Genomic DNA, 68,664 nt, shown 5'->3' on the forward strand with positions numbered 1-68,664 from the left:
CTGTCCTACTCATCCTGCCAGAGGTACACTGGTCCTTTGGCAAGGACCATACACCAAAATACCTACATTTCAGTAGATATTTCAAGAAGAAAAGGTGCCAACTAACAAGAAGTAAATAAACTGAAAAAATGAGTAGCTAAGTAATATACCTCCACCTAGAACTTGTAGTCAGGCAACAAAAGCATCATTACATTTGGTCTCTATCCCCATGTACAAAGATCTCAGGAAGTTTGAACTAGAGGCACTGGTTTTATCGAGGTTTTATTGCTTTTGCTTTGTTTTAATTCAGCAGCAGAATAACTGCTGGAGGAGCTGGAGAAGCCAGTTTCAGTCCACAAAAACACCAATGATTTATTTATTGCTATCATTTAGGGAAAGGGCAGCATTTGCTGCTCCTGAATATTTAACATTGCAGGGAAAAAGCCAGCCACTCTGAAGCTTGCCTATTCCAGTGAGGCACTGCAAATCAGTATGCCACCCTTGGCCTTCTAAATTCAGAGGTTGGAATAGCTGGGAAGCTATTCTCCAGTGCCTTCTTACAGGGACTGAGGCTTCCTCAGAGCTCACCTTGTGTGCTCATGAGCAGCCTGTTGAAGAGACCCTCACCCTTCTCTGACCTGTGAAAGTCCAGGTAAGGAGGTGAGGTGCATCTGTGCCTCAGGAGACATTTACCTGCATGGCATTCATCTCAGGAAAACTGCATTTCATTTTACTCCATGCATCATTTATAATAATCCTCAGGAGAGCAACGGGTGGGAGAGATCAGCATCAGTGGTTGTGCCTACCCAAAGCTAGAGTGAGATGCATTTTGAAACACTGAAGGACTGCTCCTGGCTTATTTACCTCCCTTCCTTGGATTTCCAAGGGGCTCAAGCTGTGAGCCTCAGTCTCTCTAGCTACTAACTGACCCAACCCACCAGATGTTTTTTGAAAATCCATTTGGGAGCAGGCAGACTACAGCCACACACAGGCAGAAGGGAAAACAGGAAAAGACAGTTTCCCATGCTTCTCATGTGTCACACTGTCTGTTGAGCCCCCTCCTCCAACACATCACCTACTGCAGTGGGATTTCACTGCTGCTGCTGGCTGTGGAGGAAACAGGCCTGACTGCAGATGGGAATGAGTGACAGGAGAGGGCCAGCACCTGTCTCCAGCTCTCCCCCAAGGAAACATCCAAGGGAGAAGCTCTTAGATAAGCCTGTGTATTTTTGTGACCATCACTGTTTGTGAAACACCCTCCATAGAAGGAAGTGACAGTCACCCCTTACCACCACCCCACAAAATGTATGCAAGGGAAAAAACATTGCATTTTTTTTTCCAAAGGAGTGCATGTCAAGTCTCAAAGCCAATTTGCAAACAGGTGTCCAATCTATATTGCTGTAAATCACTATTTAGCAGCACAAACTGAGGGTCTAACTGGCAAAGAATTCAGGAGCAAGATTCAGTACCCAAATTAGTACCCATCTTTTGCTTTATTTTCTGAAAATCTCTTTTTGAATGCTTAAGGAAACAGCAGCTAAAAAGATGAATGCCCCAATGGTTGAGTATGGTTATATCCATCCTATGGCCAAACCATCTAACAACCTCTCCCTGCTGTTTATGATATAAGAGTGAGATTTAACCATGCTCACAGTGGTCACCCACTAGCTGTCATTCCCAATTTAATGCAAGATGAGGCTTCTCAGCCCTTGGATCAGCAGAGGGGGTGACTTTTTCTTCTAAGCTTTCATTGTTTGGGTGAGAAAATTGTTTCCTCAGAAGCTGAAGGGAGCTCTGAAACTGCCAGCTCTCACAGGGCTTGGCTGTGCCCAAAATATAGGAGTTAAATCACTATTGCTAATATGGAAACCTGGGTGTTCTTGTCCCATAGTGGAATACTTCACCTTTCATCAGGCACAGCCTCTGGTCCATTAGGCAGGCAATGAAGGAAATGTATTTGCATAGCATGGTCAGACCAAAGGTTTCTGCCAGTCACCCTGGGTGCACTTTTCATTAACAAGTGTTGTTTCCAGCACTGCTGGTGGGCAACAATAAATTGATTAGCCTCTTTAAAATTTCTCACAAAATTGTATTAGCAAAACGGTAAATACATGACACAGGGACCGTAACCACGGCATGTTTACATAATGCCCACTGTGGACCAGTACTAAATACCATAAAAGACCTGAGACCCACCCCCCTACCCAGAAAAAAAAGTCAGTGAGTTCTGGCTCTCAGAAGGCAGCTAGAGCACCATTGCAGTTGTTGTTGTTCCTCCTCCCCCTCACATTTCAGCTTCGGCGCTGTGAACTTTGCTGGTGGTTATGGCGATTCCTATGGCTAGGCTTCCGTTGTCAGAGAAGAGCTGAGCCAGGGAAGTGTTCAGCACGAGGCAGTCCCCGTCGGAAATGACAGAGTCCACACACTCCAGAACCGACCTGGGCGTGGCCTCCCACTTGAGGCGCCGCTGGTTCCTGTTGAGCTCCAGGCGGTAGGTGAAGTTGTTGGCTTGGCTGGGCGTGCCGATCAGCATCATGGTGGCAAAGAACTGCGGGTGGCCCTCGTACTTCTCCTGCTTCCTGAGCACCAGCAGGAACTGGTGGCCGAGGCAGGAGTGCATGATGATCCAGTCCGTGGGCGCGGGCAGGTGCATGTCCGTGGCCAGGAAGACGATCTCGGCGCCCTGCAGGATGCTGATGCGGTGTGTCTGCCTCAGGTGGGACACCACCACCTCCAGGTGCCCTTCCCAGGGGCAGGAGAAGAGCGGGCACGCGCAGGGGACCAGCTGGGGGTCGTGCACGGCCTCGTGGTGGTGGCAGGGAGGGAGGAGGCCTTGCTCCGCGGAGGCCTGGGCGGCTGCACAGCGGGCCGGCGCATACTAGGGGAGAGAGAAAGTACACGTGAAATTACACGTGAAATTACATGTGAAATTACACTGCAGGTGCACACCCCACAGGCACCCACTCTCCACCTAAAGCAGAACCACGACCCGGCACACGGGGATCACAGGCATGACCTGGATCTGCACTGCGCAAGGAGATGGCAGCTGCCTCGCTCTCCAAAGCAGACAAACTGAGTCATGGTAAGTCACTTCAAATGAAAATGATGTATGTGTTTAAAGAGCAATTTCATTAGTTCAGGGGGGAAAATCTGATTAAAAGGAAAAAACAACCCAACAAAACAAGGACAGCATGGGGCATTTTATATAGTTAAGACTCTTGCTGCTCAGAAAAAGGGAATGAAATATGTATGGCATTATTATTCTTTAATGAAACATACGGGCAAATACAGGCATTTTTCCTGAAACAACAGGCTTTATTGCACCCATAATTTGTGAAATAAATGTCAGTTTTTATTGTATATGATACCATCACTATTTTTTTGGTCAATGTATTTGTGCCTAATTGATGCCCTCACCACCATAAATCTTAAACTGCTCTCAAAGGTGATTGGATGGCAGATTTAGGGCATTTTGATACTAAAGTAAATTTGGATTAAGGTAGAGCAGCTCACTAAAAAGGCAGCAGCTCTTGCAGAAGAATTCTATGTGAGGACTGAAAAGCAAACTGCTCTACCTCTCTCAAGTGGATATTGTTGGAGAGAAATAAGACTTACTCAGCCAAAAGTGTATTCACATGTAATGTTATTCAGGAAGAGTAATGTCTCTCCACAGTAAATGTGTGCATAGACAAACCCTAAGGCACAGGCATGCTGGTCATGATTCATCTTACCCAATTTTAAGCATTTACTTCACCCACCCAAGACAGAAACCTGGTTACCTGGGACTGCCTCTGCAGCCTGTAGAGTGAGGCAGTCCTGAGAGTGCAGGACTCAGATCTTAGCTGGAGTAATTTGGCTTCCAAAAGTGACACCAGCTGATGCCAGGGAGACTGAGATCCAGCCTGCCTAGTTGTGCCTAAATTTTGGCTGTTTAAACATTTTTTCTCTGAATTCCTCTTATAAAGGTACATGTCTTACATCTATTAATGTCCCTTATAGCAGTATCTACCTAATATGTACATTTTGCTTTACAAATGTCCTAGGAAGATTAATGTAATTCCCTAAATATCATCCCACATCCCCTTATTTTAATATATGTACCCAAAATAGCATTAACTACATTATTGTTTTAACATTTAACAGTTGTTCTCCTCCATGCTACATCCAACTCCTAGCAGATTTGGGGTTTTTGAGCAGAGATATTTTTTAATCCAGGGACAAGCATAATCCCATATAATGGGTGGTAGATTTGCTGCAAAGGGTGCATTGTCTTGTCTTGTTATGGATACCATGACAGCTTTCACTACAGCCTTCCTGGAAGCACATTTTCCCACCAGAGCCTGCACATTTCTTTACAGGATGTTATGGAAAGCAATCTCTTGGGTAAACTGTCCTAAGTCTCAGATGACCAGGGCTTCCTTGCCAAGCAGGATGACAATTCCATCTGTTCTCATTGTGTCAGTAGCTGCCAAAGGTTGTGATGGATAGAGCAGGGTTGTGATTGCTGTTGCTGGGAAATTCATAGATCTTCCCAAGGCACTGAATGTCAAAGGGAGCTCTTTCTTCTTCCTCTGGCATTTGATATGAAGAATAATTGACATGTTAAGCTTTACTATTGAAACTGGCAGCTTTTTCTTTTGACAATTATTACTTCAGTAGTACTGTTCTATTTTTCCCTTCATCATATTTTATTTGTTTTGCAGTATAAAATTCAAGAATATAAACTTTCCAAGAAGATAATGAATTGAGGACAGATAAATGCCTACCATTGTCTGGGAAATAAAACAGGTTATTATGAACTAATCAAGGTTTGTGGCTTTAGCTGCCTGCTTATCACAGTGGGATTACTGGTTCACACTTAATTCTACATTAATTTTTGCATCCCATTAGGATGAAAGTTATGGTTAATTTAAACTCTTTTTGGTGAAGAAGGGTATTGCAACGGCAGATCGTAAAAGCCTTTAAAAAAAATCCCTGAAATGCTAATTGCCTCATAAAATGAATTCTAATCTCCCAATCTAATACAGTGGGTGTGAGCAATTATTTTCTCTCACCAAACTGTTAATGCAACATTAGTGATTATACTAATTAAAACTAATGAACTCGTACTCACATGCTGATAAACCTCTCAACCACTCGACAAGTTCCAGCCTTCTATCAGTTTTATTTAACTCCCCTTTTGGAAGATGAATCTTAAATTAACCTCCTGACTAACATTCAAAATTAGGTTTTGAAATTTGAAGCTTTATAGACTGTGTATAATTCTTCTCCAAAGATTACCAGAGTCAGAGAAACCATTTCCACTGAGGATGAAATTGAATTTAGAAATGCATTCTCCTAATGCAAGAAACATGGAGAACAATGGTAGCTCATCCATCTAAACTGCATTCAAGGTAAGAAAATACAAATATCTTCAAAAATCATTTTATGATAACATGTTTCTATGGCTGAGGAATTGGAAAAATAAATTACAACGAGCAACCTATACAATATATCTTTCTTATTTTCTAAACTTGTGAATTTTTGTGTGTGTGCGTAATTATGTATTCCTTTTCACAACTCACATTTCTGAAATATTTCTATTAATCACTTCAGCAAAGGATTTATGGTCTAACTTTAGTCATTTCAGGTTTATTGAAAATTCTGGAAACTCAGCACAAACCATAAACCATGTGATCTATTTTTATTCTTTGACTTGGTTACAACTATCTTCAAAATCTGGCTTCTGAATAGTCTAGCATTCCTGTTTCAAATTTCCAAATTTTGAGCATTTTGCAAGAATATAATAATATTTTAATAATTCCCTGTCACTTTTTTTTTAAAAAGTCTCAGAGAAAAATATTATTTTACATTTACTTTTGAGGTATGAATGTAACTATCAGGGTGTTTGTGCTCTTGTTGGTTATTCATATGGCTGTGAATTGAAATGCTAAAATTGAAATGCAGAACAGGCAAAAAATGGTCACCTTGAGTGTATTTAAATGCTTGAATAAATATTTATGAACACTTTTTCCCACATTTAATCTGCTCCAGTATTTACCTTCTACCATTTGTTGCCCAATTACCTAATAAAATTAGGTTTATTATATTGTTGTATCAGCCCACTATTATTCTCAATTATCTTTTAGCCTGTTGGCCAGTTTCAGTCAAATTTAACTGTGGGATGGAATTCTCAAATGCTTTAATTTTCCAGCATTTCTGAGAGAAGAGGCATCAGGGTAGAGCAGCATGACCCTTTCATGTCTCCAGGGAGGAACAGCTGGCCATGTGGGCAGTACTGCATTGACAGATAGACAGAACCTAAACAATGGCAGTTTGATCCCAAATGGATTACAGACACCAGAGAACTCACATGAGACAGTGTCTTTATGAACAGGAGAAAAGGCTTCAGCCAGAGTGCTCCTCATTAGATGCAACATAATCCCAACCATGAAGGCACCACACCACAGGAAACCAGATTCTGCTGCTCAGAGAAAAATTTCTTTTTAATGATGCACCTTGTTACAGAGCACTTCTTTTCAAGAACAAGTAATTTGGCAAAGAGCAATTTATAAACACGCAGTGCTTTTCTTATGGAAAAAAAAACCCCAACCAAACTATGACTAGATTTGGACTGGGACACAGGTTTTCTGCTAAAAATGCAGCAAATTGCTTTTGATGTGACACATTTGTTCTGCCTTTGATGTCTGAGGGGTAGGTCCCTAACTCTGAAGACTGCCAGCTTCTTTTACAGCCCATGAGGAGCCCTGGAGTACAATTCACATAATTCCAAGTAGTGCTGAAGGAACATCCCCTTGGACTCCCTCTCTACATGCAGACAGGACCAAATTCATCCTCAGCACAGAACCAGAGAGGTTTTACTGGTTTCTAGACAAGAAACAGAAAGACAACCCTATTTTAGTCAGGAAAGAGCTGTATCACTATGGGCTTCTCCTGCTGTGCTGGAGACAAAGCAGCCCATGGAGAGAGAAATGGATGCCTGTTCACATGAGGGTGTAAATCTATGGCTCCCTACCATCAGTACAACTCCAATGACTTGATAGAAAATTCAGGAGAAAAATGAAGGATAGATCCAAGAGTTAAAGACCTCCAAGAGGTAAAGAATACACAACACATCCCTGAGTCTGCAGCTGCAAAGCTGAGACACCCACACAGGAGAATGGGCTTTGCTATTGCTCCTCATGCTCTGAGGGACCTTCTGTATTTGAAATAGTGGAGTCTTTAGATCAGTTGTGGTGCAAACAGTGGAAACAGAAGCAGCAGCCCACACTGCACCTCTGCTGGCTGAGCTCATGGCCCTGTGGGGTGCAGGCACTGCATACATCACCATCCCTCAAGTCTTCTCTGCTGCACATTGGCACAGCTTCAGCAGGCAGAGCAAGGGCAGGGGCTGTCCTGAGCAGCTGAATAGCCTGCCATTGAAGTTCTGACTCAAAAATGGTGAATTTGCTCAAGATAAACCCCACAGGGTGTGGGGGAGTTGAAAGTAGTGTTCCTATCCCATGGGAGAGGGCCAGGACACTGATGACCTGGAATATAAGAAGGGTGAGTAGCACCACAACATAGTAGAATAAACACTGCTCAGGTATTCAGAGTAAAGGTTAAATGTTACCTTTCAACACTTTACTCAGTGTTATACTGGCAACCTGGATACTTCATTCATACTTTTACTTACTGCAATGCACACAGTGTGCAAAAATCAGTCTTTCTCATCCCTTGAACAGTGCCAATGTGTGCAGAGGACATCCCAAGGAGGCAGGACAGGGGCTAGTTCACTGCCCAGTAAGTAAGTGTTTCTGACAGGACAGCAGCTGCTGCAAATACTCATCCTTTTCCAGACACTTCACACCCGTGCAACTGCATTTCCTCCAGTGGCGGCACTTTGCAAACACTCATCAATTCACCCATTCTCTGGGCTCTTTGCTTGGGGCAATCAGTGGTGGGTCTGAAGGCCACTATGGTGGGGCTTCTGAGCAGGGCCACACTGAGGACTGCAAAGATGAAAACAAAGCCACCAGACAAGCCAGCCAGCCCAAACCAGAAGACAATGCTCCCTCTCTGCCCCAGTCCAACATCAGCACACCTTGAGACATTGCAAACTAATCCTGCTCCCAACAGAAAACTACTCCTTCCATGTACCCAGACTCTTTTCTCTTCATTCACAGCTCTCCTGGCTGGATTATGGATTATTGCTTTGAGGGAGCAACTTCCAAGGTTTTCAGCAACTTTCAGCAACCATGGCAACTTTTAGGGTTTCTACTGAAACAAATTGGGATTTTCTTTGCCAGTGAAATGTGCAATTTTTTTCAGTTTTCTTACTGTCTTCGTCCTCTTTCTTGGCCTCTCAGGGTCTGACTGCTTCTTCTCATCTGTATGGAAACTGCCTGCAATAATTTTCTAATCCTCAGCTTCTTTCTGCCTCACAAAAGCTTTGCCACCCACTAACACCCACCTCCACATTACTCACACCCACCTCACAGGGACAGAAGCTCAAAAGAATGATAAAGGTGACATGAAGAAAGTAGTGAGTCTTTTAATCCTGATCTTCATTTAATTTATCTTCTGCTCTTTTTTAATATGCTAATGAGATTTTTTTTAAGTCTTTCAGATGAAAGAAAAGAGAAGAAAAAAACCCAACCCCCTCAACCCATTTTGTCAAAAGCTGTACTTTCATATCTGAAATTAAGAAATCCAAGCCTGGGCTCATGTTGGGGATTTATTTAAAATTTTAATTACACAAAATCCTGTTCATTATGAATGCATCAATTGAATTTCTTAAGCACTGAATATTAGTTGCATCTTTGGCAGTGTAAGGATTTGTTTTCCTTACTATCAAATGGCAGTGAGAGGACAACTTCAAGCTCATTTTACTAATCTCACTTTGTAACATAATCAGGCGTGACTCGGTGACACAGCACACAAATGTGTTAATGTCTGTCCTCATGGTAATTACACACCTCTGACTATGCAGAGGAAATGCAGCTTTAGTACATGTCCACACTGTACCACACACTTCTATCACATGACCCCGAATTTTCGATGAATCCACATATATATAGAGGCATTTTGGAAAAAAACTATTGGTTTTGTGGTAGATCTAGCAAATCTATGATTCATTATTTTAAATGTATCCCAGGTGAAAAGAGAGATGTTATTCTCAAAGGGAATCCCATTGCCTTCTTTTCAAAAATCTTTTTTTTTCAACATTAACTGTCTTGCACTCTTGAAGTGCAACCAAAAAACTTCAAGAAACTCAACCTTCTTCAATATATTGAAAACAATTATAATGAAATATAAACAGGATCCACACTAAGACATTTCAGTCCACAGATGCTTTCTGAGAGACACCCATGTTGACACTGGTAGAATGGAGCAAGGTCATACTCTCCAGCTCTCCTACTTCACACATAAGTTTGATGAACCCTTTCAAGCCCAGATGGACACCAAAACTTCCCATGTTTCAAACTGAAGGGAGATGCAACACCTTGCTGACCCACAGCCAAAGCAGCAGCAGGGTCATGGACACCCAGGAAAACAATCCTATTTTAGCTGCTGTGTTTGATGGATCTCATCCGAGATCACTTTCTGTGCTCTCTTTGAGAAATAAAATGCACCGATTAGACACAAGCAAAACTGTGTGCAGGTAATTCATGTGGAGTGTCTGGCAGTTATTTGCTAGTCAAAATAAAAAGCTAGGCTGGAGGGTGGGACATGCCCTTGAGAGCTGATTTGCAACAACTTGTATTCTCTCTGCTGCATTCTCTTTGGACTAGAAGGTTTTTTCATGTGATTTAAGCAAGGGTGATGCCTCTAAATGCCACCCCCTTTGGCCACACAAGGCAAGTATCAGGCACACCCTGTCAGCTCTTTCTCCACAAGGGCAGGGTGCAACCATTGTTTATCAGCAGCTTGCTCGTGAGACGCTGCTGATCCTGGCTCTGGGTGAGGGAGGGAGCAGCCTGCATATGTACAATAGAGATAATCAAAAATGCAGAGTTATCTGAAGATTTGCTTCATCCTTTATCCACTTTGTATTTTGGATAAAGCCTGTTCACAAAATGCAAAGCCATTATAGGCTTTAATTAAAAGCAAAGTGATAAAGCACTTCCAAGCTGCATCTGCTCTGTCTGATAGGGAAGGCAGGGTTCACAAGAGCCCTGTATCTGACCTGTTGATTTTGTGGTTTACATTCACACTGAAAAAGAAATTAATATGGAAAAGAATTTAAAAAAAAAGAAGGAAGAAGGAATGATTGCCCACTGTGCTCATAAACTTAGCAGTTCAGACTGCCTCTAAATAACTCATCATTTGATATTCATTTACAAGTTACTACAGTAACAGCGTGTCTCCAAGAGAAGCAGATTTGCTGGTGTCATCTGAGATAATTAGACCAAATCCACCCTGAGACAATTGAATTTCTCCCCTTCCATCAGACAATCTCCAGCTATCACAATTATATGACATGTAAATCCATTAACTGCTCTTTCAGAGATGCACCCCAGGAGTGCCAAAGGATGACACAAACATTACTGGTTTGCTGGAAGGAGAGAAGGGATGAGGTGGTGGTTATTGAGCAAGCCCACAGCCTCTCTTTGTGGGACCAGCATCTGCAATCCCATCTATGCACCCCTCCTGGCCAAGGATTTGCTCTGTGGTCTATGTCACTTTGCTCTGACAGCAGTCACAGGGCAATGTGCAGCTAATTCTGTCCAGACTGGTCACAGTGAATGAACGTGTGTCTTGAGCTTAAGAAAGGGAAAAAAAACCCCACAAAACAACCCAGAAAATCCGTGTGAGCTGTTAGCTTTGGGCATGAAGAACAAACAGCAAATTTAATTTAGTTTGTGTAATCTATGCAAATGCTTCATTGACACATTCTTTGTAGTAAGGAAGGGGGCATTTCTCTGGGAACATTTGTCTTGTGTCTCAAATATTCTTTTAATTTTGTGCAAATCATAGCCTGTTCCTTCTTCATCCTCCCCCTCAAATTCTCAAATAATAGTTCTTCTAGAAGTTTTCTTCACATGGGGAGGATGCAGGTATAAAGAAATAATAGAATGGGAGGTTCAGTTTAGCCAGAGAAGACAATGTTCCATTGATATTAATAGACTGAAAATTTAAAAGATTTTGTTTAAAAAAAGCCAACAAAAAATGAAAACCAAAGTCTACAACAATCTTCTAAGTTAACATTGCTGCTTACAGTAACCCACTGTCTATCCTCTCCAGGAGAGGCTGAGTCAGTCAGTCTCCAAGCTGTGCCTCCTGCAGCTCTGCATTCCCTAGCCTGCTGGCACCTGCCTTCTGACCTCATGTGCCAGCAGCAAGAGCAAGTGTAGGACCACCAAGTCACAGAAGGTTTGGGGTAGAAGGGACCTTTGAAGATCATCTAGTGCCAAATGGACAGTGACATCTCACTAGACTAAGTTTCTCAAAGTCCCATCCAAACTGGCCATCAGTAATTCCAGGGATGCTGCATTCACAGCTTCTCTGGGCAGCCTGCTTCCCTGTCTCACTATCCTCACAGTAAAGATTTTTTTTCATTATGGCTAATCTAAACTTGCCCTCCTTCAGTTTCAAACTGTTTAAAACTTCTTATCCTGTTACTACAGGCCCTGGTTAAAAATGTCTCTCCATCTCTTTTATCAGCCCCGTTTATAACCTGGAAAGCTGCAATCATATCTCCTTGGAGCATTCTGTTCTCCAACCCACCTCTTTCAGCCTGTCTTCATAGGACAATGAGGTCCTCTGATCACCTTCATGGCCCTTCTTTGGGTCTGCTCTAACAGGTTCACATTCTTCTAGTGCTGGGAACTCCTAGAGCTGGATGCAGGATTCCTATTCCAGGTAGGGTCCCACAGGAGTGGAGTGGACAGGCAGAATCACCTGTTCTGACATGTTGGTCACTTTTATGTTTATACAGACCAGGATATGGTCAGCTTTCTGAACTGCAAGTGTATACTGTGAGTCATACCTGATTTTGTGTGGACAGGTACCCCCAAGCCCTTTCCCACAGTGCTGTTCCAACCTATCCATCACTCAGTCTGTATTGATACCCGGGATTGAGCTGACCCAGGTACAGGGCCTTGAACTTCATGAGATTCACAAGGCCCTGCTCCTCAAGCCTGTCAAGGTCCCTTTGGATAACATCCCTTCTCCCAGGTGAATTAACTGCAGCACTCAGCTTGTTGTCATCTGCAAACCTGCTGAGGGTGCACTGATCCCACTGCCTATGCCACTGGTGAAGATATTAAATAGTATTGGTCCCAGTATGGGACCCAGTGGGACACACCAGTCATTACTGGTTTCCACTTGGATATTGAGCCATTGGCTGTTCCACTTTGGATGCTGCCATGCAACAGTTCCTTATCCATCTCACAGTGCATCCATCAAACCCATACCTGTCTCCAACTCAGAGGGAAGGATATTGAGGGGATTGTACCAGAACTCTTACAGAAGGTGAAGTAGATGGCAGCTCTTCCCTTGTCTGCTGATGCAGTCACTCCATTGAAGAAAGATCCTAAAATAGTCAGGCATGATTTGTCTTTGTTGAAGCCTTGTAGGCAGCCTCTAATCACATCCCTGTCTTCCACATGTTTTGACATCTTCCAGGAGGATCTGCTCCATGATTTTGCCAGGCACAGAGGTGAGGCTGACTGCTTGGATATCACCAGGGAACAACGAGGTTATTCATGGGGAAAACAGGCACAATCAGGGATGAGAGACCCATTACCCAGCAGTGCTGCAGTCCCTAGAGTCTAGTTATTTTTAAAGTCAGAAATGCATTAGCATAGACTATGCAGCTCTGGCTGCAGCACCACAGGCTCTTTCTAGGAGCTCTGGTCTCCCTGGTTCTCCATTCTACAATTTCTTATTTTGGTGCAAGAGAAGCACCAGGAAAAGGGGGCATTTCTTATTCAAAGCCATTCTCACTCTTTAATGTCCCTCGTCACACCCTCACTTGTCTTGTGGCAAGGTTTTATGTTTTAACTTGAGACAGGTCCCCCCCCATGCTGGCAGCTTAATACATGTTCTTATAAACTTGTCTGGCTGTACAATACTCTGTAACTTGCACGTCACAAAAGTGAATAATTTTACAACTATTCTGATACACTTACAGGTTTTGAGTATTTGACAGTGGGGTAGATTTTTAAAATTTATTTTCAGCTTTTTGTAGAGAGCTTTTTAGAGAGCTTTCTGTGTGACACATGATTGAACAAGATGACAAACCACTGATTTAATCACATCGAGGGTGTTTCAGCCTTTCTTTTCCAGGACAAACTTCTCTCCTTCTCCCCAAAGGGCTGCACAGAGGAAGTCTGGTTTCTCAGGATGGGATGGAGGGAACATCTGCTCCCCACCTCTCACAGTGCAGTGCTGCGTACCAGTCCCATTCGAGAGAGGGCAACAGCCTCACTGCCCTCTGAGGTTGCCCTCAGGCCACTGGGACCAGGCAGAACAAGCAGGAATGGCTGTGTGGTGTTTTGTGCAGTCTATCCTGCCAAAAGCATGAATAATGTGTGAAGTGAGTGCTAGAGGGACACCCACACTCCCAGGAGGAATCACTCAAGTGTTTCTACAACTTCACCAACAGCTTCTTGCTCAGTGAAGGCTGTTAGGCACCTTCATGCCCCTGTCAACAGAGCTTCCATCTGTTTTTAAACCCCTTCATTTCCCTCTTTTGCACCCTATAAATGTGCAGTGATGGCTTACCCTGTAATTTCCAAATCCACAGTGAGCCCATGCTAATTCAGAATAACATCTTTTAGACCCACAGGTTTTTTTGCAAAGACTTCGAGGATAAAGATAACAATATTCAGCTGAAGAAACACCTGTGACAAAGAAATGGCTAAATTTTGGGCAGTATTTGTCTCATCTAAATGTATATGATCAACATGTTCAAATCTCACCTGCACATCTGAAGCTCCCCTAATAACAGAGATAAGATGTACCTTCACAGAGGAACTTGTCATCCCTATATTGAACATTTCCATCTTCACGAAAGATGAAACTACCATGAGCACCTGCAGGAGGTGTTCACTTCTGTTCCTAAGCTAAAAGAGGAGCTGGGGTCATTGGCCCAGAAGTAGGCATCAGACTTGCAGAGTTTCACCACATTCAGTGTATCAGCAGAGTCACTCAGACTCAGAGTAGCAAGGGTGCCAGGACACAGCCACTGTGACTGTTTAATGGGTGATTATGAGCTGCCTATTTGCCTAATGCAGAAAATCCCTTGAGCTGACACATTTTCTTCCCATCTAAGGGCTGGTCATCCTAATTTTCAGGCATCTAGATTTAACAGTGAAATAAAACTAATTTACAGCTCTTGCCATTAGGAGGACAAATTTTCATCTCTGTCCTTCGGGTGAGAGGCATTATAACAAATGAATGATTACTGACCCATGATACCTATTAGAGATTGCAGTTGGGTCATCTCATTTGTTGTTTTAACACAAGAAATTAAAAGCCTAGCAGGGCTGTGACAAAAATTGAATTGATAATGAGATGAACACTGCCTTTACCAGAGGCTCTTTCTAGAATTATATGTGGGAAAAGCTCAGTGACATCAGGACCTTGAGCTGTGTGTCCAAATTTATTGAGCCTGGTAGGACTTCCCACTTGCACAGGCTTTCTCCCACTGCTACCTGGAAGTGGAATCCAGCTGCCACATGCTGGAGTTCATAGAGACAATGGAGCAGTTAGCCCTGTACTTGCTTGGCTCTTTTCCCTATGTCATTGACTGCAGCTACACTGCCCACCAAAGAGGTTTGGAATCAAAAGGACATAAGTGCACAGGACAGTTTGTTCCCAACAGAAGCCATCATGACAGATTCCTGTGTTCTTAGTCTGACATTGATTGAAGACCAGTCTCTGCTGTCAAGTAACAAAGCCAGTCTCCTTCAAAAGCATCCTCAGTGCAGGGAAATCAAGAGCTTCCAAGTTTTAGGGGAAATACTGAACAATGTCATGGTTAATCTGACTTTGACCTATGTGAAAGCAAAATTAGACTCTAGAATTCTGCAGTTTCAAACTCAAGAAACACATTTGTCTTCTTCTCAGCCCCTCCTGCCCCTAGACAGATTGTGGGGCCACCACACTCCAGTGGCTCAGCACCACAGCACCAATCCTGGGCTGAGCCTGTGCTCCAGCTGCCTGGGTCAGCCTTTCCTGATCCAGCAACATTGCTGTCTTCCCTGAGACCTATCCTGACTCTCCAGCCTTTTCCAATTGCATGACACAGTGTCCTGGCCTTTCTCATGTACTGAAGGAAAGAAAATTCTGCTAATTGCCTGCCACTTAATCAACTAATAGTTACTCTTTAGTTGACTTATTTTTCTTTCTTGTTCCAGTCCTAAGATGGAAAACCATCCCACTGTCTTTCACTCCTAGAGGTCTGTCCACACTCTGTCACAGAGTAAATCTGCAGACACAGAAAATACCATATCTACTTTGCCTTCCACATGAGCTTTCTCCCCATATATTTCTGCTGTCTGTTTTACATGAAGATCTGCTTTAGCTTTTGGGCTTGCTCCAGCACCATTTGCTAAAATTATATCAAGTATTGATTGCTAACAGATATATTACAGGGCAATGCTAGTGAGGATACATTAAGTAAATGGAGGAGCAGGCCCATGCTGCTTTCTTCCTTCTACCAGAATGGCAATCAGCAGCAGCAGAGTTGTACAGTCTGCAACAGCTGTGGCTTGAACCAGCCAGAGATCATCCAAATTAATAGACTGTGGAGAAGACTCTGTGCTGTGTTAAATGCTGTGGACCTAGTAGTGCCCCTGGGTACAGAGTACATAGATGGTCTTGTGAAATTAGAATGGTTTAAGGAAAAAACCCTTGTAACTCAAGGCCCCTCATCATTCTCATGATCTGCCACACTGATCCATGTTTCATTTTCACTTATTACTGCTCAATATTTAATTTCCTTTGTACTTAGAAAGGTGCCAAGCCCATGTGACAGTGATGGCTGGCTACTATTTTTCATGTTCTGTAACTCAGGCAGTGAAGTAAAAAGGACAGTATGAGAACAGCAGAGGGGAGAAATAGTCACAATTCCAGGTGGTGGACATTAGGGTGATACTGGCAGAAGACAAGAGTGAATGTTTCAGGATGAGAAACTGAGGTTAAAAAGAGTGTTAAGAAGAATTCTTTGCATTAAAGTAGGGAGCAAGGTAATCTACAACTCCTTCTTAATAGTCACGTGAAAATGAACATCAGTGACAGTGATATCAACCTAAATTGACTTGCAAATGCCCTTTTGCTGGAGTTCCTTGCTACTGACCATGGAGAGGCGACTGCAGTTAAAGGCATGCAGGTGGAAATTTAGAAAAGACTGCATAAAATAGCATCAAGATTGAGCTAAATAATCTGTAGCCATAGAGTGGCAGAATTATAGCTAAACTTACCTCCCAGTTTGGTCTGGCATTGCCCTGATTATGGTTTCACTTGGCCATTTCTCTCCACTGCCTGTAAGAGGAGCTGAGGGTGACTAAGCTCAGATGCAGATATCAGGTTTTCAGTTCTTACATGAAGGTGAGATGAATCCCACTTTGCTCAATCCTTTGAGTTCCCTGATAACCTTCAAGCCCTTTGAGTTTTCCTCTTCCTAATCCATCTATCTGGCCCCACACTGGCTCATCCCTAATTTATCAGCAGAGGCTACTTTTATATAGGTGAATAAAACAAATCAGGGGTCATTTCCTGGCCCTGAGATCAAGTGGAAATTCTTTTGTCCATGTGGTTTAATTTACTCTCACACTGAGTGGCCTCTCCATTGTGGATAGAATGGATAGAATTCCTGATCTCTCCAAGGCAATTAAGCTCTCTGGTATGTGCCAAATACAGGGAAAATGCTGCCCATCACATTGCATGGATAATTGCAAGTTGGTGTTGTGACCTTGGCCTGTTGTGGTTTGAGAGACAGAGCCACATCTGAATTTCCCACAGCCAGAGGTGGCTCAGCCCGTGCAGGCAAGAGGTAAAAATCCCCATCAGGGGAGTTCGTGTCCTGCTTCCCAAACCATTGAAGGTTAATGGCTGCACAGAGACTGACAGCCTTCAGGGACTCCTTCTGACACCTTTCCTAAACACTTGGTCATTTGAAAGTGAAAATAATAAGCACTCTCCTCTGAAGGGCTTTTTCTTTTGGCATCTTATGTCAAGATGCAGTTGTGTGTCAGGTACGTGTTTGTTTTCATAAGGCGCTATGTAAAAAGCCTCTCTTCCTTCAAGTGCACATTTTGTCAGCAGCTTTTGGACTGATTTCAACTCCTCAGCCGTACTGCAGCCCTTCTGTGTCTAGAAGAGGGCATTCAGGTTTTACCTTCCCTGTCAGCTGCAGAGTCACACCATTTTGCAAACTGCCCTTGAAATCAATGTGGTTGCTGTAGTAGAAATACTTAGCACATAAATTGTAGGACATGAGGCAGTGTGTGTAACAAGGCATGATAACCATGCACCAAAGCTGCTGTACAAGCTCATTTCCAAATCCAGCACAGACTCCTTGCTCTTCCACTTGCTTGATTCAGAGCTGTGAGGAAGGGCATGCTTGTGAGCATGCATTGCTAACCACAGCCCAACTCCAGTCAGTCAGAAATGGGGATAAGCTTTCTCACACATGGTAGTTTTTAATTCTGATGTTCCCACACTGCAGGCTTGATGTTAAAATGAGTTTTCCTACTTTCACCTGAATTTGAGGATGTTATTGGGTGAGCAGTGGTTAAAGAACAATAAAACAAGATGATGTATCATACTCCCATTTCAGCAGGTGCCTCTGTAGGACTTGACTGTGTGCAGTGATAAGCAATTACAAAGGGACATCTTACCCTAGGATAGCAAGACAGCGAGGAAAGAATGGGAACTAACTGCAAGTTTATATATGTGCAGGCATTTGACAATGGAAAGGATGCATCCAGAAGGTGTTTTGGTTTCCAAATCTACCAAGAAAGGCTACATCTATGCATGTAGCTATTAAAGGTTTATCTTCTGTTTCACAAACCCAAGCCTATAAAAAGACAAACTCCTTTACCAGGGAAAGACATTCTATGCAAAAAACATAAAGTCTCCTTAGACATGCCAAATTGATTTCTTCGTCTTCAGGCACGAATATCAATTAAGCAGAGGTTATGTCCTAGCTTAAAAGCAGAGTGAAATTTATGTGAGCAATCAGTTTCAGTTACAGAGAATTAATTCTAAGTGTATACCCTAGTCATAGGAGTGCATTATTTCCTTCCATGTCATTTGTTTCCTGATACAGGCACTCTGGAGCAAGGGTGTCTCAAGTAAACTTGGCTTCTCCTTATATATCTGAATTTCTTCCACACAACTACAGACACCTGGTGAGGGGTCACATTCAGTGGAAGATGCTCAGCTGTGGGCAGGTGACAGCCTAATTCAGTGGAGGCACCTCAAAGTTTTGTAGACATGGCTGGCAGCAGAGCTGCAGCTCCAGGGGGAAGTGCTGAGTGGCCAGAATGAGTTTTGTTTGTGCTGGAGTGGTACATTTCTCACTTGGCTGCTTTACTGTTGTGCCACCCTCATTATTTATGCTATTGCTTTTTTCTCCAGCACTGAGCATAACAGGTAGCTTGAAAAAGCACTGTACAGAAAGGGTGAACCACTGTAAACCCAAATTCTTAGCTGAACAGAGCAAAGGCAGCTCCACTGCAGCCATCCCACAGAGCTGAGCTGCTAGGAGCAGGATGATGGGGGCAAGAGGGGCTTTCACAGTTTGTGTGCTGACGTGAAGAAAGATAAATTTAGGAGTGAGCCCTAGTTTCTGTGGATTGTGTTTCACAGGAGAGAGAAAAACAAGGCTGTGGTTCACTGTTTCCACAAGAGACATAGGTATTGAATATTATTTCTATCCCAAGATGCTTGTGTTTTTGCCTGCATGATGACCTTTCTTCAACAGGAAGAGTGGAAGGTGATCCCTGTTTCAATCTGTTCCACCACTAGGGCACTCCTGTGGGAATTGTAGCAGATTGCAGCTCCCTCCCTTTGGGAGAGGCTTCTTACTTGTAAAGTTGCTCTGTAAACAATAAATGAAACATAGACTGAAAGCTGCTGCTAGGGAGCTGTGTCTTTTCCTGTCCTCCAGCTTGCCAGTCTGTGTTGGGTACACCCACAAACTAAATACAGGATCTAGTCCATTGGGGAGCATGAGACTATCTGATTTTGCACCCAGGGAGATAAAAGTGGGAGATGCAGAGCTGAGAAAGATGGTCTGAGGACATCAGCCCTGGGCAAAGAGGCACACTGGGAACATTTACACATTTTCAGTGGCAGCTTTGGTGTACAGGGACTCTTATTGACTCTAAGTGATCAGGTGAGTCTTTTGGAGTCAGGGAGCAAATAGCATCTAATTGTATTTTAGGAGCTGGATCCTGCCCTGAGTCCCCAGCAGGTCATGTTCATGAACAGGTGAAGGAAACAGCACAATTTTCTCCCACACTGGCTAAGCCAGCATCCCTCACAGGAACTTATCCACTCCCTATTTACTGGGGTACCACTGAAAACCTGGGGTATCTCAATGTATTGACTACAGAGAATGACTCTGCTCTATAGGGACAGGTAGATAGGCAGCAACTACAGGATTCAAAAATAAAACACCAGCTTGGAAAGAGATAAAATCTCAGATGGCCACAAAGAGATTTGGAAAGTGGAAACTCAGCAGCACTGAGAACATGCCACAAGTCCAAATGCTCCTGGCCTGGTGGCTGACACCCAGGAAGGACTCTTCAGGTATCTGATGGAGGCACTGAGCATTCTAATGCTTAGTTTGGCAACACATCAAATCCCAGATATCCCTTGTCTGTTTCAACCAATAAATAACTGTGTTATACTTCAAAGTTGTGGATATTCTGCTTACAGAATCTCTTTGTGCATAGCAAAAGGTGCCTGAACAAAGTGACCTAGAAAAGGAGAGTTACTGTGTGCTCACTTAAGTAGTACATAAAGCCAGCATGAGCAATAGAAGGAAATCAACTTTCTTTGTTCTTGTTCTCCCTCTGAATTGTTGTAATCTCTCCAGCTAATGAGAATGAAACACTTTCATTGTTACTTGTTGGTGTTTACCACAAAGGCATACGGGTACAAAACACAGCCAAAATTGTATTTCACCTGTACTCAATTGGAAAGTGATGTATGTAGTAGATCATGGTGTGGACTCTTCTTAAGGGCAACAATTCAGATTTTAGTAAGAGCCACAGCAAAACAACCTTTGAAGATGTGAACCATTCTGGTAAGTGAAAAGTAACAGTCTACTGGGGCAGGGTCCCTATGATGTCAAAAAGAGAAATCTGGTTAAAGTTTTGTGTTCTGTGTCTCAAAGTTTTGAGATCACTGAAAGGGTTCAAAGACAAGAAGTTTGAGTCAACTTACCTAACATCTGAGTGTCACAGACACCTGCTCATTACCTTGCTCAATACAGCATCTCCCAAAAGTCAGAGTAAATAGCCTGGACTGACCTTGTGGTCTGCTTTTACATCTGTTCTAGGCATGCCTATTCCCCTCCACTGGGTAAAATGGGGCTCTCCATTTAATCAGGCATTCCTTTACATTTGGCACCAGAAAAGAGCAATGTGCAAGAAGAAAGGACTCACTGAAGATATGAAATCAAATAAGGACTACTGGGTCCAACTTGGATGGAATTAACTTTCTTCACAGAGGCCCTTATGGTGCTGGACTTTTGATTTGTGACCAAAAAATCTGTGATTTGAACACAAATCAAATTGTTGGTCAAACACAAGCACTTTAATTATTGCTGAGAAGTTCTTGTAGAACATCAAGGTTTCTGTTTATCACTCTGGTTCCCCCCAACAAGTTTATTTGGGTCGGTCGAGAACTTTGGAAGGGACACAGGCAGGACAGATAACCCCAACTGATCAAAAGTATATTCTGGAATGTCATATTCTTCAATAAGTTGGCAGAGGGTGTTCTTTCCAAAGCAGACTTTGCTTGGACACTGGTCTGCTCGTGGGAGGTGGCAAATGATTGTATTTGCATCACATGTTCTTTGTTTCCTCTCTTTTTTCTCTTATTAGTTTATCTTTATCTTAAGATCTGAGTTTTTCTCACACTGTTTCTTTCCCCCATTCTTCTGGTGAGAAGTGAGCAAGCAGATTGCAGGTACTTAGTTGCTGGACAGGGTTAATTTACCACAAAGGGCAAAGAAAGCCTGAGGTGGAGCACCTGCAGTAGGAGTGGAGTAACACCATCTTTTGAAAATTAGTTTGTTTGTGACATCTGATGAGGAACTATAGAGAAGGGAAGTATCAATTTGCTCCTCAGGGCCAGTTAAGAGTGGCCATATGAAAGCTTAGTGGTGTGTCTCTCCACCCAGACTTGCTGTAGGTGAATGCAGCAGGAGAGAGTGATCAGCTCTTTAACCTTTCCGTAGACATCCCTGATGTGAGGCTGTCCCAAACCAGAGCAGATGTGGCCTGACCACAGGCACGTTCAGCATCACTTATATCACGTGTATCTCCCCTGATGGGCTTCATCCTACAGCTCTGCCCTCCCCGCTGCTGCTCCCTCCCCCCTCTGTGGCTCTGAAACTCTGGTGACCCCACAGCCCACAATGACCCTCCAGCCTGCACCTTGCTGCCCATGATATTCCCTGTATTTGAGCCAAACCTTGGCCCAGGCCAATGGTGCACCCACACACCTTTACAATTTTCTCCTTTTTTTGGTTGCTATTATTTCTCACATGCTCCTCACGGTGTGGGAGCACCCTGGTGTTTTCTGACCTAATGCTAAACTTCCTTGTGACTGCTTTAACTTCTTGTCTGGTTCTGTGTGACACAAATGTTTAGGAGCTCTGGCAACCTGTTGTGCCAACACTTCTGCAGCTTGCTCTCAGTTCACTGGGTTTCTGTGGTCCTCCACAGCAGTGAGGTGAAGCTGTAATAAATCAGATGTGATGGGTGCAGCCTTCAGTGACCAGGCTTGGGAGCCTCTTGTAGTATAAAGTGCACTTGTGGAGATGTGGCAGCCCACTGCTTCCAGATAAATGCAGATAAATAAGGAAAGACTGGAGTGGGTTGGCCTCCCCTGCCTTAGGATGTGATGAAGGACACGGCATTAACAAGTCTGCTTGCCGCCACAATAACATTTCTGAGCACGGAGCCAGCACTGGCACCCTCAATGTCTCCTTTCCCTACCTCCTTGGAGACAAATTGACCCTGCCTAAGTAAGAAAGGACTTTCCTAATCACATTAGGATCAGTTTAGATGGCAGAGAGTGTAACAAAATTAGAGCTTTTAAACCATTATCTCTTCTTAATGAACATCTGCGTTGATACAAGCCCACGGAGAGTTAAGGAAAGCTGAGCTATGTGTGATCTCATTACAGCTTTAAAAAACAAAATATGTGATGGAGAGCTGGTTCATGGCTGTAAGGAAACCATCAGTCTTTTTATAAGTGGCAAGAAAGGGCCCTGCTCAAGCCCAGAGTAGCTATATTCTGATTCTTGATTTTAAAAATAAAATGATCTTTGATGCTGCAAATACTTTCCTAGGTCCCATATGCAAACTAATATAATACCTAGTCAAGTAATGTATCTCTAATTTCATATTTTATGTGTCATGCCACACTGCTTTAATCATGTTGTCTGCATCTTGTTTGATGCGATAATTGTTGTAATATTTTACATAATCAGAATTAATATGTTGTATGGAGATGCCAGGGAGCATGTCTGATCTGCTTGCTACAACAGCAATAACTGAAGTGATATTGTTATTGTACTCAGAGGGAAACATGAACTCTGCAGAAAAACTGGGCTGGAAGACACAGAGAATAGGACTGGATTTTGGCTAACGTCACATAGACACCTGTATGGCAGGTCCTACAGTGCTCAGAAGTCTTACTGTCTAACATGTTTTTCATAGAAAGAGTAGATGAGAACTGTTCATATATTTCTTAGAATCACAGGATTGTTTAAATTGGAAAAGGCTTCTAAAATCCAGTGCAACTGTTAACCCATTGTTGCCAAGACCACCACAAGAACACGTCCCTAAACACCACATCTACATCTCTTTTAAACACCTCCAGAGATGGTGACCCAGCCACTTCCCTGGGCAGCCTGTTCCAATGCTTGACTGCCTTTTTAGGATAGCAGAAATTCTTCCTGCTATCCAATCTAAACCCTGACATGACTTGAAGCTATTTTTTCTTGTTCTGTCTCTGCTACCTGGAAGAAGAGACTGACTCCACCTGGCTACTCCCTCCTCTCAGGCACTTGTAGAGAGCAATAAGGTGCCCCCTGAGCTCCTTTTCTCCAGGCTGAACATCCCCAGCTCCCTCAGACACTGCTCATAAGCCTTGTGCTCCAGACCCTTCCCCACTCCATCACCCTTCCCTGGACACACTCCATCCCCTCAATGTTCCTCTTATAGTGAGGGGCCCAGAACTGAACACTGAATTTGAGGTTTGGCCTCACAAGTGCTGAGTACAGGGGTATGATCATAAATTAGAAATAAAATAGGACTTCCTGTTGACTTTTCAGAGTATAATTTACTGTTAAAAAACACCCCTTTTATGCACATATGTACATATGAAAATAAAACTCCTGTTCATCCACACACCTGAACAATCAGCTCACTGCCTGGTTCCCTTTGCACCACCCCAGCAGCTACATTACCCAAGGTGAAATTTCTGGGCAAGAGCTAATCCTAAACAGCTGAAGAAGTAATTTGTATTTAATTTCAGGAAAGAAGTTACTTCCCATCCCTCTTTTATTTATATATAACCCACCAGTCTTAGATGTTGGTACTGTGAAATCATCACTCCTGCAACACATTTATGTTGATGTGTGTAAGGGCATATGTGCTGCACATGCACACACAGATATACACACACACAGACACACACACACAGACACACACACACCCCACACATCTCCTTTACTCCAATTTGGCAGAAACCCAAGTCTTATTTTGAAATGTCACACCTCACATATAATTCCCCAAAAGAGTTTGCAATGCAGATCCCTTCAGCAGTCTGGTTCACAGCACATCCCTAAAGCCAGTAATGCTGGTAACAACCTGAGATGGGGGAGCAAAATCTTTTTAAGACAGCCTCAACACTGAAGTCTTTTATGAAACTACTCTCTCCATCTACAGACATTTAATTGCTACCTAGCTTTTGGCCTCATTAAATTCCAGATAATTAATCCCCAAGTACTAGATATTCACTCTGCCCCAAGACACTTCGACGGGTTTTCTTAGCAGTGGCCCTGAAATGATTATTTCCTTTTCTCAGTGCTGAACATGCTGTCTCAGGCAGTTTGATGCATGTCTATTAACAGCACACCACTTGGCTATACTAACAGCAAGAAAAAGACAGGAGAAAAGTACAAGCCTTGCACTATCATCAACTTTTCTGTGAATTAGGGTGATGAGAAAAATGCAGATTTGTCTACTTCCAGGACAATTACCCTGCTGCTCTCCAGGGAGCTCAGTTTGCAGAATGGCCAAAGAGCCAGGCTGAGCTCCAGAGCTGCTGCCATGCACCTCTCATGCTTTGGGATTGTTACCTGCCCATCCTTATGGGAGAGAACAAAACCCAGTCTCCACATTTTGGCATTGAAACCATCTCCCAGCCAGACTGTTCAATCTCCAGTTCTGATTCAAAGGTGGATAAAACCTCTGGGAAAGAAGCACAACACTCTCCCAGTTTTCCAAAAGGAATATTAAACTTAGCTGCAATTTTACCCCAAATAAATCCTGCCACAGGTTTAATTCAATCAAAACTTCTCTCTTCCTCTTAAATAATCAGCAGAAGGCATTTGCTGTAGGTCTCCCCTGCATGACCAGCAGCAGCAGAGGCACAGCTGGAAGGCAGCATCCCACAGGCACTGCCCAAGCACTGCCCCTGGGGACAAACAGAGGCATCTTGCATGAAATTTGCACATTTTCCTTCCAGCACTCAACAGACTCTTAATTTTTTCTCTATTTTGTATAACAAGTTTAGTACAACCTTGAGATGATGCAGTACAGACTTTAAAGCAAATTTCTTAATTTATTTTCTAGATTGTTTGGGCTGTAGCAAAACAGCCCTGACATGAGCTGGGATGTTCTCACAAAGCCCATGGACTTCAGGGTAAGGAATAGTGTTTGTCCTTCAAAAGACAGTTTTTCCTCACTATAAATGCTATCAGCTTATTTTTTTTTTTTTTTTTTTTTTTTTCCCCAGCACTGCATTGCTGTTTGTTGATATGTAATAGGTGCCTGGACTGATTATCTCCAAAACCAGAATAATTAATGGCTTTCTGTAACTTCAACATCAAATGTATTTTGATCAGCCTCAAAAAGAAACCCCTTCTTTCAGCTAATGGGAGGTGTGAACCTCTAAGTGCTGAGCCCGTGAGACTTTCTCTGACTTCAGAAGAGGTTTCATCTCTCATTCCACAAAATTACTGAGAACATCTTAATGAAAAGAGACTGGAGTTTTCTCTTTTCTGTGTCACAGGTCTTGCTTTAACCTCAAAAAGGCCTTGGTTTTTCCAGCTTTAAAATGCAGGTGACAATATTTATAAGCTGACTGGGAGTTTCTACTTGAGGGACACTTTATGGAAGCCAAGCTATTTGCCAAAGACAAGCACGATATTTTCCAGATCAGTGAGCCACAGACTCTATACTGCAGGCAAAAAAAAAAAAAAAAAAAAAAAGTACAGGAGTATCTAGTACCAGTCCCCTGAAACAAGAGCTTCAATACTTAATTAGAGCAGAAGTAGCATTATGACATTTTAATTCTGCCAGGCTGGTAAGGCCAGGGAGAAGGAGCAGAAAGCCCACCGATGATCCCCATCATTTAGGGTGACCAGGGCTTCTCCAGGAACCTGCAGGAGCAGATTGTTCTGCAGGGAGAGTGATCCTCCCCTCTCCTGGATGGGGAAAGCCAGATGGGTCAGGAGTGACTGGGGAAAAAGTAAAGGAGCAATCCAGCAAAAGGGGGCAGGGGCAGAAAGCTGCAGCTGCAGTGGGAAAGCAGTGGGGAGAGCTGGGGCTCTGCTGTGGGGTGAGGGGTGTGTGCAGGCATCTCTGGCTTTTACAGAGTGCTGAAGCATCATTCAGGAGGTTTGCAAGCTGGGGTGACTTTCACAAAGCCTCAGAGGGCAGAAAGTGCTGATCCAGCAGGCAAGAATAGCTGTAGCTGCAGCTGCAAGAGCTGGTGGGAGAAGAGCACAGGGAAAAGGGGCTCTGGAGGGAGCAGGCTGGTGTAGTGAACACGGAGGGAATGTAAGCCTACTGCAGAGCTGTACCAAACTGATACAAACTTTGCTGCTATTTTGGTAGCATTCAGGAAGAAGAAAACACTGAACATTGCCTTCCCAAAAGCTTTGCCAAAGCCTTCCAAGGTAATCAAATGTAGCCTTTTTTTTTTTTTTTTTTTTTTTTTTTTTTTTTTTTTTTTTTTTTTTTTCTGCTGACAGTACTGTTTCTAAAAATATCATATTTTGCCCCTAAACAAGCGATCTCTATTGACTGAAGTCATTGTGTCCAAAGCACAGGACTTTCTAAAAGACATCTGGGAGCTAAGGTTATGGCCTTGAGCTCCTGAGGAGCTCTGGTTTTGAATTTGTGCAACTAGCCTGGTTAGGTTGCCATAAGAGCCTTTTCTAGCTTTAAAGAATGTGAATTTATGTCTGTGAGGCAAGAAGATTTCACTGTACCCTCACCAAAGTTTTACCCTGTGTTGTGTCAGTGAAATTTCAAATAGGAGCAGAAATGGAAGAGCCATTTAACTTGTGCAATCTCCACCTCATCTGGGAGTTACTGCAGAAGGAGCATTGGAAGGACCACACTGTTGCTTGGTCCTGAGGGTTCAGATTCCCCTCCTAATTAATATTTGTTAGTGTGTATGTATTACTTAACGCAGGTCTGAAACACAGAAATGTCTGTTCAAGGTAACCATCTCCTCTCCTCTGATCATGACAGGCCAGCAGCTGTAGGAAAGCTTTTGGTACCTGCTCTGTCTACAGTGGAGTTGATTTATGGTTCTCTTAATGAACATTCTTCTATTACATATTGATTTTCTGCGTGTTTAATAGTTTAGCTTTGAAATGATGTGAAGGCCATAACTACATTAAGCTCATACAAACAGCAAAATACCCCAACATAATAAAGCAAAAAATTGTTGCTGACCTGCAGCTGGTGCATTCTCCCTCAGAGAGCCTGCCTAAGCATCATAGCCAACATGTTCTCTCAAATAATATTTCTCATAGGTGAGCTCATAAGCAAGTTAATTAAATATCAAATTGGTTATTGTGAACGCATTTACTGGGCATGAAAAAATAATGCATGCCTGACATTTCCCTCTGTAAATATGCTTTAAATCATTTGTTGGTAGTTAATTATCACACTGCAAGATTAAGACAAATAGATGTATTTGGGATGCTATAAGGCAGCTGCTTTATGATAATTAAATAACACCAGTAGATTATGCTTAGATAAAAATTCTGGAAAATCAGGAGCATCCCATAAAGGTATGGCATTTATTGGTTCCCTGGGAGCCAATAGCTCCTGGATTAGTGTAGGCACAGAAGAGACACCCACATTAGCAACAAGGGCAGCACAGAGCAGGAAGGAGTGGGCTGATCTGCAGCAGGCTGTTATATTTGGAAAATGACCTGTCCCTGGCCATGATGCGTGGGGTGGATGCCAACACTGCAGAACACCACAGGTCACTTACCAACACAGGTAGCACCCATGTGTGAGCCACAGAGCACAGATGCAGGCTTGAGATATCAGGGGGCTTTGCATCCCTGCTGGTTTTGTCCAGAGAAGGATTTACCCCTTGAGCACACTAATTTATTTCCTTCTTCACCTTAGGGTCAGGGTGTGAGGGCTAAGCCCATCAAAACAAAAGGCTTCCTGCTCTTGCACCTCTCTTTGCTTTGCAGCTAGGGAAGCCATCTCCCATTTGGATCTGGTCATGACACTGTACTGCATCCCAGTCAGCCTTAGTCTTATCTTGCACACTGGAAATGAAGATAATACATTTTAAAAATATCATATGGAACAGCTACAGCCTGACTGCTCATTTGCTGTGGTGGAAGATATCAGGAAAATTAAGTTCCCTGGTAAGACAAAGGAAGATCTTGCCTTTGACTGTGTAGTACATGTACATCTACTATGTATATAGTAGATGCCCCTCCATTTTTGTTTGGCCCTGTCCTAAGGTAGTGCACACTACACCCTTGAAATTTCTGCCAGCTAAGAACTTCCTGAAGATCACAGAGCTGACAAGTTGTTGTGTTTTTTTTTTTTATTTTCCATTTGATAATTGGACATATGGTATGAGAATTAACTCCCCTTCCTGTAATTTAAGCCCAGAGACTGGGTGGCTGCACTGCAGGCACAGACTTCTTCAGGTCTGGCAGCTCATGGTACTTAGGACTGAACAAGACAGTTCACTGTTGTGCACAGGGAACCACTAAGAAAACCCTGCGTGATGGACACCATTTTTATCTACTGGTGAAGATAAGCTGCTGAATACTTCCACATACTTATTTTTTTTATCAAGTCATTGGTGTGGTGAAGCCTAGATGATTTATGGTTGTTCCTGCCTTTGCCAGGGACAGACACAGAGGTTGCTGCACTGACACACACTTTTCCAAAGCACAACCTCCAGCTATAGGTGGCCAAATTTTAGTCAGGTTGGAAGCTGAAAGAAAAAGGTGCCAACGTTGTTGTTCTTGTCTGGGGAAAAATTCAAGTTGTTGGCACAGATCTGCCCCCAAACCTCAGCACACTGACAGGGGAGGCTAGGGAGCTGTGTGTGCCTGGTGACATCTACTTCAGACCCTCATTTCCTGTCACCTCTGCCTCCTCCTGCAGTGCCAGGTCAGGGGGCATCCTCTGCCTCCCTCCTGAAGCCAGGCAGCAGTGGCACACTGTGAATTGCTGAGGTGGCATGATTGCTTCTTTCCTTCTCTGTGGTGGCTGCATGTTAATGGTGGATTAATGAGCCCTCTAAGTATTACTTAATGCTCCTAAAATGCTTTATATTTTCTACTTACATTGTAATCATCATTAAGGGATTAAGGTAAAATATTATAAACTTAGATGGCTAAAGTTAAGCTTCAGCATCCTCATTTTGTTTCTTGCCTATTTACAGTGGTGAGGTCAGTAGAGCATATCCTTTGACTTTACTGAGACCAAAAAGATTGGCAACTTCACAGTATTTATGGCAACAGCATCAATTTTGCAGATGGACCCTTTGCACACACACAGAAGGTTAACCTACACCAGCTGATTTAGCTATTTTGGCCTCCACCCCAAACCCCTTAAGTGATGTCAGGGAATATTGTCCCTCACTAATTTACAGAGAGACAAACCAAAGACACAGATTCCTGCAGAGCATCCCAGCTAGATGGTGGCTCCTGCAGCTCCAGCAGCACAATGGAATGCTGCAGCACATGGATAGGGCTGGCAGGTTTGGAGGCAGATAGACCACAAGGCCTTGGCAGGATGCTGTGCTGGACAGATCCTGTCTCCTGCAGGGCTTATTAGTTCAGGCACAGCACCTGCCTGATAAATCCATTTATTCCCAAGACTCAGCCTGACTTGTCTACAGCCTCTGCTGCCTCTCTGCTCCATCTATTCTTGCACCCCAGCTCCAAGACCTAGAGGGGCAGGATACAGACATCCTGTCAGGGCTGTTGGTGTGGCCAAAGGCTCTGTTTGTACATGGATGAGAAAGGAAGTTTTGGGTACAGAGGAAAGCACAGCAAACTCTGTTCCCTGTAAGCTGGGCTCAGAGCCCAGACTGGGTCAGTCATCCCTGAGCACTCTCCAGGGAGCTCAGGCTGATTTTGCCCATGAACTCAGGAACAGATGGATGGGTCTTGGGGAAATCTTGGTGATGTCCCCAAGATGTAGGGTTGTTCCCCACCAGGGAAACAAATTATCCACAAAAACCAGACCTAAGTTGTCCTGGCTGCAGAGGGGTAGATTTTTGCTCAACTTCGACACACAGCTATTTGCAAGTACAAAGTGGCACAGGTCTTGCTGGAGCACCTGAGCTGTAATTATGGGGTCATCCAGGACTGAAGGAGACTGCAACCCACTGAGTGACCTGCCTGCAGAGAGCCTCAAGGATCTTTGCAACAAAAAATAACTCAGAAGCAACTTGATCTGCAAGTTTCTTCTAAAAGCCAAGATGCAAAAGTTACCATTACAAAAAATGCTGAAAGGCTGCTTTTGGCAGATTTTCCCTGTGAGTGAGTAATGGAAAGGTTTTCTTTTTCCCAACATCTGCTTCATCAGACTGAGCTCTCTTGCTACCGGCTGTTCACTGGCCACCGGCAAATTGAAGTTGCTTTAGTTAAAGAAGCAAATAAGCAAAATATCCAGACATAGCCTGGATTTATCTGTGAACTGGGATGCTCTTTTCTAATCACTGGTTTATTATTAAAAAATCATTAAAAGCTTAAAAATTTTTAAGAGATACCAGTAAGCTCATGTTTAGCTGCAAGTATAAATTATCTCCAGTTGCCTTGTGAAGCTTCCAGGAGATTAGGTTGCTTTCAGATCTGTTTTCTGATAGTGCCTTCATCTTTTACCAACAGCCTGAAACAATTTTCAGTCTTTATAATCTGTTATTTACAAATCAGTGGTTATGTTTGTGCAACCATTCACGACCTTAATATTTTTGAGCCTCTTTTTTAAAAGATTTCCTGTGGCAGAAGAAACTCAGCAAAAGTTCAATTTTCTTTTAAAGCTGTAGAATTTCCTATGTGATTTAGACCCTTGAGATTCCAGACAGGAACAGGAATTGAACAAAGAGTTCCAGTTTGGCTGTACAGGGGGGAACCAGAAGAAGTGTTGGTGAATTACTGCAAGTATTTGCATCTGTTTTCCTGGCACAGTTTAAATCTTGACCTGGGCATAGCCATGGATTGTCTGCAGGTAGACACACACCTATCTGTGAGGAATGTGCTCCTGCTGCATTGCTGCCTTCTTTGAGTTTGCACTCTGCTGAGTGTGGCTGTGAAAAACTTATCTTTCAGCCACTCCCTGAAGCACAAATAATGAGAAGTTTAAGCCTGAGCTGATGTCTTCAGGGAAATATTTATACAGGACACTGCTTGGCTCAACAGGGGTTAAGATACCCCCAAAAAGCATTTGCCAGAATGATGACAGAGAGGAAACTGAATGAGCCAGACAATACCCTGACCACATCACAACTATAGGAATGTGAGGAGAGAAAATAAGATATGGATGTATTTCCCAAGCCAACAAACCTAAAACAAAACATTTTTGAAGGATCTGTGTTTTTGGCTCCTGTCAGACACCTTATGGTGAAGCTTGCTATGGTGGCCTAGGATATTCCTGATTCCAGGACCAACACAGCCACTGCCAAGGCAGCAAAGGAAAACACGCACCTACATTTCAGCTGTCTCTCTAGTCTGACAGAAAAATGTAAATTTTTATTAAAATGCTATTTTAATAAACCCACAAAAACCTATGAAATGGGCTGTGGGTGGCCTGAGGACTAAGGTTTGTTTCACCCTCTGCTGTCACTGCAGCAGGGCAATGACAGCTTTTAAGGAGCCAGTAAAGTCATGGGGAATGGCAGTATTTTAATCCAGCCAAGATCCCCAACAAAAGATAGGTCACCCACAGACTTCCATACTGCAAAACATGGCCTAAAAAGGCTGGGAAAATCAGCATTTCCTGACCTCTAGCAATGCTATCTCATCCCAAGTCTGTGTCACACCTGTGGCTTTCAGTGATAGAAGACAAACAGAAACTCCACTGAGCCTGTGAGCAGACCCAGAATCCAGGCAGAAAACAGAAACAGCACTGCCTAAGTAACCTCTCTGCTTTGTGCCTCTTTGCACAGCAAATTAACACAGCTTGCACATCCAAAAGTGGGTCTGAAGCATCAGGGATTCTGCCATAGGGAGAAAGTAATCATGAAGCAGTTAATTGAGTAAGCCCAGGAAATTTTTTTCTGCTGGAAGCCACCCCGTAAGGAGAATGAGAGGAAGATTTGTGCAAGAGGATTATTTTCTCCATATGACTTGCTCTGTATCATTTTCTCCACTCAGCACTCTATAGGAAGATATTTACACTTGTGCCATGATACAAAGTCTTTTCTGGTAGATGTTGAACAATGTGTCTTCTCAGTGTCAGAATTTATTTAGTATTGCTTGTAATTACAAATAAGGGTGCTTGTCCCAAAGCATATTTTGGAGTATGTCTTATTCTTTTTGCCATTCCTCCTCTGCCACAGTGACCTCCTTTCCAGTCCAGACTGATTTAATTAGCTGGTGATGTCTCTGGGATTTGCATTTCTGATGAATTTAAATTACCAGATACTTGTGTAACTGGCATAGCTCCATACTTTTTCACTGATGTCGGTCTCCTGTGCTGAACATTGGATACCCAAGTGGGTCCCACATGACTTTCTATCTGCCTTCTTCATTCTTTCCAGCTACATTTTTCTGATATGACTTTGGTTTGGTGACTGTTGAGGCAAATGTTCAAAGATTGCTCTTGATGCCCTTACACTGTTGCACCTCCCTGTTCACACCAAGTTCTGTTTTTATAGAGTATTGCAGGGTCAGAACAATTCCGGTGGAGAGGAGTTCTGGGCAGCTGTGGATGAGCTCTCACAAACTGCACTCAGCTGGTTTACAGAACTGCTAACACAGCTCAGGATGAGGCTGGTCTTTGCCCAAGGGGTACATTGCTGGCTCATGCTCAGATTATCTACCAGGTATGGGCCCTTTGTCTCTCTGTCTTACCTGGCAAAGGTAATAACATCCATGCCTTTTTCACTCACTTTGCCTGGAATTCTCTATCATCAACTAGTCCAAAAAGTAATTCCCTACTTTTTTCCTGGTGATGAGTTCTTTCTAGTAGAAATAAATTGAAAGCTCTCAGCAAGCAGTTATGATGACAGACCTTTTTTTACTACATCTGAAATCTCCCTAAAAGCTTTCTTTTCCTGAGTGGGAAGAAAATTGTCTTACCTGAACCTGTGTTAAACAGCAAACGTAATATTTAGTGTTACTCTGTCCAAACTTTAGGATTTGTCTTAGGGACACAACTATCCTACTTGGTTTTTCTTTTGCATGAGTCAAAGGAACTGTAGGGTATCAGTGGGGTTCATTTAATTTAACTTCAGCTAGACACAAATGATATATCCATCCCAAGTTAGTCTTCCAGCTTCCTTGATTGTTGGTGGCAAGAAAAACAGTCTTTCTTTGAGGACAAAAAAATCTCACTGATCCTAGACTCCTAAGGATGTTGCACCACAGAGAGGACCTCAGCTCTCAGGCAGAAAGAGCAGGGAGCTCACAGTACTGCCTTCCTTCCAGAAGTTAACCCTAGATTCCCCTGGCCTCCCCTGGCCTTTGGTGTGCCTTTTCATACAGGGCAGTCCAACCAGCACAGATAGCACATCCCTGTATGCAACCAGGTGCCCTCGGCTGAGCAGACCTTGCAGTGCAGCACTCAGGAGGAGGAGGATGTCTCCAGTCTGCCCTGCACCCTTCTAAGGAGGTGGGAATGTCTGCTGAACTCCAGCAGGTTTTTCACGTGGTCCTTTGCTGCATCAAGTTTGATAATTTTTAGAATGCCTGGGTAAGTGTCTGATCCTGCAAAGCATCTGTATTTTTCCATCTGTGCATGTGATTGACACTGAGTCTGGAGTGCACCAGCTGAGGCCAAGGTACTGCCATGATCACCCCACTGCCACCATCCTGCTGCTCCCATTTCAGCCTCTCTTTTCCACAAAGCCTGAAGGTGACTGTGACCGTCCCCTTACCCCAGCTGCCCTATGCAATCCCTGAGTGCTGGTCATTTACTCCAGTTTTATGCTCATTACTTTGCTTATTTCCCACATGGAGGTTCCCAGGAGTGGAAGAACATTTTCATCCTCTGCTGATGTGGTTTTCTGCTCTGCAGCATCCGCCTCCTTGCTCATCTATAGCATTTGTGTTCTGCACAAGGAGATGTTACCAATTTAGTATTTTTCTGTCTCATTTATGCTCCATTTCTCTGTTTCTCTTTACATTTCAGCTGACATTTCATGTGAAAGAGTGTGTAATCTTGTGTTTAAAATATTCACAAGGATATGTGTGTCTTCTCAGCTATGCATTTACTAGGAGCTGATAGGCACTTCATCAGCTACTCTGAACCCTAATATTTCCATTGTGAAATACTAAAGCTTTTCAAATGATTTATTTTTTACTAAGAAGGCCAATCTGAAAGTAAAAGAAGGTTTCAGTTGGATCAGTTCAGAATGAAATTATTCTGGAAAAAAAAGAACCAAAAAGCACTGCATCTGATATGGAAATAGGTGGCTAATTTCTTTCCAAAGTTGTTTCAAACATTTCTGTTTTTTGAAAAAAGAACACCAAAATAAACACACAATATACTCAAAGGTCTCTGTTTTTCTCATCTGTGATGCTTTCATGGTATTGCCGAGATGAAAGGGGAGAGCTAAAGATAAATCCATTAATGTTATATAAGATGCTCAAAAATGCCTCTAAATAAAAGTACTTCAAATTGTACACTTCACATGTGTCAGGAAATGCATTGGCCGTGCCAAGCTGCTCTTTTCTCTTTGGATAATGCTGATATGGATAATGGGAGAGCTGAACAGGAGCATTGCAGGTGGTTATTAGCAGCAGGTCACCCAGAGCAATTTTCAGGAAGTCTCCATGCACAAGTGAAATTCTTCCATTCAGCACAGCCCTCAGTAATCCCAAGGGGTAAGAGCTTTGTGTGAGGTTCTGAAAAACAGCTGAGCCACTGCCCTGCCCACTGCTTGTCCTTGCAGTGTGGAAGCAGAAGGGACGTGTGTCTTCTTTGGCAGTGTGCACACGAAACCACCAGCTTAAATCCCTGCTGAAAGTGTATTTGCTTTGCCACACCAGAACACAGAGCAGATATTCTCTTTTGGGAACTGGTGGGACCATTTCCATGGCTCACTGTGTTGGGTGGACAGCAAGGGCTGTGGCTCCTTAGTTGGATCTGCTTGCTCGAGCTCCAGTCCAGTGCAGGTTGACAATTAATTTTTCAGGCACCTAAAGCCCTTGGCTCCCTTGGCAGCTGCACCCAGGGCTGGTGACAAAATGTTTCACTGCTTTTTGTAGCTCTCCTGGTCTTGCCTGTGATGGTGTTAAAGTGAAACTTCATCTGTCAACAGTGAAATTGGTGGCATCAAAGATTGAATGATTGTGATTTCTTCTGAAACAGCTTGGAGGAAAATAAGACATCCAAAGTTGGAGTGAAGTTAGTGATGGTTTCCTTTCAGCGGGAGCAAGAAAAGCCCCAGATCAGGTTTTTGAATGACAGATGAGGAGAATCTTTTGCTTTAAGACTTTGGTACAGCAGGGAATGGGAAGCATGAAAAAGAGCAAGAGCAGAGAAGAAAAGATACTCAACAAAAAGAGGCAAGCTATGGAAAGAAAGAAAAATAGTACAGTCTGATAAGGTATTTAATGACTGGGCATCCGTGCTTTTTATTTCCAAATACACCACATCACACAGAGGTGGGCTAGGAAGTTGCTGTTGTGTTCAGCTAGACCCAAGAGGCTTCCCCAGGCTCCATCAGAAATTGAAGTGGCTCAGCTCAGTAACACTGCATAAAGACTGTCTTCCCCCTACTGCCACCCTGTGAAATTATTGCAGGATTCAGTTTTTCTCTCTTGTGCACTCAGTTGAGGGATGCCAATTTCCTGTTGTGAGGGGAAGACTTTGGGGTTGAGACACAAAGTCTCAACTCTGAGCCAGACAGAACAAGAATTATGGGCTTTTAAACAGCATAGGAAACACCAAAGTCCTAGGAAGGCAGGGCACAGACACAGAAGCTCCAGCTCCTCTCCCTCATTTTACCAGAGCTCCTGGGATCTGATGCACTACCTTTAAACCAAATTTCTTGCATTACTAAAGAAACTCAGATTGTTTCTCAGACAAAAAAAAAAAAAAAAAAGAAGCTTTTAAATGTCACCCAGCTGTGTATGCTGGTGAGAATCTTAATGGTTAAACTAAAAATTATACTCTCTGTAAATTCCAGCTTTGAGGCAAAATTCATTGTGTCTGGGAACCTAACTGAGGGCATTTTAGCTCCTGGGGTTTTCAGGACCCTATTCAGTGTGACTTTGATCTGTTGGGAAGCAGACTGAGGCCTTGCCACTGATTTCATGTAATCAAGACTTATATTAAAACACCCCTTTTTCTTCTGCTCCCTCTGTGTTAGTCACAGCAATTCCTTTGGGACAGTATTTCTCCCGAGACAGTTACCTGGGCTATTATGTCTAACCCAAAGGGCTGCACTAAGAAATTGCTGATATACTGGGCCATATCAGAGTGGGTGGATTATAAAGTAATATGTGGCAGTGCCTTGATGGCTACTTCTCACCCTGCTGTCAAACACCCCGTCAAGGGAAAAGACATTTCTCTAATATTAAAATAACAGCACTGTCTTCCATTGATAACATCTGACTTCAAATGTCCCACAACCAGGTCAGATTTAATACAGAATCAGAGAATCCTAGAACAGTTTGAGCTGGAAGGGACCTTTTAAAGTCCATCTCGTTCAGCCCCACTGCAATGAGCAGGGACATCTTCAACAAGATCAGGCTGCTCAGAGTCCTGTCCAACCTGACCTTGAATGTTTCCAGGCACAGAGCATAAACCACCTCTCTGGGAAAACTGCCAGTGTTTCACCACCCTTATCATAAAAATACTTCTTTGTTATATCTAATCTAAATCGATCCTCCTTCAGCTTAAAACCATTACCCCTTGTGCTATTGCCTCAAATTCACTCTCAAAATCAGACGTGGGTAGGAAAGGACAGTGCTTGCCTACTCTATCCCACCTCAATAGCTACAGCATGACACACAGGACCAGTTAAGAATGGTAATTAACTTTCTGCAGTGGGTTTGGGCTGGGGGGTAAGGAGAAGGAGGCCCAACTCTATTAACATAGAAATTTCAGAGATGGGGGCTCTTTCCCTCCCTCTCCCAAGGAGACACCGTGGTTGTTATTCTGTGAGACCATGCAGAAGCTCAGGCCTGTCCTGCTTTGCAGTAAGCTCAGAGTGAAGCTCGTGCTGCCCTTTGCTGCAGTCCACAGTCAGGCAGGTGAATGGATCTGCAGGTTTAAGGTTAATGGCTTGCTGGAGAGAGGGGTTCCTGCAAATGGAGAGTCCCCAGGGAGAGCTGTCGGAGCATGCTGTGCCTCCTGTCTGCAGGGTGACCTCAAACTCACATCTCAGGGCAGACCTGGGGCTCCTGGGGTGCTTGGGGTCAGCTGGAATCCCTTCAAACAGAGGCAGGGCAGAAGGAGGGGTGACAGAGCTCTGCCTGCTGCTATCCACAGCCCTTCAAAAGGGTTTAAAATCTGAGGTGCCTGGTGCTCACACAGCCCTAGCCCATGGCTGGGAAATAAGCACCTTGCCAGGAACCCAGGTTTGCAGGTAGCAGAGCATTTTACAGATCTTCTCACCACAGCTGTCACAATCCTGCTGGACACTGGGGCCAAATGCCACTTTGTCCCCAAATCACAGCCCTGCACGGGAGATTTGAGGTTGTCTGGGCTGAGACAGTGGCATCTGGGAGCATCTGGATCAGGTTTCAGAGTCACTGTCCTCTCTTACCCCAAATAAATAGATCTCCTGGGGGTGTAATGCACTCTAGCACTTAAATCCTCCTGGGTATAAAGTGGATTACAATGCTATTTGGCTGGCCACTGAGTGCTGAGAAAAACTGTTATAACAGGATTCAAATCCTTTCCCTAAGTCAGAGCAGATTTGCTTGTTGCTTTAAAAACTAGCTGAAGGACAGCTTGGACCTATAAACCCTTTTAGAATATAAGATTACTCTTTTTTATGAACTTGTTTGAATATTCTTTTTTTGTAATTCAGCAAGTTCCTTGAAGTCCAACAGAGGAGGAGATTGTTGTTTTTTACAAGACTATTGTAAACACACTTTTTTATTATTTAAAGGAACAGCTTTCACCTTCCCCAAAGAGTTAAAAATTGTGTGTAAAAAGCTATTAACTCCTTGAATGAAGAAGATCTGTTTTACCCAGTCATATGCAGCATCTCATGAAGCATCAGCACCTGTCTGGAATTGTGGTTGTACTTCTGTCCCCTGCTATGTGAGGCTGGCTATTGAGACAGGGACTGATGCTAAGGAGTGAGGGTACCCCCCTAACTTTACCTTCTTTCTAGTTAGCAATTCTGGGGAGTATTGTTATTGACAGGGGGGGGGAAATGTACAGGAATTCACTGAGCCTCACCTCTGCAGGATCAGAAAACCCTGCCCATTTCTTCCATGCAAATGGAGGACCTTTAAACTTTCCCTGCATGCTGGGACCTGCAGCCAGCAGCATAAGTGTTGCTCCTTTAATTGGTACAGCTTTGGAGGGAGCAGCCACTTGACTAGAGAGCTCTGTTGCCCAGCTGTGCCTCTCCAAGGGAAGATGTCAGGTTGACCACATGCTTGAAAGAAGACAGGTTTACAAAGTAATGGATATAATATAGTTGAGGATGAAGGTGACCTGTAGAAGTGTGGTAAGTAAGTGGTTTTCTCTCCTTGGCAAGTGAATTTTGATCCCAGTATAGCACTGTATTGTGAGACATTGCTATGTCTGGGAAAGCTTTGTAGGAGGACAAAAGAGTAGAAAGCAGCAAGAAGGACAAAGGCTCCAAAATAAACACCCTCTCCCATTCATACTCCTGCCAAACCAACAAAACAGAGAGGGATAGCTGCAAAATTGTCTTTCCTTCTTAGAGTTACCCATGTCAGCCTGTCAAGTGCAGGGAAAATAGCAGCAGATCAATAAAGGTGTGTGGGTTGACACTTTTACCATCTTGCCCTTTAATAAACACAGACATGTTCATCAGCCTTCCCAATTAATGAGCCTTTCAGTGGAAAGAAATATGCAAGTTTCTCTCTAAGTCTGAGCTTCTCTACCAATCTCTGGATCTCTCCTAAAAGAAGAGGAAAGTGTCAGAGGTCCAGGCTGTGATGATGATGATGGCAGTGCTCTGGCATAACTTTACAGGAGTGCCCCCTTGGTCTGGCTGTGGGTCTGTGACAGCAGAAACTGGTGCAACCTTCCCTGGAGGGTACCAGGTCTCCCCTGTCCTCTGCTGCTCACTGAGTGCTTTCTGTGAGCCACATCTCTGACACACACACACACACACCAGCCATGCATCCCCCTGTGTGGGCTGAATCCCACTACCATCCCTGAGCACTCCCTGGGGTGGAAGGAGTGAAAATGGAGGTCCTGCAGCAATTGACTTTAATGAAGTTATGTGCATTGGCACTGATTGAAGACCTGACCCGTGAGAAGGATGTCAACGTGCATAATCACACCAGAGTGTGATGCCTGTCATTTATCATTTGCACCAATCAGCCAGGAGTCCCCTTGCACTAGCACTGTGGAGATAAAGAATAAAGCAATCCCTTTGCAAAGGGCTTACAATTTTGGAGTAAGCACAAATATTTAAGCCTTGAAGAAAAGGGAGAGAAATGACATTGCTCCTAGCCCTTGTTTCCTAGCAGGTTTGTATTCATCAACTGTGAACCTTAATACAGTTTTCACTCCACTTGTCAATTGCTAAGATAGATTTGGGTGCTGTCAACAAAATGCTACAGTTGAAAAGACCCAGCTAGAAATAGTAGACTAAGAAACATTGAAGTAATAATAATACTGTAACCCACCAGAGGAGTAAGTTTGGCCCTTTCACATTCCATGGTTCCTTAGATGCCTTTTGGGAGCAGCAACAGCCTCCCTGTGCATGCCTGGGGGAGAAACTGGCACCCTGAGAAGCAGGTTCACCAGGTTTTGGACAAGGTGTGTTGCTCGCCCAGAGCCAGCAGGCTCCAGTTGTCCCACAGGCTGCTGTGTGTGAACAACTATAGGTGTCATGCTGGGCACAAAGGGACCTGATCCCCACATCTCCTCTGGATGCTGTCACAAAGTGGTGATGCGTTCCTTACGCAGCTGGAGGGGAGCTGAACACCTGGGGAGCACATCACTGCTAAAGCCACCATATTTCTGTGCCTGGTTGTGAACTGGGCAACCTGGGAGCGCTTGCACAGCATGTTTGACTACAGCCAGAGGGGTTTATCAGAGCAGAGAGTTTCTCATCAGCTTGTTTATCTGCACAGTGTCTCAACAGGCTCCTCTGGAGACACCTGTGCTGCTGGGCTCCCACTGCAGCCTTATCAGGGGAGCAATTCCCAGCCAAGTCAAGAGAATTCTTCTGGGGCCTCACTGACACATCAGACCTTTTTCTAGAGGGTCCTGCTTGTTTCCAAGAGAATTTGCTTCCAATGCCTACATTCAAATGCTGCCCAGGCTGTACTGAGATTGTTCATTTTCTGCTGGGATTTTGGTCTGAGCAGTGAAGAGCTTGGCCACGGGGGCTGTTAGCAAAATAAAATGCCCTATGTGTTTATCACAGCTGCAACTCCTGCAATAGCAAACCTGCAACTCAGCAGGACCTGAAATGATAAACTTGGGTCTAGTCTTAGGTAACAGTGGAGCAATAGTGACCCCGCTGTGTGCTTACAGGACCTCATCACAAAGCTCCACTGGCACTGAAATTGTAATGGGACCTCTTGTGTGTTGACACTTTTTCTGCTCACTTTTTTTTCTTTTTAATAATTAAAATTATAGATGAAAGTAACAGGAGACTGTCACATAAAAGGATTAAGCACAGAAGAATTCACTTACAAAATCTCCCCATGCACTTAGGAATGCAGCTAATTTTTTTACCCATTCAGACAACCGGTCCCTTTCAGATAATGACAGGGCTGTGTGTTAACTTATCTTGTGAGGAGAGTGGTGCTGGGAGAGGAGACCCTGCACCCAAGCTGTTCATACCCTGGGAGTGCTGCCTCAGCCTTGCAGGAAAATCCTCCTGGAGCCAGCACCCTGCTAGAAACAATCTTTTCCTGCCTGAGCACAGCCTGAGATGGGAAGGATGACTGTGGGAAACATGCCCTTTTTTTGTGAGGTGATGCTGTTCTGAAGAGGGATTTACTACATCAATGGATATCCCAGGGACTAGGAGCTCAGGAAAGATGTTTCCTGCAACCCCTCCAAGTACCTCACAGGGACCCTTGTAGAGCCAAAAATAGCTTGTCCTGAATTAAATTGATTTCTAAGCTTGCACCAGGACAGCAGAGCTACCTCACAAGTCAGGTCAGCAAGGACTTCTCACAAAACAGAAGCCACTTCATTAAAGTTGGTCATTCACTAGTGTGATAAAGTAATTAAAGCCTCCTGATTGCTTTCTCCCCCTGCTGCTCCTTCTCTACTACAAACATGAAGGCTCTGGTATAGATGGAGCTGTTGACACTTTGTCAGTGAAAATTCAGAACTGTGCAAGTAAAAGAAATGTTTTTGTGGGGACTATAAATAGTTTTGAATTAAAGCAAATGTTTTCTCCCTCCTAAAATAGATTCACCTTGCAAACAGCTTAAGGACAGTTTCAGTGCCAGAGGAATGTCCCCAGGAGACAGAAGCAGCCGTTTTTCCCCTGAAAGAGCAAAAACCAGCAGAGGAGATCCCTCTATGCCACCCCCCTCTTCCTATTCCCCACTGCCTGGCAGCATCCCTCTGTGCTGGGGTGTCAGCCTGGGAGACCACACAGCATCCTTCTACTAAAAAGGGATGTTGATTCATCCAACTAACTTTTCCAATCATTTTTACCAAACGCTTGCAACATCCATGCTCATTATGTGGGTGAAAAGGATGAGGAAACTTTGGGGAGGGGGAGCCGCACTTCCCACGATCTCTCGGAGCAGTGGGTTGCTTCTCCTTTGCTCCAAAGAGAATCATGCATTCAAACAATGCAAACATCCTCTCTGCCAGGGCTGCAATATGTTAACAGCACTCTCCCCTTGCTGCCAGAGCATAATCTCCTTCCCTGTGGAGAATCACGGGTGCCGGTAGTGGGGAAGACGAGGGGATGTTAGAAGAAAAAAATACATTTTTAACTCACCTTGAGGCTGTGCGTTGGGTTGACGACACAGACAAGTTGCCCGGCAGCTGAGAAAACCCTCTTTGCCTTGTAGTGCTGAAACCGCAGGTGAATGAGATCTAACACAGCCCCAAAGCACTGGGTGAAGAAAAGCATCACAACTTTTGGCGTTGCTGCTGCTGCTGCTGCTGCTGCTGCTGCTGCTGCTGCTGCTGCTGCTGGCAGTGGGCAGGGGAAGCAGCTGGGAGCTCTGGAGTCCTTGAGCCCGGGCTGGGAGTGCAGGCAGCGAGAGCTGCTCTCCGGCACAGCTTAGCATGCCTTCATATTCATCATCAAAATAAGACGGGAAGAGGCTTGCAGCAGCGGGGCGGCCAATGGAAAGGACAGGAATGTTATCCTTGAGGTCCGGAGACAGCCAATAACAAATGCCTCCCCTCCAGAAACTCCCTGATGAATTGAGCCTGGTGGAGAATGTATTATTGAACATTACCATACATCAGCACGTTGCATTTATCTTATGATTACAGCCAGTCATACGTAAGGCTGTGGAGATATGTGGGCAAAATTGATTGCTTAACATCTCCATTTATTAATTGCCTTAATTTAACAAAGGAGCGCTCAGACAGCAAAGCTACATGTAAGGAGTAAGGAAGAACCCCTCCGGTGAAACTGTTGGAAAGTAGCAAAAATAGGTTAAGCAGACTGTGCTTTACTGAGGGAGTAAAATCAAATATGCAAGGAGAGTTACAGCTCCTTGCAGGGGTTAAGCAGAAGTAGAGCTTGCTACATAAATAGATTCTCGTCTGTGCATTCACAGGCTTCAATTTGGATTTTCACTGCTCTCAAGTTTTCTAAATTTTATATGCTGCTACTTCACAAGAGTCCCAGCTCACAAATAACATTTTTCCCATCACTGAAAATAGGAGAGGTCAGGTCTCAGGTCTGGTGTAACTTGGAATAACTCCATTTAGAGACAGAGATGTTTTCCTGATTTACACTTGCTGGTGGATCAGGTCTGTTGGACACAAAACATAGTAATTACTGGATGCTGGAACTATGGGAGCATAAAAAGGCACAGAGCACGCTTCTAAAAATAATGAAATACGTGATGCATGAGAGCACACACACACACACACAGAGAAACTTGCACTGAGGGAAAAGTGGCTTTCAAATCAACAGAATAATTAAACATGCAGGAGGCTTTTCCTTGTCATTCATCTGCATATCAGTGAGCAGGAAATTACGAATTAGCCATTAGATAGTCCTAGGCATTAAAAAGGAATTAGGGAAGTGCAACGAAAATAAACATGCTTTCAGGTATTATTACCAGTGCATATCTCTGCTGGTGGGCAGGGATCCTTCTCGAGCCATTGAGTCTCATTAAACTTGAGTCCCCGTAACCAGGTTTTCTGGGGGGGGGTGACTGCACTGAAACAGCTGAGGGAATCAGAAAGCACATTCATTTCATGGGACAATCCTGTGTGATATGTTGCTCTGCTTGTTAATAAATCAAAGAGAGTTAATTTAATTAGCTGTCTGCCAGAACTTCCTATCAGGGTGCTATTTAGGCTTGCTAGCTAAGTACTCAGATGGCTTATTTAGCCTTGGTAATCCTTTTTCCCTTCAAAGCAGAACAGAGAAAAGTAGCTTTTCTTTCTTTTTTTTTTTTTTCCTTTCTTTTTAAAAGTGAGTCCCATGCTGGAGGTGAGGCTGCTGCTGCGGACAGAGCAGCCCCTGTACAGCACAGGAATTAGCCTGGGACTGTATTGTCACAACTGCCTCTTCCTAAATCAATACTGCAATCCTGGCTCTGCCACACTGCAGAGAGGCTGTGCATGAAAGGAAAAAAAAAAAAAAAAAAAAAAGAAGCCCGAGTAGATAAATAAGTGAAAATTGTGAATGCTGGAACAGCTGATTACACAACCTCCAAAAAAATGTTAAGGATGGGAGGAATATGGAATATGTATCCCTCAGTTCCTAACATGTGGTTGCAAATGAGAGCAGCAGATAATTTTTGCAGTGCTGAATGACACTTTGAGAATATTTTCAGACAGACTTGAGGACAAGTGAGTGAATTGATTTGCTTAAATGTATTCTTTTTCTCTCTGTTCCCAAAGTAACTGTGAGCCTCCAGCAGTTTATTATTTGTTTTTTCCTGATTTGTACTTAGTAGCTGCACAAATCTTGATACCAGGAAATTTCAGTCTGCAAGTTATCAGTGCAAGTATTCTGCCATCAAAGCCATAAATGACCTAAAGGTCCTTGCTATTTACACTGGTTATTGCCACCTGAATCCCTGGAGATCATTTCTGTTTGATTATTGACTAAATGCCTGGACTTGGGGAGCCACTGTATTCATGGGCAGCAGAGATGGAACCCCCCATTCCTGCAGTCCTGATAACATCAGAGCTCTGGCAGTACTGTGATCCACCCTTCTTGAGACCAGCTGCCTTCCAGGGTTGGCAGGAGAGGTATCCCTGATCCCACAGGCACAATGGATTATCTTCAAGCTGAAAATGTGTTCATGCCTCCGGGCTGGTATACAAAAAGGGCTGTCGTTCTCCAAAAATTAGACCATGTTCAAGGATGGCTGAGGCACCTTGGCAGTGCCCAAATCCCTGTGTGCATCTGTGCCCATCATATGTGTTACATGTGACCTGAGGAGCATCTGTCTGCCACCAATGTCTGTGGGGAAGGATGAAAGTGCGCATTCAGTGCATCTGAAGGTAACTTGTGCTCAGTGCATGAGCTCACATTCATGGTGGCACATCTGGAAAATATTTTACTGCCCATATTTTGTCCAGAGATCCCCATACACAGCACCTGCTTGCTACATTTCAACACAGGACTTTTAGCACCTGCTTGATGAGGGACCCTACACTCTCGCTGGCTGTGCACCCAACTTCTCCTGCAAACAAAGGATCAGCAGCATTGTCCGGCATCTGGGTGTAGATCCAGTTCCTTCTTCTGCTTTCACACACACAGGCTCTGGACCTGCATAACTCCATTAATTTGAGTTCATACTGGTCTCATCCAGGCTTGGGAATCCAAGCTGTCTGCTGCCCCACCTGGCCTCACACCATGGAGGGGGTCCTTAATATCATTATTGTGCTGTATGGATGCAACCAATAGGAGGAAGCAAGTTCCTGCAAGAGGCACTTGGTGAATCCTATTTCATTGCTGATTGCAAATTTCTGCTGACTGCAGCCATTATTTCCAAGATGGTTCATTTTGTGCCAGACAAGTGGGAAGTGGCACAAGTCCATGAGTTTAGGATCCAGATTTTGCCAAATTAGCAGCTCAAGTGGCATCACTGTAACACACGTGGGATTATAATGCTCCAGCCACTGAGCTGCTGCTGCAGCTCTGTCAGGTTTGCACAGTAATGGGATCAGACAGACACAAAAAGCAACTGCAGCAGCAATAGCTTTCCAGTTTCTCAGTCTGAGCAGCCAAGGTGGAAGGAGAATGCTCATGAGAAACCTGAGGTGTCCAGGCACTGTGTGACTTGGCAGGATGATGGCCTGGGAGATGCATTGCTCCTTCCATACCCAACATGAGATTTTGGGTTTCAACCAGATTTGCTTGTCTTTCTGACCCTGCACTTTTGGGAGTGACCTTCCTACATGCTGCCCTCTCTCTTCAACAGCCATAGGGGAGCCTAACCTGTCATGGACAGCATCAGCACTAGTTTTTATCCCAAGAACAGGAGAGCAGATGCTGCTCAGGGTATCATGAATGTCCATTCAGGCCCCTTGCCAGCCTGCCCATGTTTCTGAGTGCTGGTAGGATTTCTGGCACGGCTGGCTGATGCAGGATGTCCTCTGGCTCCACTCTGTATTTCCCTGAGAAAGGAACCAGGCCAACCTAACCTGCCACCTGGATGGGACATCAGGCAGTTTTCTGCATCCTTTGGATACAAACAATGTACAAAGCTTCATGTGCTCTCCTAGCTCTCACAGCAGGTTTTGAGATAGGTGTTTGCACTGTTATAATTTTCCTGTGTTTTTTTTAGGCAAGAACATATTAAAGTCTCAGTAGCTCAGTGCAATGACCCCTCCAGCCCAGCACCCTATCCTCTGCAGTGACTACAGGAGATGGCATTTTGAGTTGACTCGTGGACAGGGATCACCACCTGATATCCATTCTCCTGGCATTTTCTAAGCACCTACAGCTGTCACCTTGGGGCATTGGAGGGCACATCCATAGGGAATCAGAGCCTTTTAGAAGCAGCAACAACTTTTACAACTGGAACAAGAGGCCCTCCAGCCAATGCTTTGTGATTTAAGTGGAGCCCATTCTTTCCAACAAGCCTTGCTTTGAAGATTCCCATGAAGGAGACCAGTAGTATCTCCTGCTAAGTTCTTCTAAAGATTATTTATCTTCACCACTAGTGTTTTTATCATATTTTCAGACTGAATAATTTTCCTGCATGAGCTTCTGAATTCAGAAAGTCATTGTGCTTTCCCTCACTGAGCTGGGACAGTCTCTGCCATCACAGACTTTCTCCATGTGAAGACCCAATTTTTGTCCAAAACCTCCTCCACCAAACCCAATAGACAGGTAGTGTTTCCTTTGCAAAGCACCTTTCTTGCCCAAGACCAGGTAATTCCTGCAGCTTCTCTGTGCATTTTCTCTACCTCCTCCTCCTCCCTTCTTGAACCTGATCTGCTTTCTCACTATCTATGAGTACAGAAGCAAAGAGACATCATGGTGCTCTAGTTACAAGCATGACCTGTCCACTCCTCTGGATCTCCATTCGACACCAACACTTTGTTTGCAGGGCAGATTTAACACCAGTGCACCCACAAGGAAGCCAGAGCTGCTTGTGAGCATGGAGGAGAATCACAGATTTCCCAAAAAAATGCAGGGTGGTACTTCCTCCTCTCATCCTCTTGGGCGACTACCATGATGGGAGGTGAGAATATAAGTAGACTTTCCCCCTCTTATTTAATAATAATCTGTCTTTTTTCAAAGGTAAAGTGTTGTCAGAAGTTGTTTGCTTTACCAAAGTTCTTTATCTGTGGTGAATCATTTTGTCAAATACGTTTTCAGAAATCCATTTTGACTCCATTCATTGATATAAGCAATAGCTGCATTGGAACTGTACACATGCTTTAAGCAGAAACTGATCCTAAATGTCTCAACAGTTTTTATTTTCTCAGAAGAACATTGGGCAAGAATTATCAAAAGCAGCCTTTTAAGCAGCTAAATAACAGGCCAATTAAGATATCAGTGATAAACACCACAGACAATCTTACAAAATTTGGGAGAAAACAGAATTTGCTGAACTGTAGCCAGTTTTGCAGTTCTGAGGTTCTGCCCAGTGTTTCCTGAGCCATTCTGCTCCCTCTGGGCAGGGTCACTGCCCTCAGAGCTGCTTTGCAGCACTGCAATCCAGCACCATCACTGGAATAACTGGGGATGTATGCTGCCTTTTTTTACACACTTGGGCCACGTCTCCCCCATCTGTCACAGAGCAAAAGTCATTTCTGCACCCCCTGGCCACCTGCAGAGCATCATCACTGCACAGCTGCTGAGCTGGTCTGTTCCCTGGTAATCTTTCCTTCCACAGAGACTTAAATTTCTTGCTGGTATTGGAGAGCACTGACATAGCAAGATGTGTTTTTCTTTTATTCCTTTCAAAGCCATCCTTCCTCTATTAATATTAGCACTACATGAGTTTCCTAGTTGTTGGGTCAAGAGGGAAATTCTTCATTTCTCCTTGGGGTACGTCTGCTGCCGAGGGAAAAAATGTTGCTGCTTCTACCGTGTTAATTTTGTCCTTTCACACGGCTGCATTAGGTATTCTCTGCCTTCCTCTGCTCGCTTATTAACAGAGGAGTTTATGGCAATATCTCATGCCACTTCTCTGCAAATGTTATACCCGAGAGAGCACCTCCTTTAACTCTCACCAGCAAGCCAGCAGCTCAATAAAGGCACTTCACATTTTCCTGCTGTTCCTGGATAAAGTAACTGCCATCATTTCCTATTCACAGCGCTTGCCTGGTGCCCGCATTACCATAAAGACCTATTGCTCTCAATTGCCAGCCTAACAGTGCCCCGAGGGGACTCCAGCAGCCCCGGGCCGTGTCTGCCTCAGCCACCCTCCGCTGGAGAGAGAATCTCCTGGAGCCAGGAGTGATGGATGGACGAGGCTCCTTCTCCTGGAGCCCTGATGGACCAGGCACTGCTGCTCCCGACTCCCCCACTAAGGAGAAGGGCATGTAGAAAAAGAGGTGGAGGGCTGTATCCAAACAGAATGCTGAGTCCCTGCTCTTCTGGGCCAAAAGAATGACAAATTATTCAGGCTGGGAATGGTTGGACAAGTGTCTAAATTTCAAACCACTTTTCATGAGGGTGTCTGGGTCAGATTACAACATTATCTTCCCTTGTGGTCCTGGTGAGACCAGGGGCCACCTTTGCTATCGGAGGGTCTCACCAGCTCCTGCCATCTAAAGGCTCACAGGTCCCACAAATGAGCACTGGCCAAGAGGCACATGTAGCCTTTCCAAATCCGTATTTAGTAATTTGAAAAATGTGCCTGCCAAAGCCAGTGTTTCCGAGGCTTTGCTGCAAAGCTCAATTAGCTAATGGCACAGAGACTGGGGAGCAATGAGCATGAGAGGCAGTGCTCAGTGCCAAGTGCTGTTAAGATGATTGCCATGGCCAAGCATGTCACCAGAAGTGCCCATCCTGCACGAGCTGCACCCAAGAACAGCTTGCTTGGAGCGTGTTCTTTCACATCTACACAAGCACCAAAGGCATCCTGGCAGCAGGTGGCATTTTTCCAGCCTACAGATAGCTTAGGTTGAGCCCACAGAGGCCATTCATGCTGCAGGGACTCATCTACCCAGAAACTGTTCACAAAAAAAAGATACTGAAGAAGAAGGGCCTCACCTGGAGGACCAGATCCTCTTCCTGTGCTCACATGTGATGCTCCCAGGACACCAGTGGCATTTGTAGACAGCTATCTGATGGCAAAATTTCACTCAGGCTATTTATTTCACCCTCAGGATAATCTCAGGAGGAAAAAACCAAGGTGGCTCCCCTCTGTTTCAGTTCTCCCTGTAACAAATTCTGGGGCTGTCCTTCAGCTTGGTATTCCCTTGTGATTATGCTGAATGGAGATGAAGCAGACCAATGATTGCCACCAGCAGGTGCTCAGAGCAGTGAAAGACACCCAGCTCCCTCTGGGCTGTGTTCAGCAAGGGCTGTGTCTCCCTATGCCCCTGGATCAGCATCTCACAAGTCAGACACACACTGGTTGTTCCAGGATCCACATCACACAGCCCATCTGGCCTTAGATAACGTGGCAAATACCACAGTGAGAAATGGCAGGGAGGGTTTTCCAAATATGACCTCTTTTTACCTCTTCTTTGTATCCCAGGTGGAAGAGCAATGCTGTGCTGTGCTTTGGGTGTGGCTGGAGTCATGGACAGGGCAAAGGATGTTGGTAAAGCAGTGGAGAGGGGCAGAAGGTGGGAGTTAGAGGGGCAGGAGTTCTGCCTATGAATAATTCACTTTCCTTGTGTGGTAGCAGGAGATATATCTCGAGTTATTAACCTTGGTTATAAACCCTTAATTCACTATTTCTGTGGAGCAAGACAGCACAACTTCCCTTTGTGCTGGTGGGCATGTCACCCAGAGTCCCAGTGGGCAGGTAATTCCTCACCATTATAGGCTTTCAACAGCGCTTGAAGTAAATTTAAAATATGTAGCACTGGAAATGACAACAACCAAATGAATGCTTGCAGCCACATCACATTCTTCGTCTCCCTGGGGAGAGCAGTTTCAATACTGACATTGTTGCCTGTTTTGGGGCACAGCCACATGACAGACCTTATTGCTTTTCTTCCTGTGTTTGTAAATTTAACTGAATTAATTTGATTTATATAGTCAATAAACAGGTGCTTCTGCCCCATGCTCTCAGACACAATTGTCAAGTGGACTGCTCCTGCAGCCACTTCTCCACCAATCATAACAACATCTTTTAGTGGAAAATTATAATTTTAAGGGGCACTGGTTCTAATTGCATAATGTCTTGATGGTGGCTCTGTTTTCCAGAGAACAACTGATGTTTTTCACAACAAGATCAGTTACCATCCCTGGGGATACAGCCAGCTCCTCCCTGGAATGCTTTTGGATGCTCATGGAAACCCAGAGCGATACTGTCAGCGCAAACCCCAGCTGACAGCCAGCTCCTGAGGGGTGAGCAGAGCCTGGCCTTGGGCAGCCACAGAGACCCAGGCTGAAAGCTCCCAGACTGGGGTATGACTCTGCTGCTTGCTGCTGGAGGGACAATTCCCAGAGCCGGCTCTCCAAGGCTTTTCCAGCAGAGAGACTCCTTCGAGTGAAACGCCTTGATGTGCAAAATTCCCTCTGCTGGCAGTAAGAGCCTTCCCAGTGTGATCTGTGGGACAAGAACTGTGTGTGCTATTCCTAATGGCACACCACACCCAGGCAGTAATTCAAAGCCTGATTTCCTTTCTTTGGGGACTTCAGCTGCTTTTCAACATTTCTTACCAGAAATCTAAGCCCTCAGTAAAACTGAGCGTCCAGGTGGCTCAACACAAAACCCTAAAGCAAGCTCTCAAGACTATCCTGGCTCTGTCTTGACCTGCAGATCTCTTGCCAGTAATCAGCCAGCAGCCACCAAAGTGCTCCTCACGCCCTTGCAGCACTGCCCCTTTCCCCTGCCCTGTCACCCTCAGTCAGGGACAGCCCCAAGAGCAGGTGAGCCCTGACCTCTGGCCCTGGGGCCACCACGCTCCAGCCCAGGGTCTCGGGGGCTTCCTTCCAGCATCCACATTTCAAATGGAAATCTAAAAACCCTGACACAGCCAACACTGAAAACACGATTTGTTTGCATGCAATCCCTGTCACACAGAGTAACAATGGCATGCTCCTTGTTTTCTCTTTTTCTTTTAATGTAAAGATAGCAAATGATCAGCTGACTCTCACGGTGTTATTTCACCTCTCCATATGAAGCAAGCCCATCAGACACACTTTTCTTAATTACTCAGCAATCCCACTGAGATTCATTTATCTCCAAGGTTAAAATATGCCAGGCATTTAAAGTATGAACCAAATGATTGTATTAAAAGTTTGCCAGAAGGAGTATCAGCCTTTTATAGGTGTAAACTTCCCTGTTTGAAAGGTGGCTGTGATATATTAAGTTTAATTATTTCTTTCAATGGCTTTATAAATGTCTTCTCTACTATCTACAAGCAGTGTACATCTCAATTATATATGACATGTTTGTTTTTAACCAAAAGCAAATCAATAAAGGGACTCCACTTTTTATTTAATGTTACTGTTGGATGGCTGCACACAACCAAAAACCCTATGAATTTAAGTTGAATCATAAAAATCCAAACAGCTACTTAACAAAGCATAAAAAATAGATGCCAAGCCTTTGTTTTTTTGGAATTAGGTTATAAACCATGCCCCTGCATCTGAAATGCAAAGTAGCAGAACTGGAAGATAAGGCATGAAGCAGCATCTTCCTGGCATGGTGGCTTTGAATCAGAGTCCAAGAGGAGTCATCCTATCTCAGAGAGCACCTACCAGCTGTCCTGGCCCATGGCCCATCATAGGAAATGAGGAGCTGGGACGAATTGCAGTCTCAAAGTTCAGATTTGGAATTTTTTTCCCTTGAATTTGAATTTTTCATTTTTTTTAAATCCCAGAATCATTCAGTCCCTGATCCAGTGTGCAGTCCTGGGAGGTTGCCACCTTGTCTGTATTCTGCTGTGCTGCTGAGGGTGAGATGCTCCAGTGCACAAGCACAAGTGGGACAAAGTCATGAGGGATGACCTCACTCGGTCAGTGACCTTGGCTCCTGAACACATTTCCTTTCAGCAAAGAAAATAAACACACTTTTGTTCCTCCAAAACACCACTGGAGGAGGCTTGGCCACCCTGTGTCTCTTGGTCCCTTGGTGCCTGGCTGAGCCTGCCTGGGCTGAAGGCATTCAGCAGGAGGGCAGAGGTGAGGGCTTGGGGACAGCATGGTCACATCCCCATGACAAGACTTGGCATGGAGCGAGTCTGGGTGCTCCAGGGTGGGGCAGGGGTGGGAGGGACCCATGGCACCCTAATCTCACCTGCAGGAGCACTCAGAGCACCCACAGGCGTCCTCAAGCCTCCTGGGAATTGCAACCTTTCCCAGCCTGTGTGTTTTTCACTATCACAGTCCCCTTCATCTCCTCCTGCCAGTCCTGGAGTGGTGATTTCTTGTTTCCTGTCACTTCTCAGGCTGTGGCCACATCCACGGGTGAGAGGGGCTTCTCTACCTCTAAGGCCAAGGCAAGGAAAGCAGGGCAGGAGGAGCACAGCACCCAGAATAATTCAATTTAGCAGCTGTTGGTAGTATTACTGGTTTCCATCTTGAGAAAGGTGAGCGAAGGACTTCAATGGCTTTTGCTTCTTGTACATCTGATTTTTCTACTCTTTGCAGATCCCATAAACTATTTTTTCCTGAAGAAGAGAAAGCCCTTATAGATGGTTTTCCAAGGCTTTGTGATTAATGTAATCGGAGCCCTGACGGGTGCTGAGTTGTGTTAGTGTCAGTCTCATTTGCTGGAAACCCGGGACAGACCCGCTCCACTTCGCTTTGCAGGGCTGTAGCACAGTCAGATCTGATCGAGATGCACTTTGTTACCGGCAGAGGTGCCCCCAGGCCACTACATCAATTTGCAAGTACTTAGTCACTGCTTCCTCTTAACCCTCTGACTACCAGGACATTTGCACGTTGTAACTTAAATAAACTGCATTCGGTGGCTGACTGGGGTAAAAAGCTATTTCTTTAGCTAGTGGATCCCAATTAACCAGGTGCTCCATTCCCGTTTCCAGCTCCAGCCTTCTCCTCCTTCCTAGAGTCATTTAAATGATGCTGACAACCTTCCTCAGCAGCTGAGCCAGCGCTGACCCTTTGGCCACACACTGACCTTTGGACCACAGCACCATTCCTGTCGCTGGCAGAAAAGGAGAGGGGCATCTGAAAATGGCATTGGAAGGAGGCAAACAAATGGAAATGAAACAGGCAGCTGATGCTTATGTGTGACTAGATCTGCCAAAGTGGTGAAGAAAATTGTCCCTGATGTTTCCCAGTGAAAAACAGCTTTTGCACTCAATACATGTTTTCAAGTACATGATTATTTTAATGATTTTTCATGGTCTGAAAAGTTTTGATTGCCAAGAAACTCCCAAATGTTTCCATTTTGTAATCTACCGGGTTCTCACGGAGAAACTTGAAAATCAGCAGAGACAAAAGAAAGTCTCTAATTCCACGGGGAAAAAAAAACCCCATGAACTCTGGCTGCAGCCTAGAATCAGCCCTTCAGACAGTACCCAGGGACAATCTCCCATCCTATTTGCTCAAGTCAGTGTCAAGGAAAACTTTTCCCTTTTTTAGGGCTGCAGAGCAGGGTTCCTCCTGCATCAGCACAAGAGGGAGTAGCTGTTACACCACGTAGCAAAGGGAAGAGACAATGACAACTTGTCCTGTGTCAAGGTCAGCCACCTTCCAGACTCTTACAGAAAATATCGAGAGAGGAGGAAAATGGATCTCCCCCCCCCCCCCCCCCACCCTTGCAGCAGCTTTCAACCCATTTTTCTGCTTGAATCACATTTCCATGACAGATGGGTCAGGAAAAGCCCAGAAGAGGGGGGTAGTAAAACTGGGATGTGTAGCAAATCCCAACAAGAGAGCACATTAAGAGGGTTTAAACGGGCAGCTTACACACAAAGCGTTTTAAATCCGATGGTAAATGGCAACTATGATCCTTTGTGCCTAATTATTAAATCGTGTTGGATTAATTCTACATTGAGTGATATTTCTGTCTCTGCATCATTCCAGTGAAACACTGCTTCACTTGTGCCTCAACCAGCAGAGTGGGACTAGCTCCTGCTTGCAGAGGTAAGGAGTGGTTTCCACTTCCCACTGCTCTCATAGACTATTTTTCTTGATACTATATGAGAAAAAAATAAGTCTGCAAAATGGGGATATTGACTACTCAGATTCAGCTTGGCTGCTTCTGTTCTTCCTAATCAAAATCTGACTATCTTGGAGAAATATTCTGCTTGTGAAGATTGCAGTGTGCTGTTACCAGACAGAATTGTGATGCTCCACTTTTGAGAGCACAACAATTAAGAGACAGCTCTTCAGGACACATTTTCTCAGGTGCTCTGGGATGTCTTGGTACATAAGGAATGATGGGCCTCAGCTGCACACAGAAAGAAATGTCCCATAAGAAAGTCCAGTTTTATTAGAGCCACACTGAAGAGTGACAGGACCAGGCCTGAGAACTGTGTTCCTCCTTTGAAAGTGGCCCTGGCACTGTAAACCAAAAGTTATGGGTTCCCTGTAAAATTTTCCACTCATCTCAGTCATTTGGACAATTTTCAATTATTCTGTTCTAGATCTCAAAGCTGGACTAAAATAAGTAATAAATAAATAAAATAAATAAATAAATAAAAAGTTAAAATAGCAGCAATTCCTGGAAATTCTCCTGAGCTTTCTGGTATGGTCCTAGTAACATGTATCAGGAAGCAGAGAACAACTGCATAAAGCACTTGACATTGATTGAATATATAGATTGGTGGTGTCTCAACCCCTGTTTTAATCTTTCCATTACCTACAATATTTTTTTTAGAGAGAAAGTCTTATTATTTAGAAAACAATTTCTTGTAGCCTTCAAATGGACGAGAAGCTGCAGCATCTTAATGGAAGGTAAATTACTGGTGCTTTCACAGCCAGAGCCTCTCCCTGGTCTGATGGAAAGGTTAACCATTTAGCACCTCTTCTGTCTGAACATTACTCTCCATGAACAAGAATTTGGCAGAATTTGTCACAGTGTATTCTGTACTGGATAAAGCTTCTCCACATTTCTGTGAGGGGTAGTTATTTCATGCCAAAAGGAGCTAAATTTTTAGCAGTGGGGAAATCCCATATGGGGAGAGCAGCTGGTAAGGGAACAATTTGCAGGGTGCCAATAGTCCCAGACCCAGTGGCTCCCACCCCTGGTTTCCAGGTGGCCACTCAAATTCAGGTGGCCCCTCCCCATCTCCCTCCCCTGAAGCTAATGAGCAATCACACTGGAGCCCCAAAATGTTATTCCCGCCGAGGTGTCTAGGTAGGGAAGGCAATTCCTCTAATCCACTAAGCTACTTTAGTTCCCCGTCTTTATCTGAAACTCACAGACAGAAAGTGTCACTGGGAACTTGATGGACTGAACTACTTAATGCAATCAGCATTTCGGGGTGCAAATTGGGGTTTCTTGGTTACCTCGTTTAAAAGGAAAGCAGCCAAAAAAAAAAAAAAAAGAAAAGAAAAGAAAAACATTTTCCTACAACACTCCATTGGAGGTTGGAGGCAGATTGGAACCAAATGGTTGAGGATTTCGGAACCAAATCCTCATCAGAGAATCTCTGCAGGTCAAAAAAGCATCCCAGTATAGGATGGGGAAGAGTAGTGTGGAGTTTTTAATCTGAAAATGGCTGCAAGCCTGAACGTCTGCTTTTCAAAGCCAAGCAAATGCAACACAAATGCAAAAAAATGTGGAGCTGGTTAAATCCATTGGAATGCCAGCAGACAGTGTGTGACATGTTGATTTTCCTGTCTCTCCCTGTTATTTGGTAAACCACAGAGGCTTCCCACACCTCCACCCTGAATCCAGCTGTCACAGATCCAATTTTTGGAGTGCACCAGCATTGCAGCACTCAGATGACTGCAAGCAGTGTGATGCATAATGAAACTCACTTTTAGCATCAGGCTTTTAAAGCTCCCCCCAGCTCTTATTGTTCTTAGATTTTGGCATGGTGGTACTTCTCTGACAAGAGGGAATGCTAAAACTCACCTCTAGCTCTTCCCATGGATGGGCAGCAGGAGTGAGGCTGAGCCAATCCCTCCCTCCATCCTGTACCCTTGTGCCATCTCAGCCTGGAATTTCCACTTGAAAGTCACAGAGGTACTGAGGAGAACTTGGGAAAGGATGAGGAGCTGACATTAAATGGGGAAGGGGCTCTCAGCTGAAACTGCTGCAGCAGCACCCTGACCCCAGGGCTGAGCCTTGGGATGTCACATTCCCACCCCAGGCCCCTGCTCAAAGACGTCTCAAAGCCTTGATCCAATGTCCCAAAGCCCCCCTTTCCCCCCCTGCCACACCAGTCAGCTTGATACAAAATTTAAAATGCTTCATTATCCTTCATGAGGTTATTAAAGGCAGTAAAATGGGGAACTCTGGGAGGAGAAGGTTACTTGCAATGCCACTAAAGCAGGGAGGGGTGTAAGAGCTGAACAACGTGCCCTCATAAGGCTTTGAAAGACAAAGGGGCACCAGGAAGATTTGTTGTTACATTTGCACTTGCAATCCACTGAGGTGTTTCAATCCATAAAAAATCCATTCTACATTTTGCTCTGACACCCTGACCATGGGGAGCCAGGGCTCCCCATTTGTCCTCTTCCCTCATGAGACCAGGAGATGGCCTTTGGCAGCTTCACCCTTGCCTGTGTTTTGCTGGGGAAAAGCATTCTGCCCCTACACCCATCAAGTCCATTTCCAAACAATGGTCATTACCCACGGTTTCCCTTCATCCATCTCTCCTTACTTCTTTTTCCATACATATGCAGTCCTGGGGCTTTTGTCCTACTATATTTTCCTGCTTATTCCTTTTTCCTCTGGATATTGGCATTTTCCAAGTTTTTGGCTCTTGTCTCCCCTTCAGATCATTGTTCTCCCCTGGGCAGCAGCTGCCAGCCTGGGACACAGCAGAGGAGACAGGACAGTGGTGCCCTGGAGAGCAGACCACAGCCACTGGAGAGCAATTTCCTATTTTTGGAGCCCTGAGTCTGACTCCAGACCTGAGTCTAGCACAGCTCTCCCTGTGTTACTCTCTTCATCCTTATAGGGGTCTCCAGCTGTTTCCTAACCTTGTGGCTGTTACAATCATCCCCCCAAAAATGAGATGTGCCACAATTTAGAAGGACTTCATTCTACAGCCCTTCCCAGGGGTGCAGGACACTGCTGACTGATGATTAATGGCAACAGCCATTACCCTGGGTGAGAACCAGGAGTAAATTGAAGGCCCCCTTGGAAACAGGGGAAACAGATGTTTGGAAGGCTCACACTCCTCATCATCAACTTCAGAATGTAAATGCCTGATAATTCCTCATTTTATTGCCCAGCCTCATGCTTAGTGTCAGGGGATTTTACAGGGATGCTTCATACATCAGTTCTGAAAGTCACAGCAGTGCTGGGAGAGGGAAAAGGGAGCAGGGGACCACTGTTGCAGTGGTTGAGCTGTGGTTGAAAACAAGAGTAACAAGAGTGTCCTGAGCAACTGAGAAAATGAAATATCAACGTCTGAAAGCAGAGGGAAAGGGGAAGGCCAGTCCTGGCAAACAGGGCTACTGGAATTGAAGATTATCCTCAGCTGGACTCCTAATCATGGTGTTCAGATTTTTATCAGTCAAAAGACACAGCATTTTTTTGCTTAAAAATAATCTTGTAAAAGACAAGTCCCTGAATCCAACATGACTTTGTTGGGAGCTAGGTCTGTGCTGGAAAACAGATTATTTTTCTCTGCATAGATTTTTACTACCTGATGAATAGAAATTTCACAATATCTGGTCTATAATTTTATAACACTTTCAATTCTTTTTTCAGACATTTATTTGTACTCTTGTCACTAGTTTTTTCTTTTCATCTTTCCTTTTCTCTCTTCCCAAGCACTTTCACTGTTCAGACACAGCTGACAGTGGTTAGGATCACATGTTAGGATGTGGTGGTGAGCTGGAATGGGATGAGGATGACTAGTCTCTCTAACCTTGCCAATTAGACCCCCACACTGAAGCTTACACTCACTTGGGATCTAACTCCTTCTGTACAGAAAAGATCCTGCAAGAATAACATTGATAAGGAGATTTTACTGAGGACAACACATGGACAATTTTGTGGTGCTATGTCTGGAAGGTTTCTGCACTTAGTGCAGCAGCTCAGCTGGCCTCCACTGCAGAGAGAGGGATCTGGTATTGCTCATGCAAGAAGATGCAATGGAAGGCAAGAGCCTAGAAGACACAGGACATGGAATGAACCCCACAGCCCACAGAATGAAGGAGTGGCTTACTGGACCTTGATGCACAGTGGGAAACACTGGACCTTGATGCACAGTGGGAAGCAGCGCTGCTGATAACATTAAAGCTGGATTTACAATGCAAAGGCTTAACTAGTGAGCTGTATTTCCATGCAAATGGATTTCTATGGATGCATGTAAGGAAGAACAGCAGCATGGGTGAGTGGAGTGGAACTGAGGCAGGCAGGCACATCCAGCATGAGCAATTTACATTGTTAGTTGGGAGACGAGTGCAAACTCTCTCATGTTCTCTTAATGTCCAGAGTTTTGCTTAATAAGCATAGAAAACATGCATATTTATTCTAACCTTCAGCAGTGCTTGCTGAGGATAGGTCAAATATATCTTTGAACACAGCATGACCACAGCAGTATTCCTCAGGGATCTGAGTAATACAAAGGCACCTCTAAGTTTTCCACTTAACAGACCTCTGTATATCACCATGGACACTTGTCCACATTTGAAATGTGGCCATTTAATAACCATGAAGCAACTGGAAATAATAAATGAGAAAATGTCTGACTAGAGCAATATTAATTATTTGTAACAAAACCAATGTTTGCATTGCAGCCAATATGATGTTGTACGTGTAACATTAGCTTCGGTTACTGCATTAAAAAGTCAGCATGAAATGAGGGGTAGAAAAACATCTCTGGTTTGTGAACATGTGCTGTAGACAGTCAGGAGTGAGTTATTACAGCCCTCATCCTGATGTTTAAAAAAGCACAGGGCTATGTTATTCTAATCACTCACTATTTATGAATTTCAGCACAAACTGACCAAACAGAAATCATGTGCACATGTACAGACTACTTTTGATTAACAGCTAAGGCCCATTCCCAAAAAGACCACAGGCACAGAGAGACTGCAGCTGTGCCTACAACCAGGATAATGTCTTGGCTGGGAAGAAACCTCCATTATCCTTGAGGAATAAAATACACACAGTAATCAGGCCAAGGGAGATGCCCAATATACAGTTAATTTTGGTAAGGCATATTGATCATTTTGCAGTAGTAATGAAGTGAGGCAATATTTAGAGGTCTCCAAGGGTTTGCTAATCAAGAAGGTTTTGCCTTGGTGCTTCAATGTGATGCATTAGAGACAACACAGACAACACAGACAACACAGACAACAGAGAGAAACCAGTCCACGGACCACTAAGCGATGATCTCTGCTGTGACCACATTCCCAAAGTGCATGACTCTTATCAGTATTCAAGTGTGCCTGGCAAAAGACCAAGAAAGAAACCTGTGAGATGTCAAAGGCTGATCACAGAGGAGTCAGGCACACAAGGATTTTGTCTCTCCTAGACATGCCCAGGCTTTGCCAAGGGGGCGTATGCAGTATATAAAACATGAAGCCAGCGAGAATTCAGGCAAGATAAAACCCAAACATCAAAAACAGGTGTGCATGAATGCATTTTTGTCATATTGCCACTTTCATGTAATGAATTCTCTGCCTAGTCCTTTTTGAGATCATTTCATACAAAACAAATGTAATCACATATTGAGTGTGATATTCAGATTGTGGGATGCAGGCACACACAGAGTCAACACCTCTGAGTGGGGAAGTGACTCCAGTGACAGACTGATATCCTTTCTGAATTACTAACACCAGATATTCAAGGACAAATTATTCCTTTCTAACCTTTCTTTTTATGGAATATTTCTCTTCTCCCAAAAGATGCAACGTGTGTGTTAAAAGGGAGCTCAAGGCAGTAGGTAACATCTCGTGCAGGGAATTATAATGCCTTCCAAAACAAATGTTTAATATTAAGTACGGGCACCTTGCTCCATGGCTAAAACCTGAGCATTCGCTGCTAAAAATGCTGTGAAGCACAAGGGCAATCTGGTCACACTGCCTTTTACTGTGGCATCAAATTGCATCAAGCAGAGGGTTTATCCAGTTCATTAATATGAAGAGATTTTTGATCTTGTTTGTCTTTTTAGGATAAGCAGATGACATTAGAGTTTGTGTCAGATTCTGCCTTCCTGATCAGCAGAACCTGCCTCCTTCAGATAAGTGTGACAAGTTTAATTTATGCCACAACAGAACAGTGATGAAAAACACTGAATCTAAATAAGATTTTTGACAAAGCTTTCTTACCAGAAGAGGAAAGAACACAGTAATTCATACACGCACGTACACTCAGTCCTGCATGCACAGCTACTGAATCTTACAGCATTATTAATGGAGATGTTTGGCTTGGTTATTTTTAATGCCTGAAATATCTTCTTTGTTGGATGGCTAACTTTAATGTCATATTGGCCTCAGATTTCCCCACAAGTGAACTTGCAATCTGTACTAACAGCCCAGTTCAAGAGAGAGGCCCATTTAACATTCTTATTAGCTCAGTACAAAGATTAATTAAGCAATGATCTCTTGCAAACAGCTCCTCATCAGTGGTTAATAACATGTTTGTTAGTTAACTTCCTAAGGCTAGATCTATGATGGGGAATGTTCTAGTGTGCTGTTTTTAACTGTTTTAGCAATTGTTAAGGGTTTTATTGTCAATGTAAATTGTACTTCAGGATTTGTAACAGGAGCAGTGTTCATAAATTTTTATCTGGGAAAAAAAAAAAGTAAATTTAACCATGTAGATAGAAAGTCAGTCATTTAACCAGTAGGGGTCTAAGACTCAATTAGAAGAAAAGCCATGTTGAAGATAACTATATCTCTAAAATGGCCTTTGCAATATTCTTTACTATGTATTTTAAGACATGCCTAAGACTTCTGCTGGTTTTTTGAGTGTTTTTGTTTACAATAGCTTTCTATTGCCATCTAATAACCCTTCCATGACTCCTTTTCCAGCAAGCTTCTGTGCAGCTGCCAACCCACAAACAGCACTGGAGGGATAGAGCAGGCCAGTGGTGACAGCTAAGAAATAATGGGAATAGGGCTATATATTGCTCTGTCCACCACTAATCCAGGTCAAAAGCTGCAGGAATTTAATTTTGTAAGCCTGGAAAGAAAGTTTCACAAAGCTACCCTAGTCCTGAAAAAGGAAGAGGAAAAGAACCCCAACAATTCAAATAATATAGGGTTACATTGATTTCTCTTCCATCCCTTTATGGGACCATGTCAGCATTTATCAGATGAATGCAGATAAAATATTTCTTTTGTAGCTCGGACCTTGTCCTTTTGTGCAGTGCTTTAGAACAGTGACATCACATTAATCCTCCTAAAGATGCTGATTGCAAACATGTTTAGATCCCTCTGCCCACAGGCAGCACAGGTGTGACAGTCCCCTGGGGCCATGGCCAAGGTGTTGGTGCTCCTCATGGGAGCTGTGCACAGCCAGGAGCAGCACTCTGAGCCCACCCAGACCACCACAGGGGCACCTCACAGCCTCAAGCATGATGGCACTAACTCCACTGCTGTGTCCCACAGCCAGATCAGACAAATTACCCTCTGGAAACTGCAGAAAAAAATATATATGTATTCCAGTAACAATCAGTGGCAAAAGCCAAGAAAACTCCTGCTCTTTAACTAATATTCCCTTTTGATACAGAAATCAATACTGCTGTGATTAGGCACTTTCAGAGCAACACAAAGTACTTCTAAAGAAAAAAATAACCCCACGTGATAAATCCTCCTCTGCTGTTCTCAGCTGAAGAGCTGAAAACCAATTTCTACGGTTCAGAAGCAAGCAGGGAAGGAAAACATCTTTCCAGATATTGGATTTATCACTTTGGTAGTACATCAATTTTATCATGTCATTCTCTTCACACTTTACATTGGTTTATACAGGTGAAAATTACAGTTGAATCTCCCATATATAAATGTGATATTTCCTTTCTATCCAGATGTGCATGGTTGAGCTGAGCCTAAAACTGATATATGCTTGTTGCCAGTAAAAAAGTCTGACTCTCAAACTCTATCCAGTAGCCTTATTTATTAACTACCCAATACATTTTGTTATAGGCTCCAGCAATTTAAGCAAAAGCAGGCTGATTTATTCTCTCATTGAATTTGAGCAGGATTGAATTGCTTTTCCTAAAACGATGATGAAGTGGGACCCTAATTTGAGCATTTTCTTATGAACAAATCTTGTGGATATGTTGCCCTCCCATGATGACATTTCAGTGTAAATGGTGATGCCATTGGTCCTGTGCTCCAGGAAAAGTTTCATGTGTCCATTCAAACCTGTACAAGAGAGAGAACAGCAGAATAACTGTTTTTCACAGGTTTAGAAATGTTTTGAAAGCACTGTTTAGCCCACTTATTTTCTTTTCTTTTCTTTTTTTTTTTGTTTGTTTGTTTGTTTGGGTTTTTTTGGGGTTGGTTTTTTTTTTTTTTTTTTGATGGGGGGAGTTGGGGGTTTTTTTGGTCTTTCTTGTTTGTTTGTTTTAAGCTTTAGATCTGCTAAGCTTCCACTTCGGCCAGAGGATGTCATGATTTACACCAAGCTGTCATCAGGCAGCACTCCCATTTTTTATGTGTAGTTATGAATGCAGCATTAACTAGACCAAACAACAAGACAGGATTGTGCATCACACACTGCATGCACTTTAGATTCTACTGATGAATAGGCAAGGCCATATTCATAATTTGTGAACTAAGAAAGAAAAAAAAAGTGGGTGAGATTATAGCAATAAAAATGGAAATTAAAGGCATGAATACAGCAAATAGATTGTGCTATCATTCCAGAGCAGACAGTAGAGAAGTCACAGTTGTCCATTTATGTTTTGACAGTTCATGCATCAGATGAGATTTTTAAAGAGGGGTACCACTGTTTGGGGAAGTGGAGAACAGAATAGTTGCTGCTAAGTGTGGATTTAACAGTGCAGTTGTTATTTACACAACTTGCTTTTGGATAAGCTGGCAAAAAAAAGCCATTCCCTAAGGAAAAAATGTAGAAATTCAGATCATGAAGGAAAAATGTCACAGTCAGGCACATTATCTGTCAGTTTATCTCTCTTACAGTGGTCCAAACCAGACACCACAAAGGGAAATTGAAAAGCCATCAGGCAGAGTCTCCTGCTTTCTACCAGAGTTAGGCACAGGCTGACATAGCCTGCTCAGCAGCTCTTACAGTCTCCAAGAGATGAGCTGTTTAAGCCCCCTCATATGACACTCTGAAAGATTCAGACATGCCCAGGATGGTTCCCAAGCACAGGAACGTCTGAGTCTGAACAACTGTGTGATGGAATCTGGCTCACCCCAACATGAATTTTTCCCAACTAAATGCCCTATGTGATTTGGCAGCTGGGTCAGGGACTTTTCCCAACAGGCAGTTATCCCATTTCAGGAGTTAAGACAGCTTGTTCACACAGAGAAAAACTGTTCCTGGATACCAGGAGCTCACAACACCTGACAGCCTTCCCCACTTTGTAGAAGTCCATGTAATAGGAGCTGGTTTAGAGATGGTCTTAGTTTACCTCTCAGAAACAGCTGTATATGCTCACAGCATGCTTAGACCTTTAGAAAATTTTGGTAAGTTTTAGCTTCTGACACATCCTACAGCTGGAACTCTAAACCTAATTAGGTACTGTGAGGAAAACAAGAATTTCTATTTCATTGTGCAGTTCTTCCAGTCTTCAATTTTACTGAATATTGACTGAGCTTTGTCATAAGGAGCAGAAAAAAAGTAACTTCCATGCTTCTTTTTCTGGACCACTACTTCACATAATTTAATAATATCTACTATTACTCCTTTTCTTTCTAAGGACACAGTCCCAAGAATTTTAATATCCTTGATCTTTCATGCCTTCCCCAAATTCTCACCTGCTTTGCAATAAACTTTCTCACATTAGAAACCTACTCATTGGGCAGTTTCTACCTCTGCATACATAATTTTTTCTGTATATTCTTCTATTCCTGGATTTACACATATCTCTCTACAGCAGACTGAAGTTTTCTGTGAACTACAAGTTTCCTTCCAGCACCAATACCACAAAGTCATGGCACTACAAGGTAGAGACATTGATTAAATGTTCTGCTTCAGTGTTATGTCAATATGGTGGGTTGACCCTGGCTGGACACCAGGTGCCCACCAAAGCCACTCAATTCACTTCCCTCAGCTGGACAGGGGAGGGGAAATACAATGAAAGGCTTGTGGGACAAGATAAGGACAGAGAGATCACTCACCAGTTACTGTCATGGGCAAAACAGGCTCAAATTGGGGAAATTTTATTTAACCTACTATCAGAGCAGAGTAATGAGAAGTAAAGCCCAAGTCTTAAAACACTTTTCCCTTGCTCTTCCCTTCTTCCTGGGCTTAACTTTACTCCTGAATTTTCTATCTCCCCCACCTCAGTGGCACCAATGAATGGAGAACAGGAGCTGTGGTCAGTTCATCACTTGTTGTCTCTGCTGCTTCTTCCTCCTTCTCCTCAGGACTCACACTCTTCCCCTGCTCCAGTGTGAGGTCCTCCTGTGGAAGACAATTCTCTATGAATTTCTCCCTGAGACCTTCCCATGGGATGCAGTTCTTCAAGAACTGCTCCAGTGTGGGTTCCCACAGGGTCACAAGCCTGCAAGCAAACCTGTTCCAGTGTGGGCTCCTCTCTGCACAAGACCTGCCAGGAGGCTGCTCCAGCATGGGCTTCTCACAGGATCACAGCCTCCTTTGGGTGTGCCTTGGCTCTAGTGTGGCTCCTCCACAGGCTGCAGGTGGATCTTTGCATCCCCATGGATCCTCCATGGGCTGCAGGGTCACAGCTGCCTCCCCATGGGCTGCACCAGGGGCTGCAGGGGAATCCCAGCTCTGGCAGCTGGAGCACCTCCTGCCCCTCCTTCCCCAGTGACATTGGTGACTGCAGAGATGCTCCTCTCACATATTCCCACTCCACTCTCCATCTACAATGGTACAGCCTTTTTCTTTCCCTTTCCTATCTCTGTTATCCCAGAGGCACTACCACTGTCACTGCTGGGCTCAGCCTTGGCCAGCAGAGGGTCAGCCCTGGAGCCAGCTGGCACTGGCTCTGCTGGACACAGGGGAAGCTTCTGGCTGCTTCTCACAGAACCCATCCCTGTGGGCCCTTGAGACCCAACCCATGCCGAGCAAAACAGCTAAAGTCACTTTTGGGCATCTTGATGCTGATTGGCAGAAGGACTTGAAATGAGCTAAATGAATGGGCTACATAGGAGCAAACACATCTCTTTGGGTTTCCCTCCAGTTGTAACCGTGATTTGCAAATTTTCTCATTTTGCTTCTCGCTCAGCTCCTTCCCAAATCACAAATGTGCAGGGATGTCACCCACTGTGAGCTATTTGTGATGAGATGTGATAAGTTAATCCTCTATTTTACCTTCTGTTCTCTCATTAATTTTAAATTCATGTAATTTCTTTATTCTTCACTCACTACAGCTTGATTTTTTTTTCCCTACTAACCTTGTAAGAGATGTTTTAGAAGTCCTCTGAAACCTCTTGCTAGCACATTTTCTGTGAGCATGCAAGGCACAGATGCAGGCATGATGTCTAAGACAGAGCCAATTGCATGTTTTGTGTTGGCACAAAGTACCTCTGCAACTCAGAGAGAAGGTAAAATTTTATGTGCACCTATTCAGATCTCAGTAGCCATCTTAAACATACATATGAGCAGAGTCAGCTCCCACCTGTTCTTTTTCTAACCTTCAGTTTTTTCTCTCCATTTCTCACTTTCTCAGTCTTTCAGAAGTCAGAATTCATATTCCATGCTTCTCCTCATTTTCACAGCTCTTTGAATCTGTAGGTCGAGTCCAGCTTCTGAAAGCACAGGGAAGCAGACCAGGGCATACCAGGTGAGAACCTGCAGTACTACAGAGAGTAATGAAATCACTCCTCCTGCTGGAAACACCCATCTGGAACCATGTTACAGCCCCACAGCCTGTTTCCAGAGCTTTTTCAGTGCTCCATGTACTCACTTAGCACACCTAGATCTTTATGCCTCTATCATTCTGATGAGCAAGATCCTGGTTCTAGGAGTGTGAAGCCTCACTGTCAGGCTGAAAACTACAACATATGCTACTCAAATTGTGTCTCATTTCTGTTACTCCCTTCCTCAAGTACTTTCCAGGCAGTGCCCCACTCCTCATATCCATAATATATCCAAACAATGACCTGAATCATTAAGTTGATGAGGAAGAATGGTTTCTGTTCCACCCAAAGCTGTGAGCTTTCTTCAAATCCTCATCCAAAACCTGTTGCTTCAGACTTCCCTTTGTTAGGAACTGCATGCTTGCAACCATCACAGCCCTTTCACACATGAACATACACTTAAAATCTGGCAGCACATTTCTTTATGCCTCAGAAATTTGTACTAGCATGTATTCTGACACTGCAACCTTTACAGGTAATACCTCAACTTCATCACTAATGAGAGCAAGCAAGCCTGTGGTAGATGCATCCCCAGCAGTGAAAGCAGATATTAAGAAATTAAGCTTTCCCAGAAGGTGTTTATATTCCCCCTTACATCAACTGATCCCTGCTGTTAGGGCAGAGGCAATACTAGTGGCTGTTCAGTATAAAAACAGTCTTCTTTCATAAAACTCTGGGCATTTGGTCACTAAATACTGTTTTAGCACTTGTCTCTCCCACATGATTTGTCTTCTTTATAGAGTTTGATGGGACAAATTTTCAAATTTTCTGGAGGCTAGTTATTGTAGAAACTCCTCACATCTTGATGTTTGGTCATACTGCTTTACTTTGGAGTTCAGGGCTTTGTTCAGAACTTTTTATTATTATTTTTATAATTAATTTGCCATTCTCAATTGCATCCAAATGCAAATTGTATCCAAAAACACCTTGTCACCCACACTGCCCACAATCCCTTATTCACTTTACAATGTGTGCATCGAGACCAAGCATTTGGTACCATATCTTTGAGCCTCCAATTGGCATTACAGCAAAGACCTGTACAGTAAAAACATCTGCTTTGTAAAAGGACACTTTGAAAAACAGACTTTGGCTGCTACTGTGAAACAAGAGGCTCCTGGACTCTTTTAGCTGGTAGCAAATTCTGGAATTGAACACACAGGCTGTGTCCAGCTCCAGCCAGCCTGTTCCCTGCTGAAGGGCATCCCTACAGCAGGAAAAGGAGAATGCAACTGTGTCAAGGCAATTCAAATAAAACCCTTAATCTAGCAAAATTGTTTAAACTCTGTCTTTTGAGTAAGCTGTGCAGATGGCCCACTGTCAAAATCCCTATGTCCCTCCACTAGCTGAAGCAGCAATTGCTCTAAGGTACTGTTTGGGATAATGAATGTGACACTACCCCAAGATACAGGTCATAGTCCCATTTGTGCCTCGAGGCTCTAAAAATCTGCTCTGCCTGTGAATCCATTCTGGCTGCAGGAGCTGGCCCAGCATTTCACTGGGACAAAAGCCTGGTTCATCCACCAGTACAGGCTCAGCTCGTTGTTCTGCAGAGCCACGTGCCAGTGGCACCTCAGGGATGCTTAAAACTAATTTATCATCCAACTAGGCACAGCATGGGTTTAGCAGCAGAGAGGGCAGACGTCTCTAATCTGGTTCAGGGACCACTTTAAAGTCACTGCCATAGCTCAAAAGGAGAAACTGAGCAGGGAAATATGCCTCTCCATGTTTTCAGACTTGAAGCCAGACTACCAAAGGGCACCTAAGGCACACACAGCCCCACCGCCCCGAACATGACAGGCTCTTGTGTATCCTCCTGCAGCCTTGCAAAATGTGAAATGGACTAAAATTCTTCCACCCATTCTTTTTGCACACAAAACCAAGCTAGGAGAGAAATGGGAAGGAAAAGATGCAAGAAGACCCATCACAGAAATGATGATCAACACAGAGAAGGTGTGGAGGGTCCAAAGATGGGAGGTCCTAAAGCAAGGTCTGCAATTCAGACAAGTTTCATGCCTTTTTTCTGAAATTGGGATGTGGGCAATTCTTTTCTTAAAGCTATTGTAAAACTACCTGACGACAGTTTTTAACTTATATTCCCTGCAAACTAAATATTACTTTTAGTTGAAGTTATGGAGACCAAAATACTCATACACAGGAACTTTACACTTATTGGACTCTATCTGTATAGTAATTCCTGCCAGGTGAAGGGAAATGCTTGAAAAAACATCTAGTGCTTCCCACAGGAACACATTTTCTGCCAGTACTGTAACATACTTCTACATAAGTGCTTCAAATTGAACTACAGCAAAGGTGAGTAAGAGGCAATATCAGCACTGTTCTTTGTATAATCCCAACAAATGATGGTACAGGTCAGCACTGGCTTTGACAGGACACTATCACTTCAGGAGATACTCATTGTAGCCCATCAAACCTACTTTATTTTGCATTTCCTAGGCCAATGTGAAATACTTTTCTCCAAACTAAGTGCATATATACACCTTGACTGTTTTATAGGAAGATGGTTTAAAGCACACTGTAATTAAATGCCATACCATTAATCTACTTTGTGTACTGTGGTCTCAGATAAGGCTGTTTCTAGCTATCAAACATTTTTATGTCTTTTAGACACAGAGGTTAAAATAGGCTTTAACATAATTGGTAGCAATGATCTAATACTTTCAGCTTAAGGGCAGCATTATTGTAGCTATAAAACAGGAGAGAATACATTTAAATGCCAAACAGAATTGGTTTGTTAACTCTTGTTCAGGCACTACAGTG

The 68,664-nt window shown here is 43.8% G+C and overlaps 1 protein-coding gene across 1 annotated transcript; it reads right to left on the minus strand.

Annotated features, from left to right (window-relative positions):
• Window positions 1-2,047: 2,047 nt before the first annotated feature.
• On the minus strand, window positions 2,048-42,270 carry SIAH3 (siah E3 ubiquitin protein ligase family member 3). The gene is made up of 2 exons (XM_079307303.1): window positions 41,974-42,270; window positions 2,048-2,857 (listed from the first exon to the last, which is right to left on the minus strand). Exons 1-2 carry the CDS (start codon window positions 42,106-42,108, stop codon window positions 2,264-2,266), a joined length of 729 nt encoding a protein of 242 aa, XP_079163429.1. The 5' UTR covers window positions 42,109-42,270; the 3' UTR covers window positions 2,048-2,263.
• Between the last annotated feature and the right edge of the window lie 26,394 nt (window positions 42,271-68,664).

The sequence above is a fragment of the Erithacus rubecula genome (genome assembly GCF_903797595.1).
Source record: "Erithacus rubecula genome assembly, chromosome: 1".
Classification (NCBI taxonomy): domain Eukaryota; kingdom Metazoa; phylum Chordata; class Aves; order Passeriformes; family Muscicapidae; genus Erithacus; species Erithacus rubecula.

Bases quoted from the DNA above. Each gene is read 5' to 3' on its own strand.
- SIAH3 (XM_079307303.1), bottom strand. From the start codon at position 42,108: ATGCTTTTCTTCACCCAGTGCTTTGGGGCTGTGTTAGATCTCATTCAC. The intron at 2,858-41,973 runs GTGAGTTAAAAA...TCTCTCCCCTAG, and splicing joins ACCCAACGCACAGCCTCAAG to TATGCGCCGGCCCGCTGTGC.